A 61406-nucleotide genomic window follows, 5' to 3' on the forward strand; every position below is an offset into this window, starting at 1 on the left:
TGTCTCTGATTAAAATGAAAATGGCATGCATGAAAGAGACGGTTTAACGGCGCAGGCCTCTTAAGACCGGCATTCTTATCCAGTTACTCTCATCCGTAACAGTGCTTAAAATCCAAGTGACTGCAGATTCATGGTAGATGTACTGGAGGGGCTACTATTTAAGAAAACAATCAAACTATAATGCAAATGGCCTAATATTACATCAATCAATTTATGATTAACTTCCAGTAACTCCCCCCTCTCTTAAGTACCAATTTCCAAATCAAGTAAAGGGTTTTATCATAAACAAACACTGAATTTAGTCCCACTTTACTGCAGTATCCTGTGGAAAGATAAGGCGAAATCAAGAAAAAGATATTAACATGAATATTCGTGTTGAGAACAGTAGAATACCGTGTGGCTCCACAGCATTACTTGAAAATAGTTTCTAACTTTGATTCACAAACCAATATAAATACCTCCAAGTCTGGCAGAATGGCATGTAGATTTTCAAAGAAACTCCTAAACTCACTGCGATAATTGTCAATCAAGAACATGGCAGAAAGCAAAAGAGGGTTAATGATGTTCAGGCCTTTCTTTCTGAAACTACGAAAGAGGTTCTCGAGTTCAGCATACAGCACATCTCCAGAACTCAACCATGACAAATTCGATGAAGACATGAGCGTCGGTAAAGCAGTGCCAGGCGATGTTAAGGAAGGATTTTTTGCTGTCTCTGCAGCGAATGGAAAAGAAACACAGAGGTTTGTTATTGAATTGGACCACTTAACAAACCCTGAATTCCTAAGCCTACTCGACGAAGCTCGGGAAGTATATGGATCCCATCAAACGGGGGTCCTTTCTCTCCCTTGTCAGCCTCATGAATTAGAGGAGATTCTTGAACACAGCAAAGAAAACAATGTCTGCGTTGAAAGTCAGGATATGGTAATGCTACCTTAACGGGAAGCTACTAGGATGATAAATAAAATATTGGTTGTAATCTTTCAAGTTCTTGTACCAGTGAACATGTCTTGCTTGGATGTCAGATTTGTAAAATTTCACTATTGCTATCCCGCTTTGTGTAGTCGTGATATTTTTGCTGTCGAATCCATTTGCACCCTAATGTCTTGCTTGGTTGGCAAACTTTTAAGGCTTTAGTGTGCAATGTCAAGCTACGTTATCTTGTCTTATTAATGTAATCCTTGTGGTTTAGTGTGCAACGTCAAGCAATGTCAAACTTTTGTAAGTTGAATAAAAGGGTTTAGCTCATGCAAATCAATATGTGAGCTTTGTTCCTTTAACTTTGCCTTCTCCATGAATCGTATCTGGTTTTCTACAATCCCCTCGTGTCCCATTGCCTTAAAGTTTTTGGAAAAGCTGGTAATTACTGGTTACATGCATATTATATCATATGAAGCCCTCAATCTTTTGCTGTACCTGCAGACTTGAACCAGAATTTGTGTTTTTTTTTTCTAGACCTGAGCCAACTTGAACTCCAAGGAAGAACAACCACAAGTGTTTAAATCAGAGCTTAATCCTATTCGACTGTTTTAACAGTTGGGATGCCATGGATGATGCAAAACCAACAGGATTATCACTTATGTGAGAAACTCCACCTCACAACACCTGAAACCTCAACTACTTTAACACTACAAGAAATAAACTTAAGCAGATACTGAAAGTCGTTGTTGTCTGAAATTTTAAGGAAACACGTCATTAGATTGCCTCCAGAATAGTTTGGAAAATCATTTGGAATGTTCGCAAACTGCAGTGTTATACCAGAAAGACCAAAACTGTCCAGGTATGTTTGCAAAAACTATGGAATATATCATGTATGAAAAGACCATAGATACAAAGCTCCAGTCATTTCAAACCTACAAACCAGACGCTACTCTTCTGTTTATTTTGGATGGTTCAGATGCTACTGTTTTATGGTCCCATGTCCTAACAAAATTCATTTATTTGTGTCCTAACCAGCAGACAACCGTAGCAAATTGTATAAAGTATACAACACGGTGAAAATTTCCACTTTTATATATTATTTTTTGTGTAAGGCAATTATTGGATTCTCTGATTTCTCTCAAATCTTGACCAGCATTGGGAAAAAAATCTAAAGGGTTTGCAAAAGCAGCAAAAACCACTCTGTTCCAACAAATTATTGATCTCATTTACTTGAAAATTGCAAATAACAAGGAACGTCTATTGCTTCCTGCATTACTTCGTTTATGCATGTGAATAACTTTGTCTTCCAGCCTCAGAAATTATTGGACTGATTTGTATCAAGTGGGGCAGTTGAAAAGAGATAACTTAATCTAAACTAGGTGGCCATTCTGGGTTTTCTTTCTCTTCGACTTATTTACATCATAGAAGAAAAAGTAGAGTGGCAAAAACTCATAGGTAACTACTACTTCAATTCATATTCTAGAATCTACAAGACCAAGTTTTGGTATAATAAACACTACAGATCATCAGTTAGCTTCTATAAAGTACTCACGTGGCTGCATTCTTGCTATTCTTGGCTTCATCAACAAAAGAAAATGTGTAAATATGTGTCATCCTGTGAAAAGATGAGATCTGGATTCCTTCATTTTAATCTGTATGTTTTCAATGGTTATCACATCTCATTACACGCTTGGCTGGAAAAACTGTCTGAAATTAGTCAAACATTAATACCAGCTAAGAAATCATGTACCTCCATTAATTTCCGTGTCTAGAAGGACTTTCAATGATTTCATTAAATGATGCTTGGTAGAAAGTTGCAAACCATACGAAATCCCCCCCCCCCCAGCTTACTCTCCCTTGGAAAGTTCATCTATAGGAAGGGCATTTTGCAGTAATTACAGCCAAACGTGGAGAAATGAAGAGGCTTATCTTAGAATATTTTCAAAATATATATAGTGTTTCAATAGTTACAAATGAAAAGTTATAACTAACCAAAAGTTATGTTAATTTAGTATTATGATAAAGTGTGATAATCAGTTTGTTGTCGCAATTGCAAAAAATCCAATGTTTCATGAAAGAACAAAACATTTCAAAATCAAGTGTCATTTTGTGAGAGAAGTGGAACAAGCTAAGGAAGTAACTCTAGTTCACTGCAGTTCGCAAGATCAATTAAAGGGCATTTTAACAAAACTTCTTAGGAAGATGAAGTTTGAGAAGTTGCATTATGATATTGGAGTTCACTGCATGGAGGCCAAGGAAGAGTGTTGCTAAGTGACCATCCATGCAATGGCGAACACAGATCGCACATTTGTGAGTTCACCCAAAGATGCGAGCTCATCAAATGTGCGAGTTTACCCAAGTTGCAAAGTCACTAAAGGTGCGAGCTTTGTTAGGCGAGCCCTTACTCTATAAGTTGTCAACTTCTTGTGAAACAATAAAATTTTGACAAAATGTTTTACCGTATAAGTTGTAAGACTTTCCAAATTATAATTATTTAATATTTCAGCTTATTTAAGCATTGTTGTACGGGTAAACTTGTTTTTTGCTTTCTATCTCAATCCATTCTTCATAAAATAACCAACATGATGTTGGAACATTGGCAGCAACAACCAAACAATGAAACACTAATGGCACGTTTGGTTCGCTGTATTGGATTAGAGGCGTAATGGAATAGAGGTGTAATGGAATAGAGGTGTAATAGCAAATCAACTGTTTGGTTGAATGTAATGGAATAGAGGCGTAATAGTAATCTTGTGTTTGGTTGAATGGAATAGATGTGTAATAGCATAAGGGAAAAAACTAAAATGACTAGAATACCCTTAGCAGAAATTTGTTTAGATAAATGATTATTGTTATTGTTATTAAATTTTAATAAGATTATTAATATCAGTAATAAATAATTTAATCATATTTTAACATAATTATTATTAAATATATTTTAATTAAAATATATAATTTAATAAAATTCTTAATAATCAATATTCTTATATGAATTTACTCAAATCATAATATATGATACTATAAATATAATTTGAAATAATTAATATTAAATATATTTTAATTAAAATATATGATTTAATAAAATTCTTAATATTAAATATTCTTATATGAATTTTCTAAAATCATAATATATAATACTATAAAATATAATTTAACATAATTATTATTAAATATAATTTAATAAAATATATAATTTATCATCATACTATAGATAAATATTGAAATTTGTCACTGTACTTTATTTTTATTTATATTTGCCGTTATTTTTTAAAAATATGAATAAATTTGTAACTTAATTTTTATGTTATTGAATTTTACCACTAAAATTTAAATTTTATTAATTTTGCCACTAACTCTTATTTTTTAGTTAAACTCTTATTTTAAATTTATATTGAATTTTTATTTTTTAAATTACAAATATCTTCATTTAACTTAACGAGTAAATATAATTCTTGACTTTCCTTTCTCATCATCTAAACAAAAGCACAATAAACAAATTGTCAAAAGAAACCCAAATCCAATAGTTGGGAGATTCAAAAGCTTTCTCCAATAATGTGTTTCTTCTATAAGAAACAATGCTTATAAGACTTGTCAAAGCTCAAAATCTATTTAGTCCTATGTCATACATCCAATGTCATTTGTATATATGCTCCCTCACATCAAGACAAAACACAAGACTCAATATGAAGCATACATGAGAAGAAAAGCAGTTGGATTGAGTTAATGAAGTACATGCATCTTATGTGTTTTTTTTCTCGGGAAAACCTTTCGAGAAAAAGAAAGTAGAAAATGAATTAAAAAATGTTGGTGAAACGTTTAAGGAACATGCAAACAAGGTATCCTACACTAGTAGTGGTGATGAAATACTCTGCAGCAAAATCAGTAGATCTTATAGAATTGAACTCTCGAAACCACACAACGTCGTCCGCTCAATGAATATTTAACCATTATATCAACGTCTCGGGATTCTTCTTGTTTGGTGCAACAGACCATGCTCCCAATTATTGTCTCCCTTCACGGATGGTTAACACATCCTCTAGATATAGGACTGTTTGCTTCCAATGGGTAGCTCATGATCTTGGTCCTGCATTTTGTATTTGCCATTAGCCAAGGCAAAGTTCTTCTAGGCTGGCTTGCTGATTTCTATTCGTAGATAAAATGGAAAGGACAAAGGATGGAGAATTTTGATGTAGATACAAACCTGTAGAGAAACCCATCAATTTGTGGCATTTGGTAAACGAAACATCAAAAGATGCAACGAAAGCATGGATGTAATCATCACGCTCTGCAATAAGCTTGAAAGGTGCAGTGAAAGAAGTATCCCCAAGAACCATCTTAGAAATATCCATTGTCTGAAACTAGAAAACCAAAATAAATAATTCAGTTGTACTCCAAACACATTATTTCGTAAAATAATTTCCAGTAAGTGTTCATATATATAGATACCCAATGATATATACATACATACAGGAATATGCTTGTGTATTTTCTCACCTTGAGAAGGTGGTAATTTGTTACAATTTGTTTCTGGTCAACCGTGTCAACAAGAGGTTCCATCATAGCTTGCTTTTTTATACAACTCATGTCAAAGCCGTAAACATTATTCCAAACTGTAGCAAGATGATGCCATGTAGAAAAGATGGGGTATATATAAGAATACAAAAAGTTGAATTGCAATGAAACACATTCGATCTTGTCGTCTTTGTACTCGGCATCCTCAATTGCTGTCAAGTAAAGAGAAGCTTCATCTGGTAGCACAACTCCATCATCAACCTGACACGGGCGAAGGAATAAGAACTTTGATTGTAAAGAATGTAGCTTATAAGAACCCAACAAAAGTTTTGCTTTGATGAGCAAGACTAAAATAAATTTAAAAGGCCCATTGTTCACCACACGAAATAATAAGGAAGCAAACTGCTCAAGAGAGCTTGACATGATGATGGAGTTAAAATCTCAATCAATTAACAGTTATAGCAGAATCTAAGCTACTTTCGCAAATCATAGCATGCAACGGAGAATTTAACTAACAAAGTAGCTAGCTACCCCAACCACACGAAGCAATACAAGAAGACACAACAATTTTAAAAACTTCACCATCGTGCAAGCCATTTGTTTCAACAATTTGTTTAGCCATGTCACCATATGAGAGCATTCAACCTAGGAAAGGAAAAATATGAACAGTTTGACAAATAAGAGATAGACGCCAGAGTGTAAGAATTTGGTCGACAGATTATTAACAACACATAAAAGCGTAAAGCAGAAGGAAGATGTAAACTGAAGTCATACAAAGATAAACATGTGCCGCCTGCTTTGCACAAAACAGGACAAAACTCGATCCAGCTCCCACGTCAAGAACTACTTTGTTCGAATAGAAACTTATTCGATAAATAACATTTTGATATGTCTTGGTTCGACTATATCTTTAAGCATTTCGAAATACAAGGAATGACAGAGTTAACACAGAGGAAAAACATTTCACAAAAAAGAAGAAATGAAAAGTTACATAACCGTATCAAGTTCTTCTCTGAAACCAAGAAAACAAACGCAGAAATCATTTCCGAAATTTAAGTAAAAGATTAAGTTAAAAAAGAAGACAGTTTTTGGATAGTAACTGTGATGCATTAATTCATGTATGAGCTTAAACAAGCAGAAAAATTACAACCAACCCTCCAATCACGATATTCGCACTTAATAGATCACAAAATAATGGTGGTCAAGCGAACCATTCTATAAATAAGTCGACAAAATGAAACAAGATTCAAATGTCCAAGTTGTTGCACACTTACTTCATGAATACTGCACATACACAAAAGAGGGACAAAGATTTAGAGGAAAGTGCTCACTGGAGATAAATACAAGAATGTATGACTTGAAACATCAGCGAACCCAATGCCCTACCTAATACCGACATGCTAGCCTCATAAACATGTAACTAGTGAACCACAAATTACTTAGATATAAATAAACTATTGAACTCAACAAGCTCTAACTTTTGCGAAGATAGAAACTTTCTTCTCACATTCGAACCTTCTTCACAAAAATGTGAAAGGCAACACTAAGAAATCCTCACATTCTCATTGTTTTCTAATCAACAAGAAAAATCAGTAAAAAAACTTCAAAATTGAATCTTGGAAAAGAGGATGAGAAGCGGAAAATATACCAAGTGAGAGTAAGAATCGAGTAATAATCAAGACCTGGTTTTATCATCTTCGCCGTCATAACCAAAAACAAAACGTCGGGCTCTCCCATAGAAACATATTCACTAGCTTTGTCAACGGCGGCGACGATTGAATCATCGAGATTGGAGTCATTTTTGGCGATTTCCTTGTCGTCGGCGTCTCGAAGCGAATGTTAGCTCCTTGAAATTGTTCAAGAGTTGGTCGAGGTTTGAGTTGTGTTGGGGATCTAGAAATAGAGATAGATAATAAAATACCAGTGCCATGCCATGCCCACCACACGTGAAAAAACCTATATAAAAATAGAGGTAAAAAATAGAAGGAGAAGAGGCGATGAGAGTGGAGAAGAAAGCTAGAAGGAAGAAACAGAAGACGTGGATTTTGGGTAAAACAGAAGCGGGAATGGGGAGGGTAAAACAATGACCAAAACTGAAGCAGCGCCTAAACTGAGCTCAAGGAAGGGATTAGAAATCGGTGGTTTTCACCGATTAGGAAGGTAAAAGATTACACCCGTATTAGCAATACATCAAACCAAACGATGGAATACAGCCGCATTAGGTGGGGCCCACCGATTAGGGGTGTATTGGCTATGCCAATACACCAAACCAAACATGCTCTAAGAGCATAAGCTCTTCAAACAGCAAGCAAAAACACAAAGCATCAAGAGCATAAGCTCTCGGTTAACAGGCAGAAAAAAGAAAAAGAAAGAACAATGGCAGCAGCTTTTAGAAAAAGAACAAAATAGAAAACAAAGGAGGAAGAAACAAAAACAATTTACTTGCTCACAAACGTGCAGCAAGGAAGCAATCTAAGTTTCACAACTGATATGCTTAATTTTTTTAATAAGAAAAACAATACATTTATAGCCAACTACATCAGTTATTACTACCTACTACTACTAAGTAGCCTAGTAACTTTAAAAACATTGCTTGTACACAAACAAGCCACCTAAACTAGTCCTTCAACACCTAAACATATCAAGCTGACATCACCTTGTTCATTTCCAAGTAGTTTAATCAACAAAGAAACTAAAAAGAAAATCTTACTGTTATAGCAAGTATACGTGCTGCAGCATGTCATCAAGCTGCATGCACTTCAAACAGAACATGTATCAGCAGCATGGTTGGCCAATTTCAACACATGATGCCGTGTCTATTGATGCATTTAGGCTGTAACAGATGGCTCCACAACATTACTTTATTTCAATCATCTATTGGCAAAAAAAATATAAATACCCTCCAAGTCTGGCATTAAGGAGCATAGATTTCAAAGAAACTCATAAGTTCAGTGAGAAGTTGTTAATCAAGAATATGGCAGAAAGCAGAAGAGGGTTAATGATGTTCAGGCCTTTCTTTCAAAAACTACGAAAGGGATTCTCGAGTTCAGCATACAGCGCATCTCCGGCGCTCAACCATTCCAAATTCGATGAAGACATAAGTGTTGGTAAAGTCGTGCCAGCTGATGTTAAGGAAGGATTTTTTAACTGTCTTTGCAGTGAAGAGAGAAGAAACACAGAGGTTTCTTATTGAATTAGACCACCTAACAAACCCTGAATTTTTAAGTCTACTAGATCAAGCTCGGGAAGAATATGGATTCCATCAAAAAGGGGTTCTTACTCTCCCTTGTCGACCTCAAAAATTGCAAGAGATTCTACGACATAGCAAAGGAAGCAATGCTTGCACTAAAGTTGGGGATATATGTAAAGCTAACATACTAGAAAGCAACTAGGAAAACAAATAAAAAGATTTCTGGTAACTTTTTGGAGTTCTTGTATGAATCAGCATATCTTGCTTAGATATCAGATCTGTAATTTTTCACTAATGCTATCCCTTCGCGAAGCTGGTAATTACTGTCTATATGCAATATTTGTAATCTTTGTAAATCTTCCTGTCAAAACCTGCAGTTTTCATTGTTAAGTTAGCATGTAACTTGCCGCCATTTTCTAACTGAAACCTTACAACTGCAGTGCTAAAAACTGAATGGGTATGTTTGCAAAATCCTTGGCATATAGTGTAAGAAAAGACCATAGATACTCAGCTCTAGTCATTTCAAACCTACAAACCAGACGCTACCATTTTATAGTTCCATGTATCAACAAAATTCATTTATTTGTGTCCCAATCAGCAGACAAGCGTAAAAAATTACAAATAAAAATTAAGGGTTTTATTGATTCCTTCATTTATAAAGGCCATTTTGTCTTCTAACCTTAGGAATCATTGGACTGATCTGCATTAAGCAAGGCAGTTGAGAAGGGAAGCGGCCTTTTCTGGGCTTTCTTTCTCTTCGATTTATTTACATCACATAAGAAAAAGTAGTTCGAGTTCTTGATTTATGTATGAGGAAATCAGAAAATAAAAATAAAAATAAACAAACAGCACCAAACTGGATTGCTATGAATGTTTATCTGCTTTGACTTTATACTTGAAGGAGTTCGAGGTTCCATACTGTTATAACTTTTGCAGAAACATAAGCCATTAGAAAAAGGCTTTCATGTATTTGATCATTAAATTTGGGTTTTACTTCATGGTTGAGTTGAGCAACTTTATCAGCAAATCCTTCCTTAATAGGCTAGAAGAAAAAAAAAAACTGCTAAGGCTTGAAAGAGCTGACCTCCTTCTGCTAATGTGGGAAGCCATTATTGGCATGTGCAATTTCTAATTAATGATTTGTGTCATTAACTGCATGTCAAAATTCAAATAGCTAATGATAAATGAAAAAGATTTTGTACCAGTATCCAGATATGGAGTGAGCCATTTTTTAGTTTATGAGTTAAGAAAATGCATGGAAATGGTGCCTTAACCGGTTGTTGGACACCATGGAGTCATTAAACTAAAACTAAAACTTGTCAAAATCTATTCATCTGCAAAGACCCACGAAAATGGAAACTGGATTAGGAAAAGGGAATCGTCCTTGTGAGAAACTGATGAAGTTGGTCAGTATGCAGCAAACATTCAACAGCAAGCAGGCCATGAAGACCAAGCTGTGCAGGAGCAGCTTCAACAAGTTATTTATGCTTATTTTGTAAACTTTAGTTAATGAAATGAGTCTTAGTTCATTTCTAACTAAGTTAGGCCTTTAATTGATGTAGTTAGCTTATGTATGAGCTGTAAACACAACTTTGTATAAGTTTACAAGCTAAAATTTCAAGTTTCTATGTAATTAGTGGAGGTAGGTAATGTTTAGGTGATTACTTGCTGATTTTGACAAGCTGTGTGCTTGATTTATGTACTGGCTTCATGCCATTGTTTTCTTAATGAATGAATCAAGTTTTGTTCATCAAATACTCTCCATTTTTCTAGTTTTTTTCTTCTTTTCTTTTGCTCGAATTCATTTGTTTGCTCAGCAAGCATCGAGGCTTGTTGCACAAGATACTTGCCGAGTCTGTTATTTTTGTTATTACACCAACAATTGGTATCTAGAGCCTATTTCTTAAGGGACCTGGTATTCAAAGAATGGCTTCGTCAAACTTTTCACCAGCTTTACCACAAGTCTTCAATGGGGAAGGCTATCACATATGGGTGGTCAAAATGAAGACTTACCTGCAGGCTTTCGATCTGTAGGAGGTGGTCAACTCTGATGTTGAACCAGAGCCACTTAGAGCCAATCCAACAGTGGCTCAGATCAGGCAGCATGCTGATGAGAGGACCAAGAGGCACAAGGCCATGTCTTGCATCCAGAACTCTGTGTCTGATGTGATTTTCACAAGGATCATGGCCTGTGAATCACCAAAATAGGCCTGGGATAAGTTGAAAGAGGAGTTTCAAGGGACAGAGAGGACAAGGCAGCAACAGTTGTTAAATTTGAGGAGAGAATTCGAGAACTTGAAGATGAAGGAAGAAAAAACTGTCAAGCAATATTCTGATAGGATTATGGCTGTGGTAAACATCATAAGGCTCCTTGGTGTGCGGTTCAGTGAAGCTAGGATAGTGGAGAAGGTGATTTCAACATTACCAGAGAGGTATGAGGCAAAAATCTCATCTCTCGAAGACTCAAGGGATTTGACCAGCATTCCCTTGACAGAGCTTATCAATGCTCTTTATGCACAAGAGCAGAAAAGAGCTAGCGACTGGAGGAGCATTAGGAAGGTGCCTTTCAGGCAAAAACCAATACTGCCTATAAAGGCAAAAAGACCTGGAAAAATAGGCCTAAGCCTAATGCTGCAAGGAGCAATGACCAACCTTGCAGGCATTGCAAGAGGCCTGGTCATCCAGAAGAAAAATGTTGGTTCAATCCAGATGCTGTATTCCAGCATTGCAAAAAGAAGGGTCATGCTGAAAGAGTCTGCAAAAGCAAGGCCAAATCAAGGCAGAATCAGTTTCAACAGATGAAAACTGAGGCTCGAGTAGCCAAGGAGGACAGTGACCAAGAGGAGCAAGTTTTTGCTGTGTCATGCTCAGCTGCACAGGAGAGGCTCTCATCTGGTTGGCTTCTAGACAGTGGATGCACCAATCACATGACACCTGTTGCTGCAATCTTCAAGTCTTTAGACAGAAGCTGTAGAACTAAAGTCAAAATTGGTAATGGCCACTTTATTCAAGCTGAAGGCAAGGGTGATGTGCTGATATGCACTCCCACAGGTGCCAAAGTGATCTCAAATGTGCTCCTGGTGCCTGAAATTGACAGAAACCTGTTCAACATAGCTCAATTGCTGGAGAAAGGTTATTCTGTGGTGTTCAAGGACAATCAGTGCCAAATCAGTGATCCAAGTGGATCCAAGCTGATGGCAGTTCCTATGGCTGATAAGAGCTTTGTGGTTGACTAGACAAAGGAGTCAGACACTGCCTATACAGCTACAACAGTTGTATCCAAGCTTTGGCATCAAAGGCTTGGACATGCCACTTTCAGATCAATGGCTAAAATGGCCAGAGAAGGGTTAGCTGAAAACTTCACCAACATAGTGGAGTATGATGATGTGTGTGAAGTATGTCAGCTAGGCAAGCAGGCTAGACTTCCATTTCCCTCGAATCAAGCCTGGAGAGCCTCTGAAAGATTGCAATTGGTGCACACTGATGTGTGTGGCCCCATGAAGACCGAGTCATTAAGTGGAAACAGGTATTTCATACTGTTTATTGATGATTTCTCGAGATATTGCTGGCTTTACTTCTTGAAACAGAAATCAGAGGTGGCCTCTGTGTTTTGGAAGTTCAAAATTGCTGCTGAGACTGAAACAGGCTGCAAGCTGAAGACCATAAGGTCTGATAATGGGACTGAGTACACCTCAGCTCAGTTCCAAGCCTTCTATGATAAAGCAGGCATCAGACATCAGCTTACCAACACTTATACACCCCAGCAAAATGGTGTAAGTGAAAGAAAGAATAGGAGCCTGATGGATATGGCCAGGTGTTTGATGATTCAGAAGAATCTGCCTAAAACTCTATGGGCAGAAGCAGTTAACACTGCAACATACATTCAAAACAGGTTTCCAACCAAGGCTTTGGACCAGAAAACTCCATTCGAGGTATGGTTTGGATTCAAACCATCACTGGCTCATCTGAAGGTCTTTGGATGCATTAGTTATGCACATGTACCTGTTGTTAAAAGGGACAAACTGTCTGAAAGGGCTCGACCTGATGTTCTGGTGGGGTACAGCTCAGTCAAGAAGGGCTATAGGATCTTGAATCCTTCAACAAACAAAGTGTCAGTCAGCAGGGATGTGATATTTGATGAAAGGTCATGTTGGAACTGGGAAAGACATGAACCTCTGGAAGTTTTAGAAGAACTTGCAGCAGATCAACCTGAGCCAGACCAAAATGGCCCTGAAATAGATTTTGATGATGAACCAGTCAGGGGAACAAGACCATTGACTGAGATTTATGAAAGGGCTCATGTAGCCATAGCTGAACCAAGCAACTTTGAAGAGGCTGAAGCTTAGGAAGGGTGGAAGCAGGCAATGGCTGAGGAGATCAGCATGATTGAGAAGAACCAGACCTGGGAATTGGTTGAAAGGCCAGTCAAAAGGAAGGTAATTGGGGTGAAATGGGTGTACAAAGCCAAGCAAAATGCTGATGAAACCTTGAACAAACTGAAAGCAAGGCTAGCTGTCAAGGGGTTCAGTCAGAAATATGGTCTGGACTACCTGGAGACCTTTGCACCAAGAGCTGTGCTCGACACCATCGATGGCGATTGCCTTAGCAAAGACAACTCAAATGGAAGATCCATCAACTTGATGTGAAGTCAGCTTTTCTGAATGGCTTCTCAGATGAAGACATTTATGTTGATCAACCACAAGGGTTTGAGATAGTTGGCAGAGAGCACATGGTCTATAAACTAAAGAAGGCCCTATATGGCTTAAAACAGGCTCCAAGGGCCTGGTACTCCAGAATCGATGGCTACTTGACTGATTTGGGATTTAATCGAAGCAAAAGTGAGCCAATATTGTATGTTAAGAAGGAAGGAGCACAAACTCATCTCATTGTGTCCCTGTATGTTGATGACCTGCTGGTGACAGGAGGAGATCAAACAATGCTGGTTGATTTCAAGACCAAGATGCAGGAGGTGTTTGAAATGTCAGATTTAGGGGAGATGTCCTATTTTCTTGGAATGGAAGTGTTACAAACACAGAATGAGATATTTCTAAGTCAGAGAAGCTTTGCCACAAAGATTCTAACTAAGTTTTCCATGCAAAACAGCAAGGCAACTAAAACTCCTGTTGCTGTTGGAGAGAAGCTATCGAGCCAAGGTGACTTTGAGAAGGTTTGTGAAACAACCTACAGAAGTCTAGTTGGCTGTCTATTATACTTAACTGCCACTAGACCAGACATAATGTATGCTGTAGGATTGCTCTCAAGGTTCTTGCATTGCTGTAATGAGAAGCATTTTCAAGCTGCAAAAAGAGTGTTGAGATATGTCAAAGGCACTTTAAGCTATGGTTTGAGGTACAGAAGGAAGGAAATCTGAAGCTGATTGGCTACACTGATAGTGATTGGGCAAGCTCGATAGATGATATGAAAAGCACCTCAGGGTATGCTTTCAACCTTGGTTCAGCCATGTTCTGCTGGAGCTCGAAGAAGCAAAGCCTGGTGGCTCAATCTACTGCTGAAGCAGAATATGTGGCAGCAACAAATGCTGTCAACCAAGTCATTTGGCTAAGGAAGATCTTGGCTGATTTGAATGTGCATCAAAAAGAAGCAACAGAGATCTTTTGTGACAACCAATCTGCTGTTGCAATTGCTAAAAATCCAGTGTTCCATGGAAGAACAAAGCATTTCAGCATTAAGTTGCATGTTGTTAGAGAAATGGAGCAAGCACAAGAGATGAAGTTGATTCACTGCAATTCAGAGGATCAACTTGCTGACATTCTAACTAAAGGTCTTAATGTCACAAGGTTCGAGCATTTGAGAGGAAAATTAGGTGTTTGCACCATACTAACCAAGGAGGAGTGATGAAATTGGTCAGTATGCAGCAAACATTCAACAGCAAGCAGGCCATGAAGACCAAGCTGTGCAGGAGCAGCTTCAACAAGTTATTTATGCTTATTTTGTAAACTTTAGTTAATGAAATGAGTCTTAGTTCATTTCTAACTAAGTTAGGCCTTTAATTGATGTAGTTAGCTTATGTATGAGCTGTAAACACAACTTTGTATAAGTTTACAAGCTAAAATTTCAAGTTTCTATGTAATTAGTGGAGGTAGGTAATGTTTAGGTGATTACTTGCTGATTTTGACAAGCTGTGTGCTTGATTTATGTACTGGCTTCATGCCATTGTTTTCTTAATGAATGAATCAAGTTTTGTTCATCAAATACTCTCCATTTTTCTAGTTTTTTTCTTCTTTTCTTTTGCTCGAATTCATTTGTTTGCTCAGCAAGCATCGAGGCTTGTTGCACAAGACACTTGCCGAGTCTGTTATTTCTGTTATTGCACCAACAGAAACAGTTCAACCATGCATCTGGTGTTGTGAGATGAAAGGGCAAGAAAGTGGTAGCAATCTTATCCACTTAGCCTCTCATCCACACCATAAACTTCTTTCAACACCCATGTGTAGGGTCTACCAAACAGTAAATCCAAAACGAAAACTTCACAACTTTATAAATCCAAATCCAATCACAAACAAGGGTGTTCTACGCATGGATTCGTCAAGCATCACGACAGACCAGTGTGAAGAAGAAGAAGAAGAAGAAGAAGAAAATCCTTGTAGAACAGCTTGTTGCTAAAGAAATTTCTTTAACATGTTTATGTCAATAACAATGTAAGTTTCTTGGCAGATTCTTTTGAGCCTGACACTGATATTGGAAAATTTAATATTCAAATGAAAGAACTTCAAAGAAGAAGAAGAAGAAGAAGAAGAAGAAGAAGAAGAAAACAAAATGAAATTATTTTGATAAAGCTAGATTCTTGTAGAACAGCTTGTTGCTAAAGAAAATTCTTTGACATGTTTATGTCAATAACAATGTAAGTTTCTCGGCAGATTCTTTTGAGTCTGACACTGATAATATTCAAATGAAAGAACTTCAAAACTATTGCTAAAATCGTCAACAAGGATACCATGTACCATTTCGGAAACAGTTTCTCTTCCGTAAAGTACCAATGTCCCATAGTAGGGAAACTGCTTTATGGCTTTATGCACAATGTCATCAAAACGGGAGAGAAAAGGAAAAGACAACAGTGTACAATTCAATATGTACTTCAGTCCCACCAGCTCCAAATATGGTAGTGAAAGATAAGGCGAAAGTGAGATTAACACATTACCAGATCAGTATTCCGTGTCTGTTAATCCGTGTAGTCCTACTCAAGTTGACGAGTCTTACGCAGTTATAAGTGGCTCCACACTGCTTCATACAAGTTAGCCTAGGTTAATATAAATTCCCTTGCAAACTAGGCAAAAAGAGCATACCTTCCAAATAAACTCGTCAAAGTTCACTAAGAGATTCATATCAAGAACATAACAGAAAGCAAGCGAGGTTTTAATGATGTTTACACCGTTCTTTCGAAAACTACGAAAGGGACTCTGGGTCTCAGCATCCAGAGGACCAGCTCTCAACCAGGAAGATTTTGATGAAGAACAGGAAGTGGCTTCACCAACAGTGCCAGATGATGTTAAGGAAGGATATTTTACAGTCTTTGCAGTGAAGGGAAAGGAAGCGCAGAGGTATGTTATTGAACTAGACAACTTAACAAACCCTGGATTCCTGAGTCTACTGGAGCTGGCTCGGGAAGAATACGGATTCCAACAAAAGGGCGTTCTTTGTCTTCCTTGTAGACCTCAAGAATTACAGGATATTCTACAACTCTGGAAACTAGCCTAGAAAGCCAATGGCTTTGGACAAATAAGTTATTTCATTTAATTCTCTGGTGACAGTGGAGTTCCTTCTCCAATTCTACAGTTCTTTATTAAAGTACACCTTCGGTATTTTCATGTACTGCATACTTTTCTATTGACATAATGGAGTTAGCATGCAGCAAGTGAAAATGAAAATTTTATGGACTATTTTCAGAAAGTAAGCTAAATGGACTATTTTCAGAACAACCCAAAGACTTCTGGTAATAAGCTGTTTTAAGGGTTCTGAAACGCGTTAACATTTGCAGAAACAAACTTTTTCCAAGTGTGAAGACCTGAACTCGACCAGACTCCAAAGTTTTATGGTTTCGTCTACATATAAATCATAATCTATTATTCAAATATAAGGGAATACAGTGGAAAGTAACTCATGTAAACTAGTTTCTGGTAGAGTCCATAGTACGCTTAACTTATGAACAAAAATACAATATATATAGGGTTTGGGTATCTCTAAAAATAGTTCTAAGAATCATTTGCAATGGAAACAAGCCCTCTGCTAAGTTTCATGTTCTCGGAATCTGAAGTTATCATGTAAAAATAAGTCAGTGCTGTAGTTTCACTGCTTGGTTATACATTAACATCTGATTTTTGTACGCTGGAGTTTTGCAAAGCAAACTTGGACAAGGCTAGGCGACAAGGTGAGTGATGCAAAAAGTTTGGAATATGATGATGTAGATAAATCGAGAACTACTGAGCTCCAGTCATTTTAGAACCCAAATAATACCCTGTTTCCTTTGGTCCCATGTATTCGAAATAATTCAATTATTTTTGTTGTTTCCTAACTATAAGGCAACCTTAGGGACATTCTGAACAGTAGTAGAACATGGTATACTTCATATTTGTATAGTTATAAGTAATAATAAAATTATTAGGCAATATAAGTTACAGGAAAATAATACCGGAAATGGAAATTGAAGGGATGGTTCTATATTTTTATGATAATATATAATAGTCGTAAGGGTCCAATTAATGGGATTTAAGCAGTGACGGTTATGAGTTATGACCAACGTTTTAATACATACAAAATTGATTATGGCATATTCAAAACCAGTATCAGAAAGTTTTATAAATGTCAGTTTGGATAATAGATAAGAACTCTAACTGGTTATAGTTTGGGCCATTGGCACTTCTCTCGCCTGAAAATTTCCATTGAGATTGATACTCTCATCAGCAATTTTAGTTCAAATATATATATCTCTTAATCCTCTTACATCTGTTTACCACCGAGATGTATTGTTTCTCTTCCATGGGATAGATATGTTATTATTACAAGTTTGTTATACCCCTTCCCCAGCTTAGGCAAGTGGCAACACGAGGAGCAGCACAGAAGGCGCCCAGGGATGGCATCCTTATTCCATCAGTAACGGTCTGCATACCTCATGCGACCCGCAAGTGAAGGCACTAGCTCTCAGCCATCCGCTTTTAGCCACCTGCTACAGAATGTTCTTAAGGACCACTGAAAGGCTTTTGAAGCATAACAAACTCATACTACCTCAATAAAAGGAATATCAAAATAAGATCACACGGTACGACAACCAATATATAACGACCATGTCACTTGACTGACTGCACAAGCGGGTCACCATCGTTATTGTCGGTGACATGGCACTAACAGACAAAAATATTTTCCCTTATATATACCCCAACATGAATAGAAAGAGGTTGGCTTCTCCTTAAACATACCACCATATAACCTATTCCCACTCTCCAGATCTAAGTCCTCTCCTACTTCCTACTTAGCCTTTATCTTCGGCTCTCCAGCTGTCACAAATGAATCAACCTCTTTATCCCATCTTTATTGAACACCAGTATCAACAAAGTTCAATTTTCGAAGATGATCTAGATACATGTTGGGCTAACCACAAACAAGTAGTTTGTGTTAATTTTCAATTCGCAAACTCTTTAAGCATCATAAAAAATTAATATGCATTAAATTCTACCTCACGCTGATACCATTTAAACTATAGCCGTTCGACCTACAGTACAGTTGACAGTCACAGATAGTTTCTCCATGTGCATTCAAAGTCAATTGATGTCTGTTGCAGATAAGAGTAGCTTCATTTTAGAAGCAAAAATGCTAAACATTACAGTTTTTGCTTATTAAAGTGAAAATGATGTGTGAAATGCAATTGTCCCTTGTGAGAAAATGCATCTAGTACGGTACGAGGAAGGAGCCTGAAAGAGATGGCGCAACTGCACAGGCCTCCAAAGCTGGCATTCTTATCCAGTTACATCCTCTTATCCGTAGTTGCGCTTGAAATCTAAGTGCCTGCAGATTTCAGTAGATGCATGGAGGGCCTACTAGTTGATAGGAGAAAAAGAATCACCTGCGGATTGGCCCTATCCTCTTTCTCTTGTATAACTCTATGAATCGGATCATGCATGCATGCATGCTATAAAACAAACACTGAGAGAATTGCAGAAACAAGAATCAAACACCTTTAACCAGGCCCCATTCGGTCATTTCTACGTATAGGCAAACAAGTGCTAATTAGAGTCCTTTATTAACAATCCATGTTAAAGAGGGAATATAAACTAAGATAATCAAACCGTATATGTTAATGGCCTATATCAATCAATTTATGGTTAACTTCCGGTAAGTTTCCCCATCTGTTAAGTATCAGTTTTCCACATCAAGCAAAGGGTCTTATCATCGAGAAATGCTAATTTATTCTCACTTTATCTGCAATATCCTGTGGAAAGATAAGGCAAAATCAAGGAAAAGCTTTGAACAGGAATATCGATGTTGAGAACAGTATAATGCTGTGTCTGTTGATGCATTTAGGCTGTAACAGATTGGCTCCACAGCATTACTTAGACATTTCAATCATCTATAGGCAAAAACAATATAAATACCCTCCAAGTCTGGCATTAAGGAGCATAGATTTCAAAAAAAACTCAAAAGTTCGGTGAGAAGTTGTTAATCAAGAAAATGGCAGAAAGCAGATGAGGATTAATGATGTTCAGACCTTTCTTTAAAAAATTGCGAAAGGGATTCTCGAGTTCAGAATACAGTGCATCTCCGGCGCTCAACCATTCCAAATTCAATGAAGACATGAGTGTTGGTAAAGCCGTGCCAGGTGATGTTAAGGAAGGATTTTTTACTGTTTTTACAGTGAAGGGAAAAGAAACACACAGGTTTGTTATTGAATTACACCACTTAACAAACACTGAATTTCTAAGTCTAATGGATCAAGCTCGGGAAGAATATGGATTCCAGCAGAAAGGGGCTCTTTCTCTCCCTTGTCGACCTCATGAACTGCAGGAGATTCTACAACACAGCAAAGGAAGCAACAATGCTTGCACTGAAAGTTGGGGATACATGTAAAGCTAACATACTAGAAAGCTAGCTACTAGGAAAACAAATAAAAAGATTTCTGTAAACTTTTTCGAGTTCTTGTACGAAGCAACATGTCTTCATTTGTATATTTTAACTAATAGGTAATTACTTGCTTAGTATATCACATGAAGCCCTCAGTCCTTTGCCTTACCTTCAACCAGAATTTGTGTTTATTAAAGAATGAGCAAAAGAGTTTTAATGACAGTGTAATCATTTTCGACCGATTTTAAGATTCCCAAGCCGAGGACGATGGAGAAATTCCTTCAATTACGTTAAGAAATTCCACTTCATACCAGCTGTAACCTCAGCTACTTGAATACTACAATAAATGAACTTGAGGAAATGCAGAAAAATGGTGCTTGTGAGAAATCTTAAAGTATGCATAGTAGTGGAAGGAAACACATGATTAGATTGCCTTCAAAATAGTTGGGAAAAAATCATTTGGCAGTGAAAAGAAGCCAGCTGCAGTTTTCAATGCTTGCTTGCTATTTTCTAGACTGAAATATTGTAAGGTTACTGAGTGAGTTTTGCAGAAAACCTTGGAATATCATTAAGAAAAGACCATGGATGCTCAGCCATTGTCATTTCAAAGCTATAAACCAGACGCTACTGTTATACGGTCCCATGAACTCGTTAATTTCATTTATCTGTTTCCCCACCGTCAGACAAAACAACCGTACACAGTAGTACAACACGGTAAAAGTTTCCACTTATATGTATTATTTGTGAAATGCAATTATTGGATTCTCTCGACTTCGTTCAAATCTTGACTATCGTTGGAAAACAGATCCACTCGTTTGTCGGTTCCAACAAAATATCCAAGTATATATCATCATTTACTTTGAAAATTGCAAATATCGAGGAAAGGTATAATCACTTGGTTTATAAATATGGGTAACTTTTGCTTTTCTCAGCAACAACATTATGAAGACAAAATCAATTGTTAATGACAGACAACTTGATGTTTAAACAGATCATTAAGTAAGAATAAATACATACTTAGTGGCACCAGGATTTCTGCTCTGCTTCCTCTCCCATGCCTGTATCTTGAGTCACTTTAATGCTTGGGACCAACAATTATGACTTTGATTGCAATGATAGTCTAATGGTAGCTATTGGAATCACCTATGGAAATCTTAATGCGCTCAAATTTACGGTCGTCCTTTTAAGTTTGTTGAAGTCAATAGAAAATAGATAACAGCCACCGGCTGACACCCATTTGATTGTTTTAAATTTAAATGGAATATTTAAACTGGTTTTCTTATATATAGTTTTTGTGGTAATGAGATTTGTTAAAATGGGTTGTAATAAATCTTCAATCGTTTATGTAATAAAAATATTGTAGGTCGGTCTGTCATAGATTCCTGCCTGCATTTAGAAAAGAGATTTAAACAGGCATGATCTACTATGGACAAGGTGACATTCTATTCTTTTCGTTACCTAACAGCTAAAAAGAAACCCTTTAACCGACAATTAGTAATGGGGGTTAGAACAAAAGCTATTTTCTTTTGGTTTAGAACAACCTTTTTTGTACTTATGTCTGCATAAACATGACAAACATGAGTTTGAACTTTATCCAATTCAATTTAATTATAAAAAGAAACTAATTCAAAGTCTCAAAACTCATATTTAAAAAGGTAAAATTCAATTAAAAAGAACACAAATGACTTGAATGTAAATCTACTATCAACCATATATGAAATATCTGACCGAACCCAAATTCATCTCACCTGTAATGTGCTCAAATGACAGGTGTAAGTCAGATTCATTCATTCGCATGTTTTGGAAAGGACGGACGACTTTCCCTTTAGATTTTACGGTGAAATCGTAGGATTCGATTTCGATTTTGACATAACCTACGGCATGGTAAACACAGCTCAACCAGTCCAGGGAGGCAGAGACACTGTGGCAAACATCAAAACAATTGCATAGATGTACTGTATACCGCGTTTCGAAAGAGCCCACCGGTCTACGAGAAAGCATGGAAATTAAATATATGGAGTATCGAAGATGGCATTAAATGACAAGTTTGGCTCCAACCATATGAAAATGGCCCCCATAATGTCTCCCAGAAATTTCACATTGGCTTCCATTTCCTTCAACTCCCCAGTATAAATGCCTCTCTTAGGATCCACCAATCAATCACAAAACCAAACACTAGAGTATTTCCAAGAGTTATCCAGAGTGCCTGAAAATGCAGCAGAACTGGGAACAACGTCATACAGGGCTTGTAATAATTAGGCTTTTGACGAAAAAGCTAAAGAGTTTTCTCTCAGAGTTACCGTCAAGGGGCCGCGATGGAAATAACATTGAGTTTGATGAGGATGTGGAAGAAACAAAGATACCAAACGATGTGAAGGAAGGACATTTTGCAGTAATTGCAGTCAAAGGTGGAAAATCAAAGAGGTTTATCTTGGAACTGAGTTATCTGAGGAATCCAGCGTTTTTAAGGCTATTAGAGCAAGCTAAAGAGGAATATGGATTCCAACAAATGGGACCTCTAACTGTCCCTTGTCAACCTGAAGAGTTACAGAAGATCTTAGAAGACAAAATAAAGAAAACTACTAGTCTCTAGGTGTAGTTCCATTATATTGTTTTCTGACAGGATGATTAAGCTAATGTTATTCCTTTTTTTCCCCTATTAGTTCAATGCTCCTGCATGTAAAATTCCATACTGTTTACGACTTCTGCAGAAACAGAAGCATACACCAGAGTGTCGATGTATGTATGTATGCATGCATGCATGCATGCATGTATCTGCACAATGTCATTCTTATGAGATACAAATATTCCGAGGAAGATTCTTAGATCAGCAGTTGATGTCTTTTTTTTGCTTTTCTTAGTAAATACTGCTTCAAAATGCAGATATAATAAATACAATAGGTAACCGGGAAATGCGTCGTCCCCTATCCCTGTTTTCTTAAAGTGTCTGCAATTCATCCTTTGAGATTTTTAAATATACATCCAAGAAGTTTAAGGATACTTAAATGAGGACAATACATCATGAGTTTCTAACATGGATTATTTATTGTTTTCTAAATCTCTAATGCTACTCAAATCAGCAGCATTGTTTCATTTCTTCAATCCAAATTGACAAACATTATATGAGTAGTAGATCATCCGAAGAATAAGTAAAAAAATCATTTACAACTTGGTTTCTACTGGTAAATAATATCAACCTATACAAAGAGCTGCAGATGATCTATTTATCAAACGGGATGAAAATGAAAACATAAGGAATTGATCATGCTTGTAATACTAATATAGTGCTATTTTACCTCGGAACAATTATTTGGCCCCACAGGTTCTCTTAAGCAATTGGATATTGCCATGACGGCAGCTTCAATAGATGCATCTTCCCCCTGTTTCGGCCAAAATAACTCGAAATTACTTTTCAGGGAAAAAAATCATGCATAAACTGAACATTTTCGTACACAAACTGTGATTTATACATGGATGATAGAACAAGTTTACCTTTTCTTTCCAGTAAAACATATTTCCATATTTCCCTGCCAAACGGCTCCAAAAGCTTCGGGGAATGTCTAAGTCAACAGAATCCCCAATATTGAAATTCAATATATTGCCTGGTCCGAAATCCATCCATAATTAGAAAATTTCCATCCGTCATATTAGAGTTTAAAGACAATGCCGTAGTCAAATTCTTTACCAAAGGTAGGATCAGCAACAAAAACTATAGTTCGATCATCTACTTGCCAAAAGTCTTTGATTGCCAACCCTATAGCAATTTGAGAATAAACATAAGTTTTAAAGAGAAAATCTAATTATAAGAAAACACACACACAGTGAGATCAATGACACATAAACTATATATTACTCATACCTGGTGTGTCAGGGTAATTTTGTGCTAATACTCTCAACTTAAAGCCGGTATTCTTTTCGATATCACTGATCTCCTGAATGAGTCTTTTCTCCTGAGGTTTAACAGTCTGGTGTTAGTATTAATCTTCCGTTTGTAAAAGGCAGTAGCATTATTTATCTATTAATTATATTTGCTTCTTCCAACAAGAGTTTGGCTTACTATCCAGAAGACAAGATGAAATGAATGTTTTTCTTCCTTGAGCTTTCTTGAAAATAGCAATTGTAGTTATAACTCTATGGCTTTTTCCTCAATTAGAGCACAGAGGATAAACAATAAAATTTCAAAAAAGTGGAGAGCATGCTCAAAAAGTTTTTTTTTCCCCATTTTTACGGTACCTTAGCAAACATAAGTCTGAGAGAGCTAAAACTAGACAGAATGAGGATCAAAAGTACGGATCTAAGCATGCAATTTGATATAATTATTGGTCAATTAACATGTAAGGGCCTTATGTACTCAATCACTATGAAATATGTCATGTAAAAACTAAAGTTGTTCATCTTGCAAAACAAGCAAGTTATAGGAAGAAATCATTAAAAAAACACATTTAATGTTGGAACATTTTCAAAATAATGTCACATGACTTGTATGTGATTGTCAAATGTTACAAGTCTTTAACAAGACATATTTAAAAAATTCATGTCAAATGTTATGTCTATACGAAGAGACATCTATTTGGCCAGTTATGTCTATAAGAAAGACATCTATGCGGACAGCAATGTTTATAAAGTATATATATTTGCTTATAAATAGAACTCCTCTTACGTTTGGAAGACACAAAGAGCTCAACCAAGATTGAATAACTATTCCATAAATGGAACAAAACCAAGGAAGCCCTTTAAGTTTTGTATCACCAAATCAGATAACTCTAATTTTACGCTGATGAATGCTAAGTGGATGGATTTCATCAATGAAAAACATAGTGAATCACTGAATGCCATTGCACTATGGAGGTTTATAAAAGTAACAATGTGACATTGTTATATGCCTTGAAGGCTTGAAGAGTTTAATAGTTTCTCTTTAGTTTCAGCGTTTACCAATATTCCATATCCAAACATTTTGTCCCACGAAAAAGTAAAAAATAATTGAAAGAAACCAAACCTGGCCATCAGAGAGAAAGCCTGCTACATCAATCACTGGAGTGAACTCTCTAGGAAGCAATTCCGGCTTGTTAACCCCGACTTTTGCCTCCGCAAACCCAACCCCTAAAATGTTGGCCTCATAAGCCCCATTTTTCTCGACAAAAATAATAAGCCAAAACATCACAGCATTGGGAACTTGTATAATGTAATGATGTGACTAATTCTAAAGTAAACAAAGTGGTGCTCAAGAGCGTAAGCAATATTACTAAGAAAGCAGCCTAACCAGCATTCATTACAGGTTAATTAGACTTGCCTGTTGCAGATAATGTAAGAGCAAGAGCACCAGAGAAGACCCAGTTCAAGGACTTGACTCTAAATGCTGGGACCCATTTTCTGAAAGTGGTTGACAGAGAGAGATGAGAAGAAGCTCTGATGGGCACTGATAAAGTAGGAAATGAGGTTGTTCTGAAACAAGGAGATGAATATTGAATAAACGCCATTGCCTGTTTTCAAGAGGAGGGGGTGGTTCTTTTCCCTTTGGCTTCTGTTCCTAGATAGGATTTGAACAACTTCCTATAAAATTTCTTGGCAAAGAACGTCTCCAAGTGGTCGATTACGTGTCAAGCTTATAAAGTAAACTCTGTGACATGGGAGTGTTCCTTAATTTTTATTCAATTTGAGATTAATCATTGAATTCTAGAGCTAAAAATCGAATCAGCGGTGGAATCAATTAATTGTTTTCGTTTAATTCATTCGTTAGGAATCTAATAATAATTAAATAATATAATTAAATAATGGATTAAAATTATAAATTTATTCGACCATTAATTTTTTATTGATTTTAAATGATTCGATTCAATCTCTTTATCTAAATTAAGAATCTAATCAATTTTCAATTCAACCAATTTAATAGTGAACTCAATCTTACGTATTTGTAAACATGAAAGAATCAAGGTAACCAAATTCTTGTTTCACTTGGAAAATAGAAATGAGCAACTCTCATAATTTCAACCTTATATTCTTACTGCTGCCAGTTTGATTACTCATTTATAACGTAACAAGATTATCCCATTGCAGGCACAAAATTTTCCACCCAGATGTTTGTATCATTCCCTATTTTTATTTCATTGACAACTTTCGAAGGACCGGTTGCAACAGTTAGTTACTAGCTGGATCAACAGCAATCCATTGAAATTGAAAGGGTTAATTTTTTTCCACAATCATTCCCACATTAGGGTCCAATTTTTTTGTTCAACTTAATCTTCAACTTGGAAAAAAGTTTGAAACAGAATTTAGATCTTAATGTGGAAACAATTGCCAAATGCAAAGATTAACTTGAACCAAAAAATAGTTCAAATCCCAAGATAAAAACGATTGTTAAACTTAGAGATTTAACTTAAAAAAAGTTCAGACCCCAATGTGAAAATACAAGCCTCAAATTGTACATTTAACCCAGATTGAAAAAGATATCAAGCCAAATGCAAATGATCCCATAACTAGCTCAACCTGATATGTTGAAGCCGGAATTTGCTTAAAACCCGGGAAGGCACTGGTTGTATTATCACCCAAACTTGCCTTAGCTTTTGAAAACAAGTCAATGGCAGCACAATCACTGACTAATGTTATCCAGGGATGTGCACAAATCTTTTTCAACTTACAACCTAGCATTCAACAACAATCTTCCCATCCTGTTTCCAATAGCATTGATGACTAGCAGATTTGCAGTACATTTCACTCAAAAGCATCATAAGAACCATGACAAAAATTGACAAAAGATCCTGTTATTACTTGAACCATATAACATTCACCATAATACGATAGGGTAGAGTTAAAACAGCATAATGAGTCGGGAAGAAGGGACAAAGCAATAAAGATAACATAATTTTTTAGGCAGGTAAAGTCCTCTTTGTCTGAACCACTTATCAAAGAGCATGCCTACATGAAAGAAACACTATGGGAAGTAGACAGGCCAGTTGAAATAATACGAGTCCCTGTGATCCTTGTCCATGTACTCATTCCACTGAAAAGAACAAAAGAGAAGGGTTTGTGAGAACGCTTTATGTCAACTTCGTATAAGGCATCTAGGACTTTGCATAGTACTTTTTAAGAAAGTTTGTCAACAAAAGATAACAGACAACGAACCTTAAATTTGTATGGTTGGTTCTTAGCCTTTGCCTTCTTCCAATGGTAATGTTCAAATATCATTGCTTTGTCATGCCAACTACAAATTGACATACTCCAAATTAATAAATAAAAAGAAACTCTGGAACATGCGATATCGAGGATGAAGAGGAACGTATAAATGAATGCTAGATTAGTATACTGCAGAATCTGCCACCTATGAAGAGCCTGTTTTCCAAATATGCAATGATTTCACTGAAGAAATACAATGCTGAGAGGCATACAGGTTGCTGTAGATAGATTAAAACATCAAATATTCATATTGGCTAAGACTAACAAGAATGTAAGCAAATTCTTAGCAAAAACTGAATCATTTGCATCCATATAAGGATACGGACTCTGGTAAGCTACATCATTAACAAATCAAAATGTGTCTTGCATATGCCCTGAAGCAGACCAAAGTTACTGAGACAAAATCCAGGAATATTACAGAGAAAAGTATGAGAAGCAACGAAGTAGACAAATTCCAGCATTATGAAATGGAATTCTTGCAAAAACTGTCAATAAGCCAAACTTGTCTAACTCAATCCGGTGAGAAGAATGGCTATGAATTCCAAAAGGAACAGAAATATGCACAAAGGCAACTTGCTAAAAAAAGATGCTACCAACAAAGCAATAGAAATCTTCCACAACTGGAAGTTGTTCATTTGAAACCGGCTTAAAAAAGGGGATTGAGACTTCTAAAAGGAAGAAATGCTACAATCCAACCCCACTGCACCATTGCTATCCCAATCAAACCACACCATAAGATAAATGGAAACAATGAATTACCCTGTCTTGTACTGTCCATAGATACATAATACACTCAATTTATCAACTTTATAATATGGAATTTAACAAGGAAAAAATAGGAGAAAGATGAAAAAAAAACTAGGAGAGGCAATATATATTGACAGTACAACCTAATTCACATAAACCCTACATGTAACGCATGAGGCAATTAAACACAGAAGTCACATAAACCCTAATTCACATAAACCCTATATATATAACTGGGAGAAAAGATGAAACAGAAGAATTTAAGGAGAGAAGTGAGTTGAACCAAAATTACTTGAATTGATTTGTGAGCTGCCACATGTAAGGGTTGAACCAAGTGAGTACAGAGAAAGCAGCCGACCCTATCCATATATTCACGAACCGGTCCGGGCCCGCATGGGGCACCCCCGGGTCACCTCTATACGCATTCCCAAAGTACTTCTCCATTTCCGAAGCTTCACTCTTTTCTTCTTCTCTCTCACAACCACAAGCCAAGCTCTTATCTTTACCAGGTTTAATGAAAAACCATTCTTATGGTAAGACGATATAGTTTTGGGCTAGCCTTATAGGCCCAAAAACAAAGCGAGTATAATGTTAATACTCGTTTACCTGAGAAGTCTAAATAATAAACCCAAAACACCCTTTCACTGCATCCACCCCTCTCACTCTCACCGCTCTCGAATTTCGATTTTGCTTGATCCGCACCTTTTTAGGGTCTTAGAAGGATTTTTTTTTTTTCAGTTTCGTAAATTTTCCCTCCATTTTCCTTGACCCTTTATTGGAAACTCTTAATACCTCCAGGAAAGTTAAAAGTATTTCTTAGGGTTTTGTTTCGGGTTGGGTGTGCTTTAAAATTAGGCTCTGTTTCTTTATTTCAGCTGAAGTTGTTCATCATTAGAGATTTTTTTTTTTTTGAATTTCTTGGATGACTGGTAAGCTTCCAAATCTTTTTTTATCCACAATTTTGATTTTGTAGACGTAAAAGCTTAGACTTTATCTAGGGTTTCTTCGGATCAGCTGTAATTTTTTTGGTTATATTTGTTTTGGGGAATATATAGGGAAAAAAATATTCTGGGTCTGTTTTTCTTCGGGTTTTTTTTCATAGATCTGACTTTTCCAATTAACAAGATAAGAGGGTGACGGCGAGTATTTATGAGCAATTAGGTGGGGATTAATGGGATGAAAGAAAATATAATATGAGAATTTTAAGGAAAAAAGTGTAAAATTTGATATGAGGTTTTGAACATGAGCCATGGAGATGTGAAAAGTACAAGAGACACAATAAAGAGTGAAAACCAGCAGAGGTTGTCGCTGGGAAGACTGAAAGCTGATGAATTTGGAAGAGCGGTTTCAAAGATTGCGGTGGCACAGATATGCGAGAGTGTAGGTTTTCAGGGATTTAAAGAGTCTGCTTTGGAGGCTCTTACTGATATCTTAGTTTGTTACCTTTGTGACTTAGGAAGAAATGCTAGTTTTCATGCTAATTTAGCTGGTAGGACGGAATGCAATCTGTTTGATATAACTCGGGCTTTAGAAGAGTTGGAAGCTTCACATGGATTTCCGAGTGCTTCCGATATTGGGCATTGTCTTGTAGGCTCTGGCACAGTTAGGGAAATAATTCGGTTTGTGGATTCGGAAGAGGAAATCCCATTTGCTCAGCCAGTGCCGAAGTTTCCAATTGTTAGAAATAGGAAGTTGATTCCAAGTTTTGAGCATATGAATGAAAAGCCGCCGGGCAAGCATATCCCAACTTGGTTGCCAGCTTTCCCTGATCCACACACTTATATCCATACACCCATGTGGAATGAGAGGGCATCGGATCCTTGTGCTGATAAGATTGAGCAAGCAAGGCAGCGGAGAAAGGCCGAGAAGGCTTTGCTGCAGTTGCAACAGAGGCTGGTATGTAATGGTTCTTCTGGAACTTCAACTTCCTTGGCCACGGATGCTGAAAAGGAAAAAGTACAAGGGGGTGAAAGTAATCCTTTTCTTGCTGCCCCACTGCAACCAGGAGAGAAAGATGTTTCGCAGGTTGTTTCCCCAGCTAAGCCTACTGATGAAGCAAGCAAGGGTGATCATGTTTCCATGCTAGAGGCATTTGCTCCTGCCATTGAAGCAATGAAAGGGGGGCCATCAGATGGTGAAAAACTACACCTTCCCGAAAAGAGGGCTGCTGTTCATTTCAAGTTTAGAGCCGGCAAGAAAATCTTGGGTGAGCCGCTAGATTTGAGCTTGCAGAAGAAAGGTGATAGGGGGACAACAGCTTTTTTGCGTATTGAGGAGAGGGACGATAAGAAAAGGAGAGCTGAGTTTATTCTCAGACAAACCACGGAATTTCCGATGGAACTTAATCAGTCTTAGAAGTGTATTTTAGGTTTTCCTTATTGAAATCTCATAAATATTGAAAAATGTCACATTCATGATAATCTATCAAATTCATGGATGATTTATTCGATGTTGAATTTGAAATTTTAAAAATATTTTAAATCCAACCTCATTACAATATTTTCTTTCCTTCTTTTGTTAAATGGCGATATCAAATGAGAATTTTTTGGCATTTTAAAATATTAAACCAATAACTTTAATTTAATAAATTTAAGAAAATAATTTTAGTTGGGCTAACAATTGAATTTGGATTTTAAATTCTTAAAAAAAAAAAAGACTAAATGTCAAATATATGAAGAGTACAAAAAGTTAATTTAACAATATATATAGTCAATTTGGAGTTTGCTCTTTAGCATGCGTTCCATGTATCTAATGTGCTGTTATGGTGAAATATACAAGGTAACTAAACAGGTTACGAAAGCATGGTATATTTATTTTGAACTAATACTAGTGTACCGCACTGCGCGATGCAGGTACTATGGCGGGCGACCATCATGCCACCAGCAGGCACCTTGTCTTGCCTGAGTGAACTTCAAAAAGTCCACCATTCCAATTGAAGAGCAACTAATATATAGGTTCATCTGTAACAGTTAAAAGGGAAAAAAAAAACACTCAATATTCTATTCCCATACATACTGAAAAGTTAACATTTATCGATCTGTAACAATTACACGCAGATTCAGTTGCAAATAGTAAGCAGATGAAAAAGAAAATGCATACCATCATGGTCATCTTCTATGTTATAATCATCTTCATCATCATCGAAATGTTCATTCTGCAAAGTCGTAAACATTATTAGGAACCCAATTTGAAACAAAATTCCAAATAGATTATACATTTATGGTGGGTTCTTTAAAGATTATACATTTATGGTGGGTTCTTTAAAGGGCTCCTTTAAACTCTCTTATAAACGAAAGGGAATAACAGATGCTGGTATCATGTGAATTAATACTAATAAACATTTGGATTCAAAAGTGTTTAGCATCTCAAGCTTTACGCTAACCTCATTATAATCTCCATCATCGCTGTATGATTCGTCAGACTGTGCTCCCTGTTCTTCATCTGAATTTTCTTCTTCTCCATCACCTTTCTCCTTTCCTTCTTTGTCTCCATCCTGGCAAGTAAACAATGAGTCTATCAAGGTCAACAAGCATCCATTATGAGAGATTGGAAAAAGAATACCAACAAAGCAGAGATTTTATCAAGTTCCAACAGGTTTTCCTTTTTTTTTTTTAAATAAGCTGTTAATTCAAGTCCAAAGTATACGCTTAATGAGCTATGGTAGGAAAATTTACCTTTTCAAATTTCTCAAACACATCCAATTTCTCCAGGCCTGTTCACAAATAGGAAACATGTAAACCAGAATAGGTTATTTAAAATGTTAAACTGAGATTTGAAAGATGTTGATACTCTTCTTAAGCCATTAAGTAGAAAACATCATTATGACAGGGAAGGTTGGAACAAAGGCTAGGTTGCTCTATTCTGACTCGTTAAGTTCAAGTTGGAGAAAAACAACATACTTCTATTTTTGCTTTGAAAGAATGATAACCTAAACGATAGTGAAAAGTTGCACATGTTGGAATTCGAACACCAAACTTGTTGGATGCCATCTTCTAAGGATGATGATAAATCGATTGTGTTAAGCTTTGGGTCCAAAACAACTAAGTTTTCCTACTTGAAAACAATCATTCTGTCACACAGGTCCAGCTACTCTGAGATCATTTCAAACAAATCAAATATTCCAAAATCATCACAGGAGTGTAGTGAAGTATGATTGCTGAGCCCATTAAATCTGTTACTTTGACTCTTCATTTTTTTCTAAAGTGCCCGTATCCAACATGAGTATGAAGATATGATGCTCCAAAGACCTATACATGAAAATCTTGGAAAGAATTGAACCTATGTGTCTAACAGATACCCTAATCTGACGCCTACACCCAAGTCCGAGTAACATAGCATTAAACCACCTCTCTATAGAGGCATGATAAGCAGCTAGCTTAATGACTATAGAAGCACTTTCTAGACTGGTAATTCCCGTATATCATATACATGTAGAAGGTTGAGCGTTTCTTCATGGTACACAAAGTCAAAAAATTATGTTGATTAGAGGAATCCATTCACTGTCTATTACTCCAAGCAATAAATATATAATATGAAATACAGGAAAACAATGAAGAATAAAGACATGCTTCCGTTTCAAACCTGAGTCTAGATTCCATCGCATTCTTTTGGCACTTCGCTGCGCTCTCTTTGAATCTGAAATTCCAATATTCGATTGTAACCGAACCAGCAAAGGGAAAGATGAAAGCTCTCAAGTACAATATATATAAATATATAATTACAATCAGGTAAATATTTCCATAAGTTGTTTCAGTTGCAAACCTCCAATCAATTCTTTAGGAAAATTATGAGATTGGAGTTGTAGAACCTGGTTAAGGCTATCACGTTTTGAGGTGTTCTTTGGCTTCCCCCAGTCAGAAAATCTTTCAATATCCATACTCTGGCTTTCTAGCATAACATTTAGGGAAATATCAAAACAGGTATAACATAACCAGCAAAACATATGAATTTGCAAGAAGAATATTGGCATGCGGCTGGAAAATGGGAAAAGTTAACAATAATAAGTATAAGATTGCATCCAAGAAAATTGGCTGACACACTTGTAGACATGCGGCATGCAATTTAATGACAAAAAAAAAAAAAATTTCCAACGAGTTTATACCATACCATACCATAGAGTTCAACTGCTACAAATGCTTAGTTTGACAGTTTTGCTTTATGCACATGAGCATTAACTTTCACACGACTGAAGGAAAAAACTTGTTTGTTTCTCAAGAAGCACCCTTTATAAGTTGTCTTCTCACATTTTCAAAGATTATTGATTTGAAGAAGCAAATAAGGTTAAAATATTATTGATTAGGCGCAACAAGATCATTCACTTGAAGCAAAATATATGATGCATTTACAACAAAGAAATGCGTTAACCAATTCAAACTAAAAAAAAGCTACAATTTGAAACACTCACTCTTTGAAACATGTTCTTCAAGATAGTAAGGAGAGGCTTTCCAATAGTTTAGCAACCTTGAATTCCAAACGACTAAGATTTTCTCTTCAGGCACAGCTTTTACATCAGGTAGTTCAATATCCTGCAAATCCCCCAAAATAAGGCAACATAATCTTCAACCATTGTGTATAGTTTACAACAGAACCCATGCCTGGAAAACAAGTAGTTGAACATCACTTACAGGGAAAAGCACAAAGGGTTCTGGCGGTACGTACCCACCAAAGCCACGCCCACCAAATCCCCTTCCCCGCCCTCGTCCTCGTCCCCTAAAGGACATATCTACCCACTACACACCCAAAAATTGTAGTAATCAGTTCAGACTGAAACATGTATCAGAGATTCAAAGGAAAGATGGCATGACTGAGTAACCTGCGACGGCTGACGGTTTGTTGTTGATGTGAGGGAGCCGCTTGAGGGGAGGAGGCAGTTCCAAGTTGATTTTAAAAGACGATCGCTTATAAGAAGCCCATCACACAGTTCCGGGCTTCAGAACTGTACAAATAACGATGATGGACTCAAAACATTTTCTTTTGGTTTAAATCTGTCAAAACTCCTTATATGCTTTTAGAATTTAAAATATAGTCCTTATACTTTATTTTTGTGACATTGAGTCCTCTGAATTTATTTATTTAAATTTTTTTGTCCAATTTTGCTATTATTAAAAGGTTCAATCCACAAATTGGTACCTAAATTATACCCTTTTCCTTAAGTTGGCATCTCCGTTAAGCTATACCATTTTCCTTAAGTTGGCATCTCCGTTAATCCAACTATTAGTGAAATCATTAAATCTATTTAAAAATTAGCTTAACTCATAAATCAGTACCTAAATTATATCGTTTTTTTTCAAGTTGGTACCTAAACTTTATTTTTATCATAAATGGTATCTAAATTATTTTTTTATCATTCATTTTATACTGTTATATCCGTTAAAAAAATTCAACAAACCATAAACCGCCATGTCATATAACTAACAAAATAAACTTTTGGGTAGCGTGGATCCTTGATTTTCCATCCATGCTTCATCTTGCTTTACAAAGATGACTAGAGCACCCTTTTTGAGTGGAACCATATTCCTGTTCTTCTGCATTTAGTAACTTGATAAATGGTGAGTATCATAGATATCTGAGTGCAACAAATAACTTTAGCTCACCCATTCTCGAGCACAACTGAGAAATTCCCCTTTTCTAAAGGGTCCTGAATTCTCAACACTTTGTATTGCTTATACCATTTTTGGTTTGCAACATAAAATTGGAGAGGAAACTGCTCTTTAGTTGCTTCATTGCACACTCTTATATGCATTCTGCTATTCTTTGTAGTCTTGTCAATTGAGCTTGTCTGCCCTACCCTTAAAATGTGAACCCTAGGATTGCATTGATTATTTGTTTATACAGAAGTACACATCATTTTAGTTAAACTTGCAGTGTTTCAGGTTCAAGCATTATTGCAATCACATGTGAACAACATATCTTCGAGTTCAGAATGTATTTTGCAACTCTTGCCCAAGAATTTCGCATGGAGTTGGTGGTCAACTTGATACTCCTCGAGCAACAGATCAATCCGAAACTCTATTATTGCACCAGTTGATGATACGTTTTGCACTTTTGCAGAGCTGTCTTTGACAAGTCTACCAATTGATGCCGACGCTGCCACGTCTGTTTCTTTAGTAGACAAAACGTTGCCCCCGATTTTGGGTTGCAGAGGAAAATTGTTTGTACCAAATTCATGACATTGGACTAAATATCGTGCATCAAATGTGCATGCATTGGTTAAATTGTCCACGACAGCGCACGATTCATGATTCAAAACCATGAGATAATAGAATAGAAAAGAATACACAAACCCCAAGGATCCACACAAGATTAATTATGGACCCCAGGAGAAATTTTCAGTTTGTGTTCAGTCCATCTTGCATATATGAATAACATTGTAACTATCTAAAAGATAAACGATATGATAGGCTCAATCCTTTTACTAAAAGATTACTAAGGGTCAGTTCTTCATTACTTAAAAAAATACTTGACTCCAAAAATACTTTTAAAAGAAAAGCTGTGAAGAACAATCTGAAATTTTAAGCTTTTCAAAAAAGGAACTGAAAAGGAGAAGCTAAAAGTTTTAACTTTTCCTCTCCAAAAAATACTTTTGATGCTTAATTACTTTTTCATCCCTCCAATAATATAATATTTTCCTTTTTTGTGCTTAATTACAAATGTGTTAAAATCATTAATTAAAAATAAAAAATATTTTTAAAATACTAATTACAAATATTTAATGATTATATTTAAATATTTAAAATATAGTTTATATATTCTAATTAAATTTTATAAATAATTAATATTTATTACTTAAAATATTTAAAATTTATATTTCATATATTAAAATATTAACAACAAGTTATAATAATTTTTTATATTCTTACTAAAATATAATAATATTAACTAATTTAAATATTATTTAAATGCATATTTGTTACTTAATAATAATATGTCTAAAATAGATATTTTATTTCTCAAAAGCACTTTTTAACAGTAATGCTAAACACTCAAATTTTAAACTAAACTTTTCAAAAGTACTTCTCAAAAGTACTTTTCCACAGCACTTTTCAAAAGCAATGAAGAACTGGCCCTAAGAGGACTGTATTGAAGTCAATTGCAATTCAACAACAAACCAACAGTAATGAATAAAAGGATTAAAATTAGATTATAGCTGGAGTTTAAGAATTACTACCCACTTTGGATTGGATATAATTGGAAATTCAAGAATTTGCTCTGTGCCAAACATGAAACAGGTTAGGACTACAGAAAGAAGAAAATGTAAAGAAGAATAATATATTGAATTGCTGGCCTGGTAAAAGCCCTTATAATGATTCCAACTAAAAACTAGGGTTCAGTATGTCAGGCAAAGTAACATAGAAGTAAACAAGAAAGCCAAAATCCAAATTCTAGCAAGTAATGAAAGGTTAAAAAACACTACCACTTCAGAAAACAATCGACAATGACCTGAGACATAGGCTCTCTACTCTTACGTTCAACAGACCTGCCAACAGTGGTAATCTCCTTAATCAAAGGACCATGAAGCTTCATTGATCTTAATGCTTCAGCTTCATATCAGTTTCTAAAGGAAGTGCTTTCGCTCTGTGATTGAAGATCATAAAGTCCAAGTTTGCTGATAAAGAAACAATCCTGGATTCCAGATTATACTTTTCGATATCAGAGCGCCATATAACAATTGTACAACAATAAAGCAATAGTAGTAATTCTAAAATTTTCACTTCCTACGAACACAATTTGAGTTATGCATCACATATTGAAGTTTCACTAGCACACCTTTTTATGGAAAGCATCACGTCGAAGAGCTACCAAAATTGAAAAGAATAATCAGCCAGTATGCATGAGCATGTGGCTGAGAGGTTCATGAGAGCAATTACATTATAGCTATTAATTTAGCAAAGCACAGTAGTGTGTTTATTACCATAGAATTTTGCAGTGCTTGTTTGCTATATTAATGATTAGTCAAAACCAATTTGGCCAGATTCTCATTGAGTTCATTATTCAAAAGATATAGCTGATGTGGATCTACTTGGGAGTGTAGAGGAAAATTCCTCAAGAGGATATACTCAAAGATTAAACACACTAAGACCTTCTATGGCATATTGGTCTGTGTGAAAACTGGTGAAGATTCACACCTGTGATTACCTACTAACATTCAATTCAAAATCACTAGGTTCAAATGTTAGATTACGCACAGCAAATTGATAAAGGTAGTTTATGAAATACAATCACACCATCATATGTGGGGCACACAGCTTATTTCAACTATACAAGATGCTAAAAGGCAGTCCGACCATGATCATGATTCCTAAGACATCAATAACAACTTCATTTACTACGCTACCCAGACTAAAACGCCAGATAAAGGTATATTCAACACATACATGCCCAATCTTCTAAGTTCTATTCACATTTTAGTCACGCCCCAACGGATGTGTTGAACATAAATGTTGCTAATATCACAGATACTTCAGGGAAAAATGCAGAACCCAAGTAACATTTCTTAGGACCCAGAACTTTCCTTCTTCCCCACAAAGTTAAATGAATGCAAACAGCAACAACTTTAGATAATCTGATCTGATCCCTAATGGAAAATTAATCCGCTGAACTCCACGCTTATCCAACAATTTATCTTTATAAACATTGAGAACAGAAACAAATATATAGTTTCTACATACCTATTCTCCTCAGAATCAGGATGTATGGAGAGAAAATTCCCGGGCACGGTTAGGGCAGCTGAAATACAGAAAACAAACCCTAGAAGCAACTCTAAAACCACCTGCACTTATCACATCAATTACTTACTTTAGATTTAAAGAACAAAATTTTCTTAACAAAATCAGATCTAACACAATCAAACTTACGTTCATGGGCGGACCAGAAAACTCCTCCTCCATAATCTTCAACAGCCCCCTATCTGGAAAACCCAATCAAAAAGAAAATTTAAAACTTTATCCATCAAATCAGATCAGAGATGAATACCAAGTTACCGGAATTTTACACTGAATTGTGGAATAAGCTGCGTGGAAGAGGAATAGGACCCCCAAAACGCCGACCATGAAACCTAATCCCATCGTTGACGGCGTCGATTCACAATTCACAACCTAAAAGCCAACGGAAAACACAATTTTTCTTTTTTGTACTTTATTACACGGTCTACAGTGATAAAGGAACCACTTAAATATTAAAATCTTAGTTCTGAAGGAAACGGCGTCGTACTGGCCATGTTATATTATATTCTGAATTCTTTTTTTCGATAATTCTGAAAACTATTTGCTTTCTTTTATTAAACGCAGCATTTCATTAGCTACTCTTAAGACTTCTTATCTATGGTTGCTGAGAGAATGCAGTAAAACAAAGGAGGAAATTTCAGTCCTGAAAATTGCACTCAGTTGCTCTTGTCTTTCATTGAATCTAATTGCAGGTTTGTATCTTTAGACTTTTCTTTTAGCAATTTTCCTTTCGTATTGTTCAACTCTTTTTCCTGTTGTTTTGGCAGGGAGAACATGAGTCCAGTTTTGAAGACAGTCCAGACAACTCTTTCATTAAACAAGTTGAGTTCCCGCAATTATCCTAGGAAAGAAAAGAAGTTGCTTCAACATGGGTCATGCTCTTTTCCAATAAATAACGTCCAATTATCTTTCCAAGGTATGTATTTTGAAAACTGAGACTAATGGTTCAAGCTTACTTCTTTTTCTTTCTTTCATTGTTTTCACAAAGTTATTTTATTGCTAGGTGGTTTGGAGGTTGTAATTAATGTTAACAGCTCTCATAAAGAAAAGGTGCCTTGCTTCCTAGCCTTGCTTTGAGTGAATGTTATTCTTTTTCTATGAATTACATAGGTATGGATGAGCATTGGTAGTTATGAACGAGCAGTGTTAGCATATTTTTTGAAGTTTAAGACAATTGTGCTGATTGTCTTATTAATCCTGTGTAGAATACGAAGATAACTCAAAGAAGCCAGAATATGTCTTCTCATTGATCATCTGAATGAATTCTCCATATGCATGATCTATGGAATATCAACAACTTAATTCTGTAACAATGCTTAAAAGAAAAAATTTGGAAACAAACATTTTACAATTTAGGTTCATGGAATTGATTCTATGTTGTAGGGCTGGCTATTATAGCTGCATTTGTATGCCCTCTTGGCTAAATTAGCTTAAGCTGATTTAAGTTGGTGAAAACATTTTCCCCTTAAGGTAGCTGAGTTTAATTTTCTTTCCCAATTGGATTTTTACCCAGACTTGTCTCTATGATGACGGAGAATTGGAGGCCTTGCCACACGTACAAACTCTTAGAGAGTTTCCTCAAGAGGAGCTTGTTGCAAAAGTTGTTATGGTGAGATTTGATTCTACCATTTTTCTTGGAGAAAAACTGGATTTGAGTTCTCTGTCTGCTTCGAAAGCACTGTACACCATTAAGTACTTACACGAATGTGGGGCTAAAATGATTCTCGTGAGTGAATGGAGTAGGAAAATCAATCCCAAACTTCTTGATGCACAAGCTGTTGCAGGTATTTTAAGCCATTCCATCTTTTAGTTTAAGCTCTTGATGGTTTTTGTTTTCAGCAGAGAAGCTTTTACTGGTGAGCATTAACAGTTAGAAGTTAGAACCTAAACTTATTGTGTTAACATTCGGAATACTGGCATATAGTGGAGTAGCCATCTCAAAATGAAAGTACAACATTTCATTAACCTTGTCTGGAATTCATTTATGCCTATAAATAAAAGATATTGGGCCATACAGATATTAAATAATGAGGCACAATTAAATCTTTATCCAGCCTTAAACCCATTAGTTTAAAGATTGCTCTGCGGTTAATATGTTATTGTCTCTACATTTCAGATATCTTGTCATCTGTTCTCCAGCTCAAAGTTATTGCTTTAAGATGTATTTCTTGCAAATCACCACTGAGGAGGGAAGACCTGCAGAAAGCAGACATCTTTTTGCTTGAGAATCTTTCTGAATATAAAGAGGAAGTTGCCAACCGTTCAAAGTTCGCTGAACTTTTATCATCAGAAGTTGATATTCTTGTTAATGACTCATTTTGTCAGTCTCATAAAGTTCTCGCATCAACAGTTGGTGTTGCTCGTTTTTGCTATGCCTCTATGGCTGGTTTTTCCTTTGAAGAAAACCTTCATCAGCTAAAGAAGATTGCAAAAACTAAGAAAAAACCATATCTCGCAGTTGTATGGTTTTTCTTTTTTTTTTTTCCTTAGTAATTCTAGGAAAATGTTTCTATTTATTTTTGTTCTTCACTTGTCAGTAACTTGGTATGACTTGATGCAGATTGGAGGAGGCAATCTCAAGAGCAAGGCAGCGGCTTTACAATTTTTAGCATCTAGATGTGATGCATTGGTCTTTGTTGGACAAATGTCCTTTCAGATAATGCGTGCTTTAGGACACAGTATTCCAACTAATCTGGTGGAACGTGATGCACATAAAGCAGCTTTAGACATTGTTCAGTTTGCACATGATAAGAACGTTCTCATGTCATATCCAAAAGATTTTTGGTGCACAAATCAGCATCTTCCTACGGAATTGGAAGTTTTTCCTGCTCATGGAGTTTCAGCTAGTAAAATTGCATCCATTCTAATATAATTGTGTTTATTGTTTTTCCTTTTGCTTTTCGTTTTTGGTTCCTCTTTTCTATGTAAACTATGATGCAATGATCTTTTTTTCCCTTTTCTGAAATAGCTATCTTTTAAATACTTAGCCCAAAATTTGAAATTAAGTACCAAATGATTGGCTGTACGGTTTACAATGCAGTAGCCATATTTTTTAACCATTTCTCCTTCATCTTATTCATCTTTCCATTGGAAATGAATATGCTGCTATGCTGCATTTATGGTTCATATACTTTTTGCAAGTATGTTAGACTATAGCAAACTAGATATATGGTTGAGCTATTCCATTTAAATTTCTAATTCTATAATAAAAATATATATAGATAATGGTTTTTCTCTTTTAAAGTACTCATACAGAAAATTTTCTGTTTAGGTTGGCTACCTGTTGATCTTGGACCTAGGTCATTGGAAGAAATATATTCTCTGGTAACAAACTCCAAGGTAAGTGGAAATGGATATCGTAGTACTATGACAAATGCTTGTTACTTTAGGTTGAGCATAGGTCCTCCTTCATGTGAAATTGTACTGTAGCATCCTTAGTTAGTTGAGGATCTATTAAATGATCAACTTGCAAGAACATCACTGATTTTTGGCATTCAATACCTTGACATTCATAACTTTAGAAAATTTAGGGCACATTGGTGTGATTGGCTACCTAGTTACATATGCGACATGATCTGGTAGACAAATCAATCACTTTATATTACTGGTTGAGCTGCAAAGTATGTCAAACGGTATATTTGACAACCTTAATTTGATGTTAAGTTCAATGGTGACTATTAATGTTTTTATCAACCATTGAAATTATTGTTTAATTGATTTGCATTTATGCAGTAAAGCAAGCATGTATGAAGAAATTATCAATACCTATTATTTTGAAAGAAAAAAAAAATCCTATATTTTACGTGGCTGTATCATTTTTGTCCTTCGAGCTTTCTTTGTGTCAGCCATTTTCAATTAGCTCAATGCTAATTCTGGTGATTCTCATGGTCTGACTTACCTGATGCATTTGCTCAACATATTACAGAAGATTATATGGATTGGTCCAGTGAAATTCAGTTCCTCCAAACCTTGCACAGTTGGAACTTCTAAATTGGCTCAGATGCTTTGCAAACAGAGTCAATGTGAATGTGAGATAACAATTGTTGGGAGTACAGCATGTGAAGTAATAAAAAATGAATCAAACTCTTTATCTTCTTTCAATGTGCTAGAAAATGCTTCAGTTGTATGGGAGTTTCTCAAAGAACAAAAGCTGCCTGGTGTCATGTCCTTAAATAGAGTACGCCAACTGCATCTATGTTCAACTTTTACTTCGCATTACTGCCATATTGTTATTTAAAGTACATTTTTTTAGATTTTTGCATCATATCCTAGAGTAATACTTGTACATTTTGCTTTTCACTCCAAAGACCGTGGAGAAATGTGCTTGACATGTATGATAAATACTAAAGGTAGCATCATTGAAATTTCTTTATCTTCCGGATCTGATTCCTTATTTCATCTTGCATAAAATGCTAAGGATTGTTCTTAATGGTTTTAGTTTTGCAATTCAAAGATCCAAGAGTTACAGATTTTTGAGTCTGCTTAAAGTGGATGCTATCTGTGCAGGCATACCCATTTGAGATTGACTGGAGTGTGGCCTATCATGATGCATCCCAACCTTTGGTCGTTGATATTGGAAGCGGTACTTATCATGTTTCCTTAAACAAATTATTCCTATTATAGTCCCAAAAGAAAAAGAAAAAGCAAATAATGCCTTTTTGATAATGATCTATATTTATTTACTACTTCACACAATATGTAGTTTAATGGCTCACTTAGTAGAATGATTCTGTTCCTTGAGCCTTTTTTCCTCTTTATAATCAATTCTTGCATCTGGATTGTCTATGGCAGGCAATGGACTCTTTATCATGGGAATGGCCCAAAATAGGAAGGATCTGAATTTTCTTGGTTTGGAGATTAATGGAAAGGTCTGTTTTATTGTTTTCTTGGTTTTGAGATTATTATTTCACCTTTCAGTTGGTCTATCTTAATAGTGTACTAGTTTTGCAGCTTGTAAGACGTTGTCTGGATTCTGTTCATCAATCTGGCATAAGAAACGCGTAAGAGCTCTTGCAATTATTATGAAAAAGATGTATTGTGATAAAGACTAATTGAAGAATTATATCACTTTTGACCTGACTTCAGTTCAGTATCATCACCATGTTGCTTCGGTCATATGTGTAGGTACTTTATTGGTTCAAATGCAACAACGACATTCCGTTCCATTGTCTCCAGTTACCCAGGAGAATTGGTTCTTGTTTCAGTTCAGGTAGACAACAATATTCACTGAGTTCAAGTTGTGATATTCTCTTTCTTTTTGGAAATGCAAAATAGGCTTTGTTCCTCTCCTTTATGCAAATATTGAACTTTAAGCATACTTACTTTTTCCATTTAGTGTCCAAACCCGGATTTTAACAAACCAGAAAATAGGTGGAGCATGCTGCAAAGGTCGTTAATTGAAGCAGTGGCTGATCTTCTTGCATCTAAGGGGAAGGTAACATAATTTTGTTGCAATACATGAGCCCCTGAGGTTCCATCATGTGCATCACAAGTTCTAATATTCCTCCACTTCTTTGATGAAATTATCACCAGCAAGAAGATTAATTCATAACATTATTGAAAATACTATTTGCAGTTGATCGGATGTGTTTTCCTTTGTGTTCTTTTATGCCATTGTTGATTACAACATAACAGATGGTAGTTATATCTTACGTTGGCGTTAAACGGAACATCTGAAATTGCAGTGATTTGATAATAATCAAGTGATAGTAAATGTGATTTACAAAAGGCCATGCTCAGTTGCAACTAAGCCAACAATGAGTCATATAGTTGGTTTATTGGTTATTTTATTCTCAGGTCTTTCTGCAATCTGATGTCGAAGCAGTTGCTATGAGAATGAAAGAACAGTTTCTGCAGTACGGAAAGGGAAAACTTCATCTTTCGCATGATCAATACAATATAAGAATCAATGGAAATGCATGGCTCGAGGAGAACCCATTTGGCATTCGTTCGGACTGGGAGCAACATGTTATAGATAGAGGCGCTCCTATGTACAGATTAATGCTTTCCAAATCAACTGGCTCTTGAATAAATTATTGGGCATTTTCTGGTTTTAAGACATTATTCGTAGCTGAACTATCCACATATTGCTTGAAGATCACCTGTAACAGAACTCGGTGCTGGTACAGACATGGTCTACCCTTTCTTGGAAGTAAGTTTAGTCATATGCTTCCTCATATTGCTAATCCAACAAGCTTCAATTTTGTGTTATGCCATTCTAGAGAAGGGTAAAGCTATTAATTCTTCCAAGTTCCATGGTTGCATCTTGTCAGTTCTTTTTTTTTTTATATAAAAAATCTTATCAGGTTGTTAATCAGATGATCATGCAGATACATGCCAAGCACACTTCCTTGAAATTTGTTTTGCCGGACATTGGAAGCAACTGCAATTTACATGATTGTTGAGACGTTTGTGAGAAACTGCTTGACAAGCAATTCTGCCAATAGGGAATTGAGTTAGCCAAGAATTAGACCCAATAAGCCAATAATTCTTGTTCTGTGTATTTATCATGTTACAGTCGTGTTTTAAGATATTTTGTATTTTATATAAAATTTCATAGGTTAATACATCGTATTTTATAACTTCAGCTTTCTCATATTTCATTGCAACTAGAAAGTTAAAAAAAAAAAGAAAAACCCTGCATGTTTTTGGTTGAATTGTATGGTAGGCATATGCATTCGACGAAAGAGTTTGTTGATTTTAGGGTTTATTAGCATGAGAAAATTCAAATGTTAACAGAATAAACCATGTATAATTGATGAGTTATAAGATTGTGTTGATAAGTTATAAGATTGATAGCATAAATTTTTAGTATAAATATCCTTGTAATTGTTGAAGTTCAATGCAATAGAAGTTGAATTCTTCCTCCTATATTTGTTGCTCTCCGATTTCTAGTCTAAAACTTTAGATTCGGGGTTTTTTTTAATCTCTCAAACCCTATAAATCCAAATTTTACATCTATCCAATTAGGCTTGTTTTCTCTTCTCATTGCCTCCCTTAATGGAGTTTTAGCCTCATTTTTCAAGCAAACTTCAAAGTTCAATGACCGAATCTTTTATGGATAAGCTTCACACACCACCAACAATTTTTAGGTTTTGTTCATGTGATGACGCATGAAGTCACCACCATTGACTTTGCTGTTGCTTTTTGGACCTCCCTAATTGTTATTGACTTCATCGGTGCTGGTTTGAGTTTTCTAATTAGTGCTATTTTTGGTTACTATATATATATATATACATATATATATATATTACATGTGTTTTTGGAAATTGCTAGTGTGAACTACAAAAGCTAGATGCAATCTCAATTGCATTTTAAGAAACATCTATCAGATTATTATAACCTTAATTGATTCGCATATTTTGAATAAATTTATTTGGAGTTTTAATTACTTATCTTTAAGGATTTTTAACAACCCATTATTGAAAATATATTGTGCAAAAATCAAATCAAGTAAAGATCGAATTAAGACTTTCAATGTTATTGAAGTTTCCATAAATAAGAAATTTAATCTTCATGGAGTTTGATATCAAGAAAATTTGTGCCAATATACTCTTTATTGAAGACATATTTGAAAGTTATTTTGTGTAATTAGATACACATTAAATGTATTTTGTCAAGCCACGTTATACTACACATAGAACAACTTGTTTAAGTTTAATATACATGGGAGAGGAGCACTTAACTAGTTCATTAAAGAATTGGTTTTAGTGCATATTTATGTGAGTAAATTATTTTGTTTATCAATTTATAAATACAAGTTTGTATCGAATGGATAATTTCTTGTGTAATTAGAATTTTATCTTTAATGTACCACCTTACAACGAAACTGATTTAGGTGAATTTGATAAATTTCAACATAATTTCTTTAAGAGAATTTCTTTGTAAAAATCTTATATAACAGCATATAAATACTGATCAACCTGAACTAAGTAAAGGATTTCGAACCACCCATCTTGAGTAAAAGAACCAATAGGATCTAGTTTAGAGACTCATCAATGACACCCCCGGAAAAACATCATGAACCAAGTCAACAATACTTTGACCCACAATATCCCACTATAACTAATAAAATTTGGTATCAAAAGAAACTACCTCTCTCAACTAGCTATCTCCTAATTCGAAAGGCAAAGAAATTGGCCTTGTAACGAAAACTGACCCAACCATGGCCTGTCAATACCATATAGTCGAGAATAAAAGTCAATAACATTAGCCTTCAAAATCTCCTGGTCAAAACACCAATTACTACTCGTAACTTTAAAGCTTTGATTACCTTTTTTGCACAAGAGACTCACTATGAAAATAATTTATGATTCGATCACCATTACTCAACCACTCACATCTTGATTTTTGTTGTCATAATATTTTTTCCTGAATAAGTTCTATTTTTAGTGAAATTTTCTGACAACAAAGTCTCTTAAAATCATACAAATCAAGAGCATGTGGAATCTCTTAAATCAAGAAATGGACTAGCCTAAAAATATTACCTAACACCTCCCCATTCCACTTCTGAAGTGTCTCAATGAGCTTACTTAACCCACCAAAGCACTCTAAGGCCATCAACTCTTTTGAACTTTGGATGGGACATCCAACTAACCAAGAAACAAAGTAGACCCTTCTTTCGAGCATTCAAATCCTCAATAGATATGAGAATGGGACAATGATCATATTTTAACTTGTGCAGATGTCTAACCAAAGAATCAAGAGCAAAATTATCCCATTTTAAGTTACAAATAGCTTTGTCCGATATTTTTGATAAATTCCCACACATCCAAGTATACTTAGGACTAATGAATCCCATATCACAAAGCCCATGATGAAACACAAAATCGTAAAACAACTTGCAACATGTATTCCGAACATTGGCACCTCCCTGATGTTCCGAGCTACACAAAATGGAATTGAAATCTCCAGTGGTAAGCAAGATAATTTAATACCTATATTATTCAAGAGTGAGTAAATAAAGAAATTTGAGATAACAGTAACTGTTTTTGTCAAACCTTATAATAAAAAATAGATGAAGTTTCTTTGATTTTAAAATATAAATATTTGAGAGGAGGATGGAACTAAATTATTAAAAGATAATTTAGACAAAACTTCTTACATTAAAATAACAATGATTGAGATATCAACGGAACGGAAGATACTATATTATTTTGTATAAAAGAAGTTAGAGAAAAGTAAAGTATCATGAATTTGTGATTTAAATTTGGATACATCATGTTATTTAAGTGATTATGAACTTAATATCTATTAAATAAGATTTCAATTTGAACCTTATGGATAAAAAATAACTTTGAGAGAACTTTTTCTTATTTAAAGGATCAAAATCTAATGTGATTAGTGAATGTGAAAAGTTCTTAAATATAATAAAAATCATTTTTTTAAGTTCATCGTATAAATAAAATGCCGCTTCACCCAATGAGCTATTGGGTCTAAGGATTTAGTGAGCTGGATCGAATTGCTATTACCTTGCTCAAAAAAAAAGAAAATGCTAGGTTTGTCTATGAGTAAACCGATTGGGGTTTAGCACGTTAAGCTGAAATGTCAGAGTTTGGTGATGAGAGTGGAAAGTTGTAGTGGGTTCGATAACTTGCTTTGAGTTGGGTGAAAGCATATAGAATTTGAACACTTTTCCCTTTTTGGGAAATTAAAGATTCAAATGCAATTGCTTTTCCCTACTAGGGAATATATATCTACCTTGTAATGTTAGCAAACAAATAAAAAAGTGACTAAATTATATCCTCATTTTATTTTCTAAATATTATTATGTTGTACTCATACTTCATGTTGAGTTGATTATTTGTTTATATCAAATTATAGAGTAAAAAAATTAAAAATTATAATATACTCTAAGCAAGACTTTCAAAACCGAATTGATGGTCGAACTAATCAAGCCACTAATTTATATGGTTCGATTGAATAAATCATTAAAAAATAAAAAAACCAGTTCAATTGGTTTTTTAGTCTGATTCAACTAATTCGTACTGGTTTGTGAGTCAATTGGTATGATGCCTCTCCTTGGATTGATACCCCGATTGGAATTTAGTCCTCCTATTTTTATTTTCAATAATTTAATCCCTTTATTTTTTGGATTTATAAATTTTCTTTCCAATTATATATAACCACGTAACATTTTAATTGAAAAGTTGATGGTATTAACTATTTGAACTAATTAATTATATTATAAAAATATTAAATAAATTAATAATATTATAAAATATATATAGAGACCAAATTATGTTAGAGATTAAATTATAAGGATTAAAATCTCAAATTTAAGCATATTGATTGACCAAAACTGAAAATTAACCACTTTTATATGTTAGAAATTAAAATATAAGGATTAAATATCAAATTTAAACATATTAAAAGACCAAAATTAAAATTAACCACTTTTACAAAATGTAAAAAGAAAAAGAAAAAAAAGCATGGTGAGTGTGTCATATGTCGAAAATCCTTTCAAACTTACTTTAATATATAAGTATAAAAAGTATAGATGTGACAAGTTCATTAGCCCTCCTTGGAATGAAAATTTTTCATTTAACTATATTTATAATTTATAAAATTTTAAATTAGTAATGATAAAATTGTATTTTGTCTTCTAAAATTATAAAATTTGATTTAATATTTTAAAATTATAAAGATATAGACTATTAAAATATAATATTACATTTACTATTATAAAATATACAATTTAATTCTACCTAAAAATTTCTAATTTCAAACTTGCAAGTAACATGATAAAATTGTGTTTTATACTATTATAATATCTAAACAAACACTTGGTAAACATGCCCTCTTTAAAATGAAAAATTTTCATTTCGTTTTTATAATTTATAAAATTTTAAATTATTAATGGTAAAATTGTATTTTAGACCTAAAAATAATAAAAATTTTGTTTTAATCCTTAAAATTTTAAAAATATAAACTATTAAAAATGTAAAAATATTTTTACGATTTATACGATTTAATTCCACCCAAAAATATTTTCTAATTTCACTGTTGCGAGTAACATGATAAAATTGTGATATATAAACAAACACTTGGTAAACATCTCTTATTTTCAAATTGCAAATATTTTATAATTCAAGTATAAAATCAAGTTTCATTTTAAGAAAACTAGCCCGGCACCGAACAAGAAATGTCAGGAGTGAAAATAAGCAAATATTTATGTAAAAGTAAATTATGAAGGACTTAGTTGTCAATTTTTGAAAAATCGAAGTTTTGTTTTTCTTTTGTTATTTTGTTTGTTCGTAAGGATGAAATTAGACTTAAAAATAAAATGAGGAGGGTTAGGAAAAACGAATGAGAGGTCGAAATTTTGATAAAAAAAAGAATGAATAATATCAAATTATTTTAGAGGGTTATATGTAATGATTTTAATATTACCTCTTTTGTAGGAAATCTAAAATTCTCATAGTAATATAAAAATTTTGACATTTTATTCTTTTTAATAATTTTAATTCCACAACCAAATAATAATAATAAGTGGGTAATTAAATAGTCCAATCCTTTAACATATCTTTCAAATAACATTTTAATTATGTTTATCATTATAAATTGAAATTTCATATTTTATAGCAATTAAATTTTCCGATTCTTTAATATATCTTTCAAGTGACATTTTAATTATGTTTATTATTATAAGTAAATTTCATATTTTATTTTGTTTATGCCTAAAATGTTACCTTTATAATAATTTCATCATTTTTTTATAATTGTGATCCCTTAAACAATAACGAATGATGTGTTCTAATAAAATATCTATTTTTCCTATTAATTCTATTAAAAATCCTAATTGTTTAATGTTATTTCTCAATTTAAATATATTTATTTAAAAAATATCAATTTAACTTACTAAATAAATGTATTGATTTATTCGTAGCATAAAATACTACAAGTATAACCCATTGTATGATAAAGAATTAAAAACATAAATAAATTTTATGAATATAATTTAATAAAATGTATTTTACGTAATTTTACATTCCATAAATGAAACAACAAAATCTTATGTTTTAACCAAATAAACCAAACAATATAATGTAAATTGGTAATATGTTAAGTAATCTTGCATCCTAATAATTTTGTTACCAATAATGTGTTTGGTTCATATTATCTTGCATTACATCTTGTAATCTTACATTATAGATTAAAGTTACCTTGTTTGGATTTGAAACATTCCGAGTACCCTACATCTCACAATTTCAAATAATGTCAAGATGTTGGAGTATAAGACGTGATCTTAATATCACCAATTCCTTGAGTTATTTAAGATGTTGGTAATCTGAGTGTAACCCATTCCTAACGTAATATAAAGTTTTAAAAAAATTTACCATTGTTTTTGTTATTTTAATTAATTTCTTTATTTTTCTCAAATAAAATTTAAGTCTAAATAAAATAAAAATCTATATTTTTTAAATGAAGAAACAATAGATGTCATACTTCAAAATTATAATAATTATATTTATTCTAAATATATTACATATAATTATGGTCATGATTTATAAATTTATTTGAACACTTTATATTTACTTATTAATATTTATAATCTTGCAAACTAAAAACCAAAATCATTTATTTCAACTAAATAAACTAAACAGATAAATAAAATATACGCGATATTCCATTCTATAATTTTATTATTTGTAAGAATTTTAAAAAATATATTATTAAATGCGTTACATCTCTGTGTCAAAGTGGGGCCCAAAACTGCAAAAATGAATGGGCTCGCTAGTAATCGGAAATGAGCTACACTCCGCATTTCCATAGCTTATCTTAAAGATAGAAATACAATGATTTGTATTTATTTGTTTTTACTATCACTGTATATATGATTTTTAATTTTATATAATTTTATATATAAATTTTTAATTTGATTCAATTCTTATAAATTATTAATATTATTTTATATTTATACATTACATATATAAATAATTATATTTATCCAATATAAAAATAAATTGATGTATTTATTTCTTTAGATGTGTGTGATTAAATTAAAATTAAAGTTTTAAATATACATTTGAACCACAATTAAAGTTTCACGTGCATAATTGCATCAATTTAAAGTTCATGTATACAACTGCACATCAAATGAAAGTTCATATATGATTTTGAAATTTATCTCTTTATAATTTGATTTTAATCCCATTCGAATTGGAGTAGTATTTAGGTAAATACCTTTTAATAATGTTGATTCTAGAATCTGATTTTAATTTTAAATATGTGAACAAAAATTATTTTCATTTTTATAGAGTGCATTTGGTTGAAAATTTTAAAAATTTTAAAAAAATTAAAATGCTAATAATTTAGAATCCATCAATTTAAAATGCTAGCCTTTGTAATTGTTGTTTTAGATAATTAATTGATTTAGGAGAAATTAGATTATTAAAATTTTACAAATTAAAAACTATTTATAAAAGAAGAATAATTATATGAAAACTAAATAGTATAAACATATCCAATAAAAATTATAAATGGTTTAACAAAATAAGTATTAAAAATATATATTAGACTTCAATAAAATGGTTTTAAGTTTTTTTGTCTTATAGTTAAATTAAATAAAAATATTATTTTTGAAAACCATCTATTTAAAAATAAAATTAACCTACCGAAATTCCTTTTGAAATTGCTCACAAATCATTAATATATTTACTTCAACAATCCATGTTTACTTTTAGAATCTTGAAAGCATCTATACAAATAAAATCTTTCTTATAAATCCTTTATCCAAACACGTTTTAATCACTTGGTATCGTATTTAAATTTCTATTATTTCTTTTAAGTTATCTTTTTCTTTTTGGTATTATGTTTTGTGTGGAGATAATTCAATGGCTCTCCCAACAATCCAATTTTTGTTGGGATTGAAAAGAAAAATAGTAATAACAAAGAAGGAAAAGAAAATTCACATCTGGAGCATGGAAGATTCTAGAGAATAAAAAATGGTTGAACTAGTGCCAGAATAATGGATCTTTAATATCTTACCCACATGTTTTATTCCTTTGTTGAATTAACAACTATGGATAAAAGCTCTTCCCCCCTGATGCAACAATAACAGCACCAATAATTGGAGCAACTCCATAAAAAATAATTAAAATAAGAAGCATAATAAGATAGTGAAGCAAGGTTATTTCCAAAGTACAAAATAACTTCTCCTCTCTTCTTTTTTTTTTTCTAATTAATGTAAATAACATTTTTTATTTGTATAAAATTATAATGCTACTGATGATTTTTGAAAGTTGTTGATGTTAAAAATTTGAGGGTGGAAAGAACTAGACTTTTGTTTAACCTACTCTCAGACAAATTAAATATTACCTACTAGAATTTGAGTAAGTTAAAAATTGAAAAAAATATATAGTGAGAGGATCTCTCAAACTTATTGCAATTCTTAAATTGATAAAACAACAAAATGTATCAATAAATATATTGGTCATACAAATGAAAAAAAAAATTTGATAATTTTCTTTTTCCAAATATATATAAGAGTAGGTTAAGAAAATTACCAAAGGCCGAGTTCGAAAATCGAAAAGCAAAGGAGGAGAGTTGCAATCTGACTAAAACAACCTTATCTTTCCAAACAAGAAAACGGAGCTGCCTTTTAATTCTCCTTATAAATAACCCACCGCTTTTCTTCACATCCCACATACATATTCCACCAAACCCCAAAGCTTATTCTTATTTTTTCGGTTCTTTAATCGACCCAAATTCACCATGTCTAACCAAGCAGAATCATCTGACTCGTGAGTACCCAGATTTTCTTCCCTCCTTTTCTTTGATGGGTTTGTTTTATATTTTACTTAATTTGGTTCCGATTTTGTGTTTTCAGGAAGGGGACTAAGAAGGATTTTAGTACTGCGATCTTGGAAAGAAAGAAGGCACCGAACCGACTTGTTGTTGATGAGGCAATCAACGATGATAACTCTGTTGTTGCTCTTCATCCTGATACCATGGAAAAGCTTCAGCTTTTTCGCGGTGACACTATCCTGATCAAGGTTTCTACTTCAGATTTGGATTTTATTTAATCTCCCTTCTTTGGGTTCTTTTAGTTTTCTGATTTCTTTTGCTTAATGGGTATTCGTTCGTCTTAGTTGGCTTTTTGTGTGTGTGTGTGTGTTTTAGGGTTTCGTTTGCAGTAAGATGTTTGAAATTTTTGGGTTTATTTTGATGGATTTCCTGGGGTTTTGTTGGAGTTTGTATTCATCTTCAATTTAGGTTATACTTGTGGTAGATTGGCTGTAAAAAGCAGGTGCGTGGGCTGTTACATGATATGTTGTCGTGGGTCAAATTTTTCTCTAGTTTCTGTCAATAGTTTAGTTAACCCAGATAATTTGCTAAGTCTGTCAGCAAAGATTGTATCTTTACCGAGGAATGTGCAACAATAGTTTTGTGGGCATTGCCTGTTTGAAGCTTTCTTTTTTATGTGGCTGGATAGTCATTGAATTGTATTTCTTCTTATAAATATAAATTTTCAATGCCTTTAAGCTTCTATCTTGTTAATCTTGTCCCTTGCACTATTCTTTTGGTCCACAGGGGAAAAAGAGGAAAGATACCATTTGCATTGCTCTTGCTGATGACACATGCGATGAGCCAAAGATCAGGATGAATAAGGTTGTGAGGTCAAACTTGAGGGTTAGACTAGGTGATGTTGTCTCTGTGCATCAGTGTCCTGATGTCAAGTATGGAAAACGTGTGCACATCTTGCCCGTGGATGACACAATTGAAGGGGTTACTGGAAATCTCTTTGATGCTTACCTGAAACGTGAGTTTATTCTTTATCTTTTAATCTGAACGTATATTTAGTATTGTCTTCATAATTTATTAGTGATAGTTTTGGTTAGGTAAAGAGGTGAAGTAGTTTTTTTTCTCTTAATCAATAGTAAGACGAGAGTATAAGATGTGGTTTCTTAATACGCTCACTGATTTCTTGATTAATATAAATGAGAGTAATTGATTAATTGGATAAATAACTTTTAATCTTATTCAAGAGACTTCCTGCTTCTCCCCCCTCTTTCTTTCCTTCTCTCTCTCTCTATATGTGATGTTGAAAGTACTTTATAGTCTGTCTTTCCTTTTTTGTTGGTATCTTTATCCATGCATCTGAGGTGGACTGTTATAGTTTATAGGAGGCTCAGTTATATGTGTGGATGTAACTGCATTATAACTACTCTCCTGTATCACTAGTCATATGCTGATAATAGATGCCTCATATTACAATTATACACTGGACTTAATGTTGAATTTTTGACAACGTTGTAGTTTGGCATTTAATTGCGTGTACTTGTCTGCATTATAATTGCTCTCCTGTATCACTTGTCATATGCTGATAAACAATGCCTCTTAACATAATTATGCACTAAACTTATTGTTGAATTGTTGACAATGTGGTCCATAAATACTGACTGCCGTAGTTTGGCATTTACAGCTTACTTTCTGGAAGCATACCGTCCAGTGAGGAAGGGTGACCTCTTCCTTGTGAGAGGTGGAATGAGAAGTGTGGAATTCAAGGTTATTGAGACTGACCCTACTGAGTACTGTGTGGTTGCCCCAGATACTGAGATATTCTGCGAGGGAGAGCCTGTAAGGAGAGAAGATGAGGATAGATTAGATGAGGTAGGTTATGATGATGTTGGTGGAGTGAGAAAACAGATGGCTCAGATTCGGGAATTAGTGGAACTTCCACTGAGGCATCCGCAGCTCTTTAAATCAATTGGTGTGAAGCCACCAAAAGGAATTTTGCTTTATGGACCTCCCGGATCTGGAAAGACTTTGATTGCACGTGCTGTTGCAAATGAAACTGGTGCTTTCTTTTTTTGCATCAATGGTCCTGAGATCATGTCAAAATTGGCTGGAGAGAGTGAAAGCAATCTCAGAAAAGCATTTGAAGAAGCAGAGAAGAATGCACCATCTATTATATTCATTGATGAAATCGATTCAATTGCTCCCAAGCGAGAGAAGACCCATGGTGAAGTTGAGAGGAGAATAGTCTCTCAGCTTTTGACATTGATGGATGGGCTTAAATCCCGTGCACATGTCATTGTTATTGGGGCCACAAATCGTCCCAATAGCATTGATCCAGCTCTCCGAAGGTTTGGAAGGTTTGATAGGGAAATTGATATTGGCGTACCTGATGAAGTTGGCCGTCTTGAGGTTCTTCGCATCCACACAAAGAACATGAAGCTGTCTGACGATGTAATGTCAAAAGCTTTTCTTTCCTAGAACATCTTTTCACTTCTCTTCCTTTCCAAAGAACTAGTGAATCTAATGTACTTCACTTAATAATGCAGGTTGATTTAGAAAGAATTGCCAAGGACACACATGGTTATGTTGGTGCTGATCTTGCAGCTCTTTGTACTGAGGCAGCATTACAGTGCATCAGGGAAAAGATGGATGTGATTGACTTGGAAGATGAGTCAATAGATGCGGAGATACTCAACTCTATGGCAGTTAGCAATGAGCACTTCCAGACTGCTCTTGGAACAAGCAATCCATCAGCATTACGTGAAACTGTGAGTACTGACAAAGATACTTCTATTGATGAACAGCTTTCTTGCTGATTATAATTTTTCCTTCGGGAGTCGGTTCTGATTATAATTAACCCTTTCCTTACATGCTTGGTCAGGTTGTTGAAGTGCCTAATGTAAGTTGGGAAGATATTGGAGGCCTGGAGAATGTTAAAAGGGAGCTTCAAGAGGTAATAGAATTTACTGGTTTGATTACTTTCCATTCTTTCTCCTCTTTACTCTTTTTGAAAAATGGGATTAATTTTCTACTTTGTAATGCAGACTGTTCAATATCCAGTGGAGCATCCTGAGAAGTTTGAGAAGTTTGGTATGTCACCCTCAAAGGGAGTATTGTTCTATGGCCCTCCAGGATGTGGTAAAACACTTCTGGCCAAAGCTATTGCCAATGAATGTCAGGCAAACTTCATTAGTGTCAAGGGTCCAGAATTACTCACAATGTGGTTTGGAGAGAGTGAAGCTAATGTGCGTGAAATTTTTGACAAGGCTCGCCAGTCTGCTCCTTGTGTCCTCTTCTTTGATGAACTTGATTCAATTGCAACCCAGGTGTGTTCAAGGCTAATGAATTCTCATGTCTTTATGGATTATGAGTTTCGTTCTGTGTTATGAGATTACTCTAGAATGAAATTATGCTTGTCAATATTCGATGTTCTTAGTCTTGCATGTCTTCTAACCGAGCTTCATGTTATATACTGTAGAGAGGAAGCAGTGTAGGTGATGCTGGGGGTGCTGCTGATAGGGTTCTGAATCAACTTCTTACTGAGATGGATGGCATGTCTGCCAAGAAAACAGTTTTTATAATTGGAGCCACCAACCGACCTGACATTATTGATCCTGCCCTTTTGCGACCCGGTCGTCTTGATCAGTTGATCTACATTCCCCTCCCTGATGAGGATTCTCGCCATCAGATCTTTAAGGCTTGCTTGAGGAAATCACCACTTGCAAAAGAGGTTGACCTCAGAGCTCTTGCCAAGTATACTCAAGGTTTTAGTGGGGCTGATATTACTGAAATTTGTCAGCGCGCATGTAAATATGCCATCAGAGAGAACATTGAAAAGGTTCGACTATGCCAAATTTATGTTCTGTGCTGTAGATGGTAGAATGTGCAATGTTCTCATGAGGTTGGGATTATAACATTAGATATCTTATGTAATTCTCAGGATATTGAGAGAGAAAGGAGGAGAGCGGAGAACCCTGAAGCTATGGAGGAAGATGTGGATGATGAAGTGGCAGAAATCAAGCCTGCTCATTTTGAGGAATCAATGAAGTTTGCTCGTAGGAGTGTCAGTGATGCCGACATCCGCAAATACCAGGCATTTGCTCAAACGCTGCAGCAGTCAAGGGGATTCGGGAGTGAGTTTAGGTTCGCTGAAACTGGTGCAAGGCCTGCAGCATCTGACCCTTTTGCAGCTTCCGCTGGAGGAGCCGATGAAGATGACCTCTACAGTTAAGATCATCTGTCTGTGTCTTTAGTTATGGTGACAAAAGCGGACCGTTCTTTTTGTTTTTTAATATAGTGTAGTATTAAATTTGACTGGATGGATGTAGAAGCTCCTTGGCACAACCTTTCAGCAGGAGAAAGGGGGGGGGGGGGCTGCCCCTGGGAGTTCATAAAATACTGTGCTTTTCCTTTATTTTGGGATTTAAAGATTTTACAAGATTAAATTTCTGTGTCCCTTTTGGATTATTTTTATGTTTGTGCGTGTGGTATATGAAATATGAATGACAACCAAATAAGTCCTTGCCTTGAGCTTCACCACCAATTTGTTGGCTTTAAGAACATAAAATTATTGATACAACTATACTATCGCTGTGACTCCTGTTTGCAGTCATTTTCTTAAAACAAAATAGAGGGTAAAGTTTTCTGTCCTATAACAAATATGACTAAATTCGTTGAATTTCTTATGAAACAAGTGTAAAACATTGAGGGATATTTTACCTATCAAAAGTAGTTCAAAACTGAAGAAATTAATTGTTTTTGTGATAAATTGAGAATTTAAGAATTAATAGTTATACTTAAAATTTTAAAGAATTGAGAGTTATTATGTTATTATACTTAAAACTGCAATTTAAAAGATAATACTAAAAGAACCAATAAACTAAAATAAAGAGAATTGAAAAATTTACCATTTGCGTCTTATTATGTTTAAAGGATTGACTAATAATCTTAATTTTGTTAATTCATTTTTTAATAGATTATCAAACATGGTTTAAATTATTCCATTTTCTAAAAGCGATTAATTACCTGAGAGCGACGACAGAATTAAACTAGTTCAGTAGTTTGCATAGTTATATGATTCACAGGTTAATTAGTGCATCAATTAAAAATATATTTAATTATTTTGTGATTTTAATAATAAATTTTAAATAAATATTAGTTTTAAAAATTCCAAAACACAACTTTTAAAATTTTCATTTAAAGTATGAAACTGCTTAAATTTAATAAAATATAGTTTTTCTATTATAAGAACTGTATCAAATTTGTTGTTTTATAATTAAAATGGATCAATTTAGTCCTTATACTATTAAAAAGAATCGTAATAAGTTCAATTGCAGTTCAATTCTAAACAAAAAAATTTCACTAACAAAATCATAAAACTTTAAATATTAACTCTATCAAGCAGTAAATGACATTTTTATATAATAAATGTTAACTCTATTCTAATTTGATCTTTATTTAATTCTTTTTAATGGTTGAGAGTAATAATAGGACTAATTTGACCAGGTTCCTATCTCAAGTACATAAACTAAAAATACAATTATAATGTTTTAAATATTTTTATATAGATTTATTAATTTAAAATACTTATGGGAAATATATTTTATTGAAATCAAATTCATAGGTATAAATAGTTTGAAAAAGTTCGAAAATGTCTAAAAATTAAATTTGATTATAATTTAAGATATACTCTTTTCTTATAAATATTTTTATTTTTAAATAATATTTTTGTTTATACGATGATGATTTAAACCTAAACTATTGTTAAGGTAGATGAACACTCGATTAAGAGGCCACAATTTAGAGTTTTTTTAAATTAATGTAAATACCTTTTAATTTTATTTAATTTATTTTTAAATATATTTAATTAAAAAATTAAAAATTAAAAAAACTTTTAAACATTTTAAAATTTTAACATTATCTAAAAATTTTATTGAAGTTTTTACATTTAAAGGAATAGATTTAACCTAGTATTAATTAAATATTAAATAATTAATGAGTCAATATTTATAAATGTTTTGTTTTACTTACAACAACCGTTAAGGACATATGTATACAAACAATATTAATGTGAATTTTATTTAAACCAACCTATTCAAACATTAGAAATATAAATAATGAATAAACTATACTTAAAACATTAGATCCTAACATATTGATCTATCTTTATGTGAAACATATTGAATTTTATTTAAACGGTTAATAAAATTTTATTTTTAAATAAATTATCTACTACTAAAGTCGCGATCCATCATTATATGAAACATGTCGTGGTAGCAACCCTTAGAATTAATTTGTTTTGATATATAAGCTCCTCCTCCAATTGTTTTTGTTAAATATTGGGCTATAATTGAATTTTTTAATAAACTCATTAAATAATTTCAATCATATTGGGAGAGAATATCAAGCTCTACAACACTATCAATAACGATTTGATTTTTGTTGGTGTCAAAAAATTCAGTTTGGTCAAATTTTTTTAAACCGAGAGAACCCAAAGTACGAGTTAGTCTGAATTCTTCTGACAACAGATGTGACGTTTTGTATTCAAAATCGGCGACTCCATTGATGTGAAGTGTAACACTACTTTACCGAAAACACCAGTTTACAGAAAAGCTCTTGTCCAAACACACCCAAGCAAAACGAATGTGCTGAATGAAAACACTGCTACATTACTGAAACAGGTCGAGCTTAGTTATACCATTCATCTGTACCACCAAAATATTGAGATCAGGCCTTTGCCACTATCGTTTATGCAATAAACCATTTACCTTCTCCAAAGCTAAACCACACATCACCTTATCAACTAATTTTTCAACGTAATGGAGGATATAATTTTGTTCGTGTTTTTTGTTATTGTTATTATCCATGGCTTCGTCTTTGCACTAAAAATAAACGGGAGCCTCGTTCTACCAAATGTGCCTTTCTTGGTTATAGAATTGTTGATAAAGGATATAAATGTTTGCTATTATCTAACAATAAAGTTTTTTACTCGTCATGTCTTATTTGATGAACAAATGTTCTCGAGAATGTGATGAGCAATCTTTAGTTCTCGGTCCACTGCTATCACCAATTTCTATTTTCTCTCTTGCCTATCATGATCAAAACCAACACCCCATGGTTACTAGATCAATAACTGGCAACTTAAAATACGAAGTCTTTCATACGACACTCATCGCCTTGTGCACATATCAAGAGGCAACCAAACAACAATGGCAAATGGGACATGGGATTTAGTGCCAAGATCATGAGCAGCAAATGTGATTGGTTGCAAATGGATTTATCGCATCAAAACCAAACCGTGTGGCTCAAGGGTTTCATAAAAAGCCAGACATAAACTATGCTGAAACCTTCAGCCCTGTCATCAAACCAGCCACGGTTCGTCTCGTCTTATCTATTATTGTCCACTCTAGTTGGCGTATCCAATGCATTTTTACATGGGACGCTTGAAAAGTTGGTTTACATAGAACAACCCCAAGGTTTTAGAGATCTCACCAAGCCACACCATGTGTGTTCTTTAAAGAAGTCCTTACACGGTTTGAAACAAGCCCCGTGAGCTTAATTTTCTTGTATCACATTGGGATTACAAAAAAATGGTTTCAAAGGATCCAAAGCTGACAACTCCCTTTTTATCTATTCTTTTGGAAATAACACTGCTTATTACCTTGTGTATGTTGATGATATCATTTTGACAGACTCAATGCCAAGTCTTCATCAAAATATCATTCGACAGCTTGGGTTAAAGGTTTGGGTTCCCTTATTTTCTTGGTGTAGAAGTCACTTGACTACCTAATGGACTTCAACTCTCTCAATCTAAGTATATTTGAGATCTTTTGGTGCGTGTGAATATGCATGAAGCTACCCCTGTCTCTATACCATTTTTTCCACAAACAATATTAGCAGCCATGTACACTTCCAACAACTTTGATCCTATATCATTTCAGCAGGTGGTGAATTCTCTTTAATACTTAGCTCTTACCCGACCCGACATAACCATGACAGGTAACAAAACAACTCAATTCATGCACTCAAATCGTACAACAGACCATGTTCTCCTACTCAAATCGTCATGTTCTCCGTCTCTTTTTGCTATCTCTTATGCGGATTGGGCAGGTGACAAAATTGTCCAAAAAAAATACCTCGGCTTATGTTATATTCATGGCCCTAATCTCAATCCATGGTGTTCGAAGAAACAAAAAACAATGGCTCGATCTTGCACTAATACCATGTCTTAGCATCGCCGGCCTCTAGAGTTTATTGGCTACAATGTCTTTTTCGAGAAATTAACCAACCGCTTCCTACCATACCAAAAATCTGGTATGATAATGTCTCAGCCACATATTTAGCTACCAATCCAGTTTTTTCAGTTTCACGCAAAGCAACTTGAGCTTGATTTTTATTTTTGTTCAAGATCAAGATTGCCAGAAATATCTTCAGGTGTCGTATATTTCAACTGTTGACCAATTAGCTGATGTCTTAACCAAACGATATGCAAGAAACAGTTTTTTGCTTTCAAGGTCAAACTGATGGTAGTTCTCCCCCCTTCCGTTTGCCAAGAGGGTATCAAGGAGAATAATAACAAATATACTTAGTCAAATGTCTCATTCAAATTTTAAGAAATATTTTGTTGTATCTATTTTGAATTTAAACTTAAGATTCTTGTTGTACATTTTGAATTCAACCTTAGCAACATTATCCTTATAATCATTTTATGTGCTATTGTTGTAAACCTTGTTTCTCTTTACTTTTTATATCATATGAATATATAAAAAAAATTCAAAACATGGAGAATGGTAAAACCTTTATAATGGAAAATGAAAAACTTGAAAAAATATCTGAAATTAAATATTCTTTTCTATATTCAGTTTGAATTGAAAAAAATCAAGTGACATGCAGAATCACTAAGTTATGGTAATTGGAAACTAAAACTAAATCCATCCACTAATTCATTCGTCTAATTGGCAATGCATTATCATAGCCATTAAATGCAATTTTAATAAATGATAAATCTCTCATTTTGTATGTATCTTATATAATACAATTTCGAATACTTGTAACCATCGATAATATATTTTTAATCAAGGAGGAGTAAGTAAAATAAATCAAGCAGTACGGGATGAAACTGTCTGCAAAAGTCAATCATTAAAATGGTCTTAATACAATCCAGAACAAATAACAATCAAGTCGAGATTAAAAACTTCCATATTGTGGCCTAAACGAGTCATAACATCCGCACACTTGTTGCTGTCTCTAAATATATATTTCAAAGTTACTTGTTGCACAACATTTTGCAATAAAAAACTAATGTAAACAAAGCATGGCTTAATCAAACTAATCAC

The 61406-nt window shown here is 34.3% G+C and overlaps 11 protein-coding genes across 16 annotated transcripts; 6 read left to right on the forward strand and 5 right to left on the reverse strand.

Moving 5' to 3' along the window:
• The first annotated feature begins 534 nt into the window (after nucleotides 1–534).
• On the forward strand, nucleotides 535–936 carry LOC105799757 (auxin-responsive protein SAUR71). The gene has a single exon (XM_012630466.2). The coding sequence runs from the start codon at nucleotides 535–537 to the stop codon at nucleotides 934–936; it is 402 nt and encodes a 133-aa protein (XP_012485920.1).
• Nucleotides 937–4797: 3861 nt separating this feature from the next.
• LOC105797718 (probable protein arginine N-methyltransferase 1) lies at nucleotides 4798–5853 on the reverse strand. The gene is given in 5 exon segments (XM_052621271.1): nucleotides 4798–4880; nucleotides 4883–5002; nucleotides 5120–5270; nucleotides 5413–5528; nucleotides 5604–5853. Coding segments are annotated over 5 exon segments (720 nt in total).
• A 9764-nt stretch (nucleotides 5854–15617) lies between these two features.
• LOC105797720 (auxin-responsive protein SAUR72) lies at nucleotides 15618–16336 on the forward strand. The gene is made up of 2 exons (XM_012627649.1): nucleotides 15618–15761; nucleotides 16034–16336. Exons 1-2 carry the CDS (start codon nucleotides 15618–15620, stop codon nucleotides 16334–16336), a joined length of 447 nt encoding a protein of 148 aa, XP_012483103.1.
• Nucleotides 16337–21318: 4982 nt separating this feature from the next.
• On the forward strand, nucleotides 21319–22520 carry LOC105799760 (protein SMALL AUXIN UP-REGULATED RNA 16). The gene has a single exon (XM_012630468.2). The coding sequence runs from the start codon at nucleotides 21903–21905 to the stop codon at nucleotides 22281–22283; it is 381 nt and encodes a 126-aa protein (XP_012485922.1). The 5' UTR covers nucleotides 21319–21902; the 3' UTR covers nucleotides 22284–22520.
• A 192-nt stretch (nucleotides 22521–22712) lies between these two features.
• LOC105799759 (thylakoid lumenal 15.0 kDa protein 2, chloroplastic) lies at nucleotides 22713–25188 on the reverse strand. The gene is made up of 6 exons (XM_012630467.2): nucleotides 24981–25188; nucleotides 24687–24790; nucleotides 23550–23640; nucleotides 23376–23444; nucleotides 23183–23292; nucleotides 22713–23070 (listed from the first exon to the last, which is right to left on the reverse strand). The coding sequence occupies exons 1-6, from the start codon at nucleotides 25165–25167 to the stop codon at nucleotides 22978–22980; spliced, it is 654 nt and encodes a 217-aa protein (XP_012485921.1). The 5' UTR covers nucleotides 25168–25188; the 3' UTR covers nucleotides 22713–22977.
• Nucleotides 25189–26432: 1244 nt separating this feature from the next.
• Nucleotides 26433–28127, reverse strand: LOC105799762 (uncharacterized). Its single transcript, XM_012630471.2, has 3 exons — nucleotides 27900–28127; nucleotides 26810–26888; nucleotides 26433–26687 (listed from the first exon to the last, which is right to left on the reverse strand). The coding sequence occupies exons 1-3, from the start codon at nucleotides 28049–28051 to the stop codon at nucleotides 26619–26621; spliced, it is 300 nt and encodes a 99-aa protein (XP_012485925.1). The 5' UTR covers nucleotides 28052–28127; the 3' UTR covers nucleotides 26433–26618.
• Nucleotides 28128–28263: 136 nt separating this feature from the next.
• LOC105799761 (transcription initiation factor TFIID subunit 8) lies at nucleotides 28264–30093 on the forward strand. The gene has a single exon (XM_012630469.2). The coding sequence runs from the start codon at nucleotides 28850–28852 to the stop codon at nucleotides 29960–29962; it is 1113 nt and encodes a 370-aa protein (XP_012485923.1). The 5' UTR covers nucleotides 28264–28849; the 3' UTR covers nucleotides 29963–30093.
• A 186-nt stretch (nucleotides 30094–30279) lies between these two features.
• Nucleotides 30280–33572, reverse strand: LOC105799763 (uncharacterized). Its single transcript, XM_012630472.2, has 9 exons — nucleotides 33420–33572; nucleotides 33232–33336; nucleotides 33012–33132; nucleotides 32369–32494; nucleotides 32189–32242; nucleotides 31282–31319; nucleotides 30990–31100; nucleotides 30707–30761; nucleotides 30280–30567 (listed from the first exon to the last, which is right to left on the reverse strand). Exons 2-9 carry the CDS (start codon nucleotides 33325–33327, stop codon nucleotides 30551–30553), a joined length of 618 nt encoding a protein of 205 aa, XP_012485926.1. The 5' UTR covers nucleotides 33328–33336; nucleotides 33420–33572; the 3' UTR covers nucleotides 30280–30550.
• A 2289-nt stretch (nucleotides 33573–35861) lies between these two features.
• On the reverse strand, nucleotides 35862–37765 carry LOC105799765 (membrane magnesium transporter). The gene is made up of 4 exons (XM_012630478.2): nucleotides 37599–37765; nucleotides 37462–37514; nucleotides 37276–37376; nucleotides 35862–36229 (listed from the first exon to the last, which is right to left on the reverse strand). The coding sequence occupies exons 1-4, from the start codon at nucleotides 37669–37671 to the stop codon at nucleotides 36136–36138; spliced, it is 321 nt and encodes a 106-aa protein (XP_012485932.1). The 5' UTR covers nucleotides 37672–37765; the 3' UTR covers nucleotides 35862–36135.
• Nucleotides 37766–37868: 103 nt separating this feature from the next.
• LOC105799764 (uncharacterized) lies at nucleotides 37869–43910 on the forward strand. 6 transcript variants are annotated; one of them, XM_052621041.1, is made up of 15 exons: nucleotides 37869–38021; nucleotides 38097–38245; nucleotides 38333–38379; nucleotides 38843–39113; nucleotides 39446–39789; nucleotides 39890–40175; nucleotides 40601–40668; nucleotides 41255–41506; nucleotides 41836–41911; nucleotides 42121–42197; nucleotides 42280–42329; nucleotides 42454–42538; nucleotides 42665–42763; nucleotides 43126–43480; nucleotides 43635–43910. In XM_052621041.1, exons 2-14 carry the CDS (start codon nucleotides 38104–38106, stop codon nucleotides 43354–43356), a joined length of 2028 nt encoding a protein of 675 aa, XP_052477001.1. In that variant the 5' UTR covers nucleotides 37869–38021; nucleotides 38097–38103; the 3' UTR covers nucleotides 43357–43480; nucleotides 43635–43910. The 6 variants fall into 6 exon arrangements, with proteins under 6 accessions (XP_052477001.1, XP_012485928.1, XP_052477000.1 ...); XM_012630474.2 differs by having other exon boundaries at nucleotides 43647–43910; XM_052621040.1 differs by having other exon boundaries at nucleotides 43659–43910.
• Nucleotides 43911–51855: 7945 nt separating this feature from the next.
• LOC105799766 (cell division cycle protein 48 homolog) lies at nucleotides 51856–56516 on the forward strand. Its single transcript, XM_012630480.2, has 9 exons — nucleotides 51856–52073; nucleotides 52160–52325; nucleotides 52864–53092; nucleotides 53756–54522; nucleotides 54618–54839; nucleotides 54953–55024; nucleotides 55116–55397; nucleotides 55550–55909; nucleotides 56012–56516. The coding sequence occupies exons 1-9, from the start codon at nucleotides 52045–52047 to the stop codon at nucleotides 56300–56302; spliced, it is 2418 nt and encodes an 805-aa protein (XP_012485934.1). The 5' UTR covers nucleotides 51856–52044; the 3' UTR covers nucleotides 56303–56516.
• Nucleotides 56517–61406: the final 4890 nt, after the last annotated feature.

Source organism: Gossypium raimondii, chromosome 9, assembly GCF_025698545.1.
Source record: "Gossypium raimondii isolate GPD5lz chromosome 9, ASM2569854v1, whole genome shotgun sequence".
NCBI lineage: Eukaryota > Viridiplantae > Streptophyta > Magnoliopsida > Malvales > Malvaceae > Gossypium > Gossypium raimondii.

Coding starts and splice junctions, on each gene's coding strand:
- LOC105799762 (XM_012630471.2), bottom strand. CDS start 28,051: ATGGAGAAGTACTTTGGGAATGCGTATAGAGGTGACCCGGGGGTGCCC. Junction 26,889..27,899: donor CAGCTCACAAATCAATTCAA/GTAATTTTGGTT, acceptor GTCAATTTGTAG/TTGGCATGACAAAGCAATGA. Junction 26,688..26,809: donor ACCAACCATACAAATTTAAG/GTTCGTTGTCTG, acceptor TGTTCTTTTCAG/TGGAATGAGTACATGGACAA.
- LOC105799759 (XM_012630467.2), bottom strand. CDS start 25,167: ATGGCGTTTATTCAATATTCATCTCCTTGTTTCAGAACAACCTCATTT. Junction 23,641..24,686: donor GCTTTCTCTCTGATGGCCAG/GTTTGGTTTCTT, acceptor GTTAAACCTCAG/GAGAAAAGACTCATTCAGGA. Junction 23,071..23,182: donor TGTTTTACTGGAAAGAAAAG/GTAAACTTGTTC, acceptor TGGCCGAAACAG/GGGGAAGATGCATCTATTGA.
- LOC105799760 (XM_012630468.2), top strand. CDS start 21,903: ATGCAGCAGAACTGGGAACAACGTCATACAGGGCTTGTAATAATTAGG.
- LOC105797720 (XM_012627649.1), top strand. CDS start 15,618: ATGTCCCATAGTAGGGAAACTGCTTTATGGCTTTATGCACAATGTCAT. Junction 15,762..16,033: donor TAGTGAAAGATAAGGCGAAA/GTGAGATTAACA, acceptor AAACTACGAAAG/GGACTCTGGGTCTCAGCATC.
- LOC105799761 (XM_012630469.2), top strand. CDS start 28,850: ATGAGCCATGGAGATGTGAAAAGTACAAGAGACACAATAAAGAGTGAA.
- LOC105799764 (XM_052621041.1), top strand. CDS start 38,104: ATGAGTCCAGTTTTGAAGACAGTCCAGACAACTCTTTCATTAAACAAG. Junction 42,330..42,453: donor CAATCTGGCATAAGAAACGC/GTAAGAGCTCTT, acceptor TCATATGTGTAG/GTACTTTATTGGTTCAAATG. Junction 42,539..42,664: donor TGGTTCTTGTTTCAGTTCAG/GTAGACAACAAT, acceptor TTTTCCATTTAG/TGTCCAAACCCGGATTTTAA.
- LOC105799757 (XM_012630466.2), top strand. CDS start 535: ATGGCAGAAAGCAAAAGAGGGTTAATGATGTTCAGGCCTTTCTTTCTG.
- LOC105799766 (XM_012630480.2), top strand. CDS start 52,045: ATGTCTAACCAAGCAGAATCATCTGACTC. Junction 54,840..54,952: donor CATCAGCATTACGTGAAACT/GTGAGTACTGAC, acceptor ATGCTTGGTCAG/GTTGTTGAAGTGCCTAATGT. Junction 55,025..55,115: donor TTAAAAGGGAGCTTCAAGAG/GTAATAGAATTT, acceptor TTTGTAATGCAG/ACTGTTCAATATCCAGTGGA.
- LOC105799765 (XM_012630478.2), bottom strand. CDS start 37,671: ATGGGATTAGGTTTCATGGTCGGCGTTTTGGGGGTCCTATTCCTCTTC. Junction 37,515..37,598: donor AGCTTATTCCACAATTCAGT/GTAAAATTCCGG, acceptor TGGGTTTTCCAG/ATAGGGGGCTGTTGAAGATT. Junction 36,230..37,275: donor CCTGATTCTGAGGAGAATAG/GTATGTAGAAAC, acceptor TCTGGAATCCAG/GATTGTTTCTTTATCAGCAA.
- LOC105799763 (XM_012630472.2), bottom strand. CDS start 33,327: ATGTCCTTTAGGGGACGAGGACGAGGGCGGGGAAGGGGATTTGGTGGG. Junction 32,243..32,368: donor TCCTAAAGAATTGATTGGAG/GTTTGCAACTGA, acceptor TTGGAATTTCAG/ATTCAAAGAGAGCGCAGCGA. Junction 31,320..32,188: donor GCGATGGAATCTAGACTCAG/GTTTGAAACGGA, acceptor ATTTGTGAACAG/GCCTGGAGAAATTGGATGTG.